The sequence below is a fragment of the Triticum urartu genome, chromosome 1A (assembly GCF_056163025.1).
Source record: "Triticum urartu cultivar PI428250 chromosome 1A, HENAU_Tu73, whole genome shotgun sequence".
NCBI lineage: Eukaryota > Viridiplantae > Streptophyta > Magnoliopsida > Poales > Poaceae > Triticum > Triticum urartu.
The window spans coordinates 503,824,453-503,885,400 of NC_141873.1; the positions used below are offsets into that span (position 1 = coordinate 503,824,453).

Below are 60,948 nucleotides of genomic sequence, written 5' to 3' on the forward strand. Positions count from 1 at the left end.
ACCTTAGGCGTGGATGAAGGCGGCCTAGTATCAGTGATGCCTTCAGGTGAATCTCTTCTACACAAGACTGGCAATTCAAGGGAGTGTCCATTGCCTAGTTGTAAGAGGAGTGGATCATGGAGTGCTAGGTATAGTTCAACCCGAGACGGGTCTATACTTTTAAAACTGGTATATAAAAGCCAGATGAGAACAAATTGCAGACCTTGACTTCTTGGTGGGGATTGTTGGAATTAATGGGCTTTATACAGAGATTGGGCCCAAATTAATTTCAGATTTAGAGAGAAGTCAAGGGGGTGGACCGCCATGTGGGAGTTTAGTCCCACATCGCTAAGGGAGCAGGAGTTTTACCTGCTTATAAGGGGGCCTCTCATGGTTCCATTAGTTGGGATGACTAAAGATGCAAGTGTACACCACACGCGCACATGCGCGCGCGCTCGCTCGCATTTCGCATTTATTCGCGTTTAATTACGCGTGACTTGTGACTTTGGCGAGGCGAGCGTGACCGTGGCCTAATAAAATGCATTTTTTGTTATTTTTATCGCACAGTTTTTACTCTTATCCACCCGCGTCTGTCTAACGCACGAACCGAGGATAGACTCGCACGTTTGCGTGCGGTTATAGGTTCGTTCGTGATGGAGATATCCCAGGGGGCGGATCCTAGGATATAGGCAGATCATGCTGCGTGGGGTTTATCCATCCGAGTCTATAAGAGGGAGACGTCCTTCTCGCCAGAGACTCTCGAACAAAACACAACCCTAACCCGTTCTCATCTGCGCCGCCGCCGTCGACCTTCGCCGATCCTCTCCCTGCCGTGCAGCAGGGCGAGGAGAGTAGTAGTCTCCGGACATTCCCCGGCATCGGTGACCTGCACGGGTAGCCGGGCGATAAAGTTTCTGGGCAGTGCATCCGCACGGCTGCTCAATCATCTTCGACTACGTCCATCTGCACTGCGATCAGTTCATCATCAACTCTGTATCGACATCCCCGTCTTCACTGCGATCTCATCATCAACCCCGCTGTAAGATATCCTTTGTGATCGGTTATATTTATGTGATCTTGTTATGGGACTTCAGTCCATGTCGATTTCATTTACTCTGCTAGATTTCATCTACGTAATTGCATGTATAAATCTGTTAGATATGTCCTTGTCATCAGTCTCACATAAATTCGGAATTATATTAAATGTAATACCTGCTGTATTTCCAACAGTCCAGAAACTTTATTACTATGCAATGGCTGGACCAAACGATGTGATGAAACCTGAGAGGTTTGGGGGTGAGAACATCAAAAGATGGCAGACCCGTGTGAAGTTCTGGCTTATGATCATGAACTTGTGGTGGGTGATTTCACCCACCGTTGAGAGGCCACTCACGCAGGAACAACAGTGTGATTTTGAGGTGTCTTCAGACACGGCCATGTGCTGTCTTCTCTCCCTCATGACCGATCAGCTTTGTGACATATATATGAACTTTGCTAGTCCTGCACTTGTTTGGGAAGCACTCGACAGGAAATATGGAGAGTCGGATGTTGGGCGTGAACTGTATGTTAATGAGCTGTATCACGATTTTAAGATGGCCGATAATAATTCGGTTGTGACACAAGCCCATGAGATCTAGCTCCTGGTGGGGGAACTCGCTGGTTTTGGAGTCGTTCTGCCTGACAAGTTTGTGGTGGGGGCATTATTGCCAAGTTACCTCCATCTTGGAGGAGCTTTGCCACCACTCTCAAACACAAGAGGGAGGTGATGACCGTGGAAAGTCTCATCGCCACTCTTGATGTTGAGGAAAAGGCCAGAGCGAAAGATGCGGAAAAAGTTCCTCCCCAGCCGGTTCTGAATGCCAATGTCGTGCAAAGTGGGGCTGGCAGTTCCGGTGCAAAGAATTACAAGAACAAAGGGAAGGCAAAACAAACCACCGGCTTTAAGAAGAAGAAGAAGAAATAAAAGGGTGACTTCAACTGCTTCGTGTGTGGTGAGCCAGGGCACATAGCCAGGAAGTGCCGCATGCGCAAAGGCAGGAAGGAAGGAGGCCAGCCATCTGCGAATGTTGTCGTTAGCGAGGCAGGTGGAGGATCTAGGTATGTCCCTAGTGTCCTTCTTGCATGTCAATGCACTGATTGGTGGATAGATACTAGAGCTAATGTGCATGTTTGTGCTGACTACAACTTGTTTTCTTCTTATCAGGCTTGCAGCGGTTCCACCATCGTGATGGGGAACGAAACAAGGGAAACCGTTCGTGGAACCGGTAGAGTTGACCTGAGGCTTACCTCGGGGAAGACTTTGTCGCTGAAGAACATCCGGCTTGTCCCAGGAATAAATAGGAACCTACTTTCTGGTTCACTGCTGTGCCGTGATGGCTACAAGCTGGTGTTTGAGTCGAATAAGTTTGTTATTTCGAAATTTGGTTTGTTTATTGGAAAAGGCTATAACAGCAGAGGCTTGTTCCGCCTTTCCATTCTAGACGACTGTAATGTCGTAAACAATTTATCTTGTTCTTCACATTCTGGAATAAATGTTGGAGATGTTGCTATTTGGCACTCTCGTTTATGTCATATAAATTTTGATCGCATTGTTCGGTTATGCAAGCTTAATTTAATTCCGAATGTCTCCATAGTCCGTGGATCTAAGTGCCAGGCTTGTGTGCAAGCAAAGCAACCCCGAAAACCGTTTAAACCTATTGGGGAGAAAAGCCTTTCAGCTCTAGATTTAATCCATCAGATTTGTGTGACATGAATGGAGTTTTGACTAAGGCAGGGAAAAGATATATGATGACATTGATAGATGATGCGACTAAGTGATGTCATATTTATCTAGTAAAAACGAAAGATGAGGCGTGGAACTGCTTTAAGATCTACAAAGCTGAGGTAGGAAACCAATTAGAGAAGAAGATCAAACGCTTAAGGTCTGGCAGAGAGTGAGAGTATGTCTCACATGAGTTTGCTAAATTTTGTGCGGAGCATGGAATTATCCATGAGGTAACCCCTCCCTACTTGCCCCAATCAAAAGGAGTGGCTGAACGCAAAAACCGAACACTTACGGACTTGGTAAATGCCATGTTGGACAGTGCCGGTTTAGCTAAGTCATGGTGGGGAGAGGCTGCGTTGGCTACATGTTATGTTCTCAACAGAGTTCCTTCATCAAAAGAAGATAAAACTCCACATGAAGGATGTTAACGACACAAACCAACTCTGTGTTTCTTACGTGCTTGGGGCTGTTTAGCCAAGGTTAACGTACGTGTATGCAAGAAACGAAAATTGGGACCTAAGACTGTTGATTGTATATTTCTAGGTTACGCACGTAATAGCAACGCTTATAGGTTCTTGGTAGTCAAGTCCGAGTTTTCTGATGTGCACACTAACACTGTGATAGAATCTCGAGACGCTACCTTCTTTGAGAACATCTTTCCAATCAAGGAAAATAGAGCATCCACTAGTCAACCAACTATACGAAGAGAATTTGAACCAGAGCCTGAACCGGAAAGTACTCCTTTTGTAACTCCGTATAATCCAACTGAGGAGGATGATAGCGAAGTAGCTCCCAGAAGGAGCAAGAGACAATGGACTAAAAGGTCCTTTGGAGATGACTTCGCTGTGTACCTCGTGGATGATGTTCCCAGAACTCTCTCTAAAGCATATGCATCCCTAGATGCTGATGATTGGAAGGAGGCAGTCCAAAGTGAAATGGATTCCATTGTCACTAACGGAACATGGGAAATCTGTCCACGACCGATGGGTTGTAAACCTATTGGTTGCAAATGGATATTTAAAAGGAAGTTAAGACCTGATGGTACCATTGAAAAGTATAAGGCTAGACTCGTGGCCAAGGGTTTTACCCAAAAGGAAGGAGAGGATTTCTTTGATACATACTCGCCTGTTGCTAGGATGACTACAATTCGGGTGCTGATTGCTCTAGCAGCATCTTATAAATTCCTAATCCATCAAATGGATGTGAAGACGGCATTCCTAAATGGAGAGCTTGATGAGGAAATTTATATGCAGCAACCTGATGGTTTTGTAGCAACCGGGCAAGAGAACATGGTGTGTAGATTGAAGAAATCACTCTATGGCCTCAAGCAGGCGCCGAAGCAATGGCATGAAAAATTTGACAAAACTCTCACTTCGGCGGGCTTTGTGGTGAATGAAGGAGACAAATGTGTGTACTATAAATACGGTGGGGGTAAGGGTGTAATCTTATGCTTATACGTTGATGACATATTAATTTTTGGGACCGATATGGATGTTATAAATGATGTTAAATCCTTTCTGTCTCAAAACTTTGATAGGAAAGATTTGGGAGAGGCGGATGTTATTTTAAACATAAAGCTGCAAATGAATGAGAATGGGATTACATTAAGTCAGTCTCATTATGTGGAGAAAATCCTGAGTCGGTTTGGTTTTGAGGACTCTAGAACATCTCCAACTCCCTATGACCCAAGTCTAAAGCTTCATAAGAACAGAGTACAAGGGGTCGAGCAACTAAAATACTCGCAAATAGTTGGTTCTCTCATGTACCTTGCTGCTACAACTAGACCTGACATTTCATTTGCGGTTAGCAAATTGAGCCGGTTTAATTCAAATCCGGGAAATGATCACTGGATTGCACTGGAACGAGTAATGAGGTATTTGAGAGGAACCACAACGTATAGGCTCCACTATACAGGGTACCCTGATGTACCAAAAGGGTATAGTGATGCTAACTGGATCTCAGATGCAGATGAGATCAAAGCCACTAGTGGATATATATTTACTTTTGGCGGTGCTGCAATCTCTTGGAGGTCTCGCAAGCAAACTATCTAGACGAGGTCTACTATGGAGGCTGAACTTGTAGCACTTGACTCAGCCACTGTTGAGGCAGAGTGGCTGCGTGAACTCTTGAGTGATTTGCCAATGGTTGAAAAACCAATTCCGGCAATCCTTCTGATCTGTGATAACCAAACCATGATCACTAAGGTTTAAAGTTTGAAGGACAATCTGAAGTCATCAAGACATGTGAAACAGCTCATCAAATCCGTCAGGAATTTGAGACGTAAAGGAGTGATCGCTGTTGATTATATTAACTCTACCAAAAACCTGGCGGATCCCTTTACAAAGGGGCTATCACGTTCAGTGATAGATGGAGCATCAAGGGAAATGGGCTTGAGACCCACCTGAGTTGCATAACTACAGAAACCCGACCTATGTGATCGGAGATCCCGTGAATTAGGAAAAGGGAAAAACAAGTTGTTGGAGCAACAGGAGAGAGTACATATGTATCTTCCATTTCCCGCTGAGATGAGTACTCTAAGTAGTGCATGGGAGGCTGACTTCTGTCTTAATATGTTCTAATGCCGAAACACTTCGGAAAGATACCGTCCTGCAGGGTATTCTTGAAAGAACACACCTATGTGAGCTTAGCTGTGAGGTCGCGGTACATGAGATTTGGGTGATCTCTAATGAGCTCACTAAAGGACTAGGGAGCACGACCGTAACGCTCCAAACCTTTGGCGTGGATCAAGGCGGCCTAGTATCAGTGATGCCTTCAGGTGAATCTCTTCTACAAAAGACTGGCAATTCAAGGCAGTGTCCATTGCCTAGATGTAAGAGGAGTGGATCATGGGGTGCTAGGTCTAGTTCAACCCGAGACGGGTCTATACTTTTAATACTGGTATATAAAAGCCAGATGAGAACAAATTGCAGACCTTGACTTCTTGGTGGGGATTGTTGGAATTAATGGGCTTTATATAGAGATTGGGCCCAAATTAATTTCAGATTTGGAGAGAAGTCAAGGGGGTGGACAGCCATGTGGGAGTTTAGTCCCACATCGCTAAGGGAGCAGGAGTTTTACCTACTTATAAGGGGGCCTCTCATGGTTCCATTGATTGGGATGACTAAAGATGCAAGTGTACACCACACGCGCACACGCGCGCTCGCTCGCATTTCGCATTTATTCGCGTTTAATTACGCGTGACTTGTGACTTTGGGCTTTGACGAGGCGAGCGCGACCGTGGCCTAATAAAATGCATTTTTTGTTATTTTTATCGCGCAGTTTTTACTCTTATCCACCCGCGTCTGTCTCATGCACGAACCGAGGATAGACTCGCACGTTTGCGTGCGGTTACAGGTTAGTTCGTGATGGAGATATCCCAGGGGGCGGATCCTAGGATATAGGCAGATCTTGCTGCATGGGGTTTATCCATCCGAGTCTATAAGAGGGAGTCGTCCTTCTCGCCAGAGACTCTCGAAAAAAACACAACCCTAACCCGTTCTCATCTGCGCCGCCGCCGTCGACCTTCGCCGATCCTCTCCCTGCCGTGCAGCAGGGCGAGGAGAGCAGTAGTCTCCAGACTTTCCCCGGCATCAGTGATCTGCACGGGTAGCCGGGCGATAAAGTTTCTGGGCAGTGCATCCGCACGGCTGCTCAATATTCTTCGACTACGTCCGTCTGCACTGCGATCAGTTCATCATCAACTCTCCATCGACATCCCCGTCTTCACTGTGATCTCATCATTAGCCCCGCTGTAAGATATCCTTTGTGATCGGTTATATTTATGTGATCTTGTTATGGGACTTCAGTCCATGTCGATTTCATTTACTCTGCTAGATTTCATCTACGTGATTGCATGTATAAATCTGTTAGATATGTCCTTGTCATCAGTCTCACATAAATTCAGAAATATATTAATTGTAATACCTGCCATATTTCCAACAGTCCAGAAACTTTATTACCGTGCAATGGCTAGACCAAGCGATGTGATGAAACCAGAGAGGTTTGGGGGTGAGAACTTCAAAAGATGGCAGACTCGTGTGAAGTTCTGGCTTATGAGCATGAACTTGTGGTGGGTGATTTCACCCACCGTTGAGAGGCCACTCACGCAGGAACAACAACGTGATTTTGAGGTGTCTTCAGACACGGCCATGGGCTGTCTTCTCTCCCTCATGACCGATCAGCTTTGTGACATATATATCAACTTTGCTAGTCCTGCCCTTGTTTGGGAAGCGCTTGACAGGAAATATGGAGAGTCGGATGCTGGGCGTGAACTGTATGTTAATGAGTTGTATCACGATTTTAAGATGGCCGATAATAATTCGATTGTGACACAAGCCCATGAGATCCAGCTCCTGGTGGGGGAACTCGCTGGTTTTGGAGTCGTTCTGCCCGACAAGTTTGTGCTGGGGGGCATTATTGCAAAGTTACCTCCATCTTGGAGGAGCTTTGCCACCACTCTCAAACACAAGAGGGAGGTGATGACCGTGGAAAGTCTCATCACCACTCTTGATGTTGAGGAAAAGGCCAGAGCGAAAGATGCGAAAAAAGTTCCTCCCTAGCCGGTTCTGAATGCCAATGTCATGCAAAGTGGGGCTGGCAGTTCCGGTGCAAAGAATTACAAGAACAAAGGGAAGGCAAAACAAACCACCGGCTTTAAGAAGAAGAAGAAAGAAAAGGGTGACTTCAACTGCTTCGTGTGTGGTGAGCCAGGGCACATAGCCAGGAAGTGCCGCATGCGCAAAGGCAGGAAGGAAAGAGGCCAGCCATCTGCGAATGTTGTCGTTAGCGAGGCAGGTGGAGGATCTAGGTATGTCCCTAGTGTCCTTCTTGCATGTCAATCCACTGATTGGTGGATAGATACTGGAGCTAATGTGCATGTTTGTGCTGACTACAACTTGTTTTCTTCCTATCAGGCTTGCAGCGGTTCCACCATCGTGATGGGGAACGAAACAAGGGCAACCATTCGTGGAACCGGTAGAGTTGAACTGAGGCTTACCTCGGGGAAGACTTTGTCACTGAAGAATGTCCGGCATGTCCCAGGAATAAATATGAACCTGCTTTCTGATTCACTGTTGTGCCGTGATGGCTACAAGCTGGTGTTTTAGTCGAATAAGTTTGTTATTTCGAAATTTGGTTTGTTTATTGGAAAAGGCTATAACAGCGGAGGCTTGTTCCGCCTTTCTATTCTAGACGACTGTAATGTCGTAAACAATTTATCTTGTTCTTCACATTCTGTAATAAATGTTGGAGATGTTGCTATTTGGCACTCTCGTTTATGTCATATAAATTTTGGTCGCATTGTTCGGTTATGCAAGCTTAATTTAATTCCGAATGTCTCCATAGTCCGTGGATCTAAGTGTCAGGCTTGTGTGCAAGCAAAGCAACCCCGAAAACCGTTTAAACCTATTGGGGAGAAAAGCCTTTCACCTCTAGATTTAATCCATTCAGATTTGTGTGACATGAATGGAGTTTTGACTAAGGCAGGGAAAAGATATATGATGACATTGATAGATGATGCGACTAAGTGGTGTCATATTTATCTAGTAAAAACGAAATATGAGGCGTTGAACTGCTTTAAGATCTACAAAGCTGAGGTAGGAAATCAATTAGAGAAGAAGATCAAACGATTAAGGTCTGACAGAGGGGGAGAGTATGTCTCACATGAGTTTGCTGAATTTTGTGCGGGGCATGGAATTATCCATGAGGTAACCCCTCCCTACTCGCCCCAATCAAATGGAGTGGCTGAACGCAAAAACCGAACACTTACGGACTTGGTAAATGCCATGTTGGACAATGCCGGTTTAGCTAAGTCATGGTGGGGAGAGGCTGCGTTGGCTGCATGTTATGTTCTCAACAGAGTTCCTTCATCAAAAGGAGATACAACTCCACATGAAGGATGGAAAGGACACAAACCAACTCTGTGTTTCTTACATGCTTGGGGCTGTTTAGCCAAGGTTAATGTACCTGTATGCAAGAAATGAAAATTGGGACCTAAGACTATTCATTGTATCTTTCTAGGTTACGCACATAATAGCAACGCTTATAGGTTCTTGGTAGTCAAGTCCGAGTTTTCTGATGTGCACACTAACACTGTGATAGAATCTCGAGACGCTACCTTCTTTGAGAACATCTTTCCAATGAAGGAAAATAGAGCATCCACTAGTCAACCAACTATACGAAGAGAATTTGAACCCGAGCCTGAACCAGAAAGTACTCCTTTTGTAACTCCGTATAATCCAACTAAGGAGGATGATAGCGAAGTAGCTATTAGAAGGAGCAAGAGACAATGGACTAAAAGGTCCTTTGGAGATGACTTCGCCGTGTACCTCGTGGATGATGTTCCCAGAACTCTCTCTGAAGCATATGCATCCCTAGATGCTGATGATTGGAAGGAGGCAGTCCAAAGTGAAATGGATTCCATTCTCACTAACGGAACATGGGAAATCTGTCCACGACCGATGGGTTGTAAACCTATTGGTTGCAAATGGATATTTAAAAGGAAGTTAAGACCTGATGGTACCATTGAAAAGTATAAGGCTAGACTCTTGGCCAAGGGTTTTACCCAAAAGGAAGGTGAGGATTTATTTGGTACATACTCGCCTGTTGCTAGGATGACTACAATTCGGGTGCTGATTGCTCTAGCAGCATCTTATAAATTCCTAATCCATCAAATGGATGTGAAGACGGCTTTCCTAAATGGAGAGCTTGATGAGGAAATTTATATGCAGCAACCTGATGGTTTTGTAGCAACCGGGCAAGAGAACATGGTGTGTAGATTGAAGAAATCACTCTATGGCCTCAAGCAGGCGCCGAAGCAGTGGCATGAAAAATTTGACAAAACTCTCACTTCGGCAGGCTTTGTGGTGAATGAAGGAGACAAATGTGTGTACTATAAATATGGTGGGGGTAAGGGTGTAATCTTATGCTTATACATTGATGACATATTAATTTTTGGGACCGATATGGATGTTATAAATGATGTTAAATCCTTTCTGTCTCAAAACTTTGATATGAAAGATTTGGGAGAGGCGGATGTTATTTTAAACATAAAGCTGCAAATGAATGAGAATGGGATTACATTAAGTCAGTCTCATTATGTGGAGAAAATCCTGAGTCGGTTTGGTTTTGAGGACTCTAGAACATCTCCAACTCCCTATGACCCAAGTCTAAAGCTTCATAAGAACAGAGGACAAGGGGTCGAGCAACTAAAATACTCCCAAATAGTTGGTTCTCTCATGTACCTTGCTGCTGCAACTAGACCTGACATTTCATTTGCGGTTAGCAAATTGAGCCGGTTTAATTCAAATCCGGGAAATGATCACTGGATTGCACTGGAACGAGTAATGAGGTATTTGAGAGGAACCACAACGTATAGGCTCCACTATACAGGGTACCCTGATGTACTAGAAGGGTATAGTGATGCTAACTGGATCTCAGATGCAGATGAGATCAAAGCCACTAGTGGATATATATTTACTTTTGGCGGTGCTGCAATCTCTTGGAGGTCTCGCAAGCAAACTATCTTGACGAGGTCTACTATGGAGGCTGAACTTGTAGCACTTGACTCAGCCACTGTTGAGGCAGAGTGGCTGCGTGAACTCTTGAGTGATTTGCCAATGGTTGAAAAACCAATTCCGGCAATCCTTCTGAACTGTGATAACCAAACCATGATCACTAAGCTTAAAAGTTCAAAGGACAATCTGAAGTCATCAAGACATGTGAAACGGCGCATCAAATCCGTCAGGAATTTGAGACGTAAAGGAGTGATCGCCGTTGATTATATTAACACTACCAAAAACCTGGCGGATCCCTTTACAAAGGGGCTATCACGTTCAGTGATAGATGGATCATCAAGGGAAATGGGCTTGAGACCCACCTGAGTTGCATAACTACAGAAACCCGGCCTATGTGATCGGAGATCCCGTTGTAGCGACCCGACCCGAATGGGTCAAGTCTCTATGCTTAAGTGTCATCCCTGGATCGGTACGCTGACACACACAGTACTCAAGGATTTATAACAGAGGTAAATCACATGTAAAAGTAACATAAATACTATTACCTCAAATCCAAAATAGCGGAAGTAACAAGGTTGTGGATTCCCATCAACACCAACGGCAAAGTTGAGTGTAGAAATCGTAACCCTAACGTATCACTTACTCGTCGTAAGATAATCCTGCAACATGAGACGTTGCAGCCACAGAGGGTCAGTACATTGAATGTACTGGCAAATTCACACCATAGAGAATGATGAATAAAGGCTATCACTACATGCATATTTGGCTGGTGGAAAAGCTCTATGGTTATAAGGTTTTTGCGTAAAGCCAATTTTTCCCTACTGCAAAGGAATAAATTTATTTAACTATCATGGTGGTTGTTGAACATCGAGAATGGTTGACAGCATTCTCAATCCCAATTAAGTAACATCATTAAACCCAACAATATTCTTTTAAAGTAACGTGATGAGATCAACAGGATAATCCAAGAACTAGATACTCAAGATGTCCATAACCAGGGACACGGCTAATCATGATTAGTTTATACACTCTGCAGAGGTTTGCGCACTTTTCCCCACAAGACTCGATCGCCTCCGTTTGGTTTCTCGCACTTCAGGGTGTTTGAGAAGACGGATGACCAAGACATAGTCTTTCAGAAGCGCTAGCACCTTACGATCGGGTAGACCGTACCACCTACAACCCCTACATCTGCTAGTCTACCACTGTAAGAGTTCGCACAACTTAGTCAACTATGCAAGAGCCCATAATGGCTTGTGGCTGCACACGGAAGTTTCTAGTATGAATAATCTCATGATCCCTTTGAGCCTGGGTGGCGGTCCAAAAGAAAAACAGGCAAGTCCTGGAAACCCCAGGTGCCTCAATCCACCCAGATGTGCGTTAGGTTGCCACCTTAGATAAACCATTAATTAACAATCTCACATCTGTCATGGATATCACTCACCCAATCCACGTCTACTAGCATAGCATGGCAATATAAGCAACGCGCAGAAGTAACTCCCAAGGGTTTGATATAACAGGGCAATAGGTACTACCTCGACTACTTCCCATCCCACAGTTTAATTAGATCCTAATCATGCAATGTGTGAAGATTGATCTAATGCAAAAAAAAACTGGGTATGGAAGGGGATATGATCAAAGTGTGAACTTGCCTGCAATGTTGATGAAGATGATTCGCACTCAAAACTCTTGATAGCTCTACTCGTCACACTCCGGTCAATCTATCGTAAGCAAGCAATAGTAACCACACATAAGCAATCACTCAAAAGATCAGAAAGATCGAAGAAGACGATTCGGAAACATCAAAACCAAGCAAATAACTCTTGCAACATAAAACAATTTCTAACAGTACCAAAATTATGTGAATTTGGCCTTATTAGAATGTTTAGGTCAAGAGCTTCGATTTGCAAAAAGAATCAACTCAAACGGAGTTACGGATAAACAGATATGATCAAAAGAAGTTTGAATTCAAATCTGATCTAATTCAAATTTTAAAATTTTCAAAAACATGTTTGGATTGGATTACTGGATAGAGGACATCATAACGAAGAAGTGGGTGTTGGTTTCGTTGGATTTGGACTAACGAGTAAAAAGTTATGGCTATTTGAAAAATCAAGGCCAAGTTGTTTTACGGAAGAAAAAAAATAGATACAGGCCAGGGTCTAATGTATAAATACGTAGACTAATTGATAATATAATTATTTTATCGTATTAGTCTAAAAAAATAAACTACGAAAGTATAAGAAGAAAAAAAAACAAAGAGATATACCTTTATAAGGCAGACAAAAGATGACTTTGGAAAGAAGAGAAAATTTCTAGAAGTCGCGCTGGAGAGTAGAAATATATTTTTCTTAAATGAATCTAGTCAAACCAAAATATTGATTTAACCCGAATCGGATGATTTTCCGAGGCTCTATGGGTCTATATTTATTGGTGGAAAAAAGATTTAAAGGTCAAAGGTTAGGCAATGTGGAGCTAAACGTAAACGAAAATATATGAAACAGAGAAGAAAATACACGGATGGGCCTAAAGGGCTTCGGCCGGCCGCAGCGTGCGCGGTACAGTTTTTTTTTTGGAAAATTCAGGCTAAGAAAAAAAAAGAAAAAAAAACTGAAAAGGCTGGCTGGGCCTGGCACATATAGGATAAAGAAAAAAAAAGGCACTCGCTGGTACTATGATGCGTACCTAGGCGACAGTTAGTTTCAGGCGCGCGCACAGTTTTTTTAAAACAGAATGCGATAAACTGAAAAACGAAAATAAAATAAAACTTTATATAGGCATATTATATATCAAAATTTTCAGAAAAAGATTTTCTACGACATGAACATTTTTCTAGCATTAAATAAAATACACACAAATTCTAATATAAAACATTTTTCTAGCATTAAATAAAATACACACAAAGTCTATAAGAGGGAGACGTCCTTCTCGCCAGAGACTCTCGAACAAAACACAACCCTAACCCGTTCTCATATGCGCCGCCGCCGTCGACCTTCGCCGATCCTCTCCTTGTCGTGCAGCAGGGCGAGGAGAGCAGTAGTCTCCGGACTTTCCCCGGCATCGGTGACCTGCACGGGTAGCCGGGCGATAAAGTTTCTGGGCAGTGCATCCACATGGCTGCTCAATCTTCTTCGATTGCGTCCGTCTGCACTGCGATCAGTTCATCATCAACTCTCCATCGACATCCCCGTCTTCACTGCGATCTCATCATCAACCCCGCTGTAAGATATCCTTTGTGATCGGTTATATTTATGTGATCTTGTTATGGGACTTCAGTCCATGTCGATTTCATTTACTCTGCTAGATTTCATCTACGTGATTGCATGTATAATCTGTTAGATATGTCCTTGTCATCAGTCTCACATAAATTCGGAATTATATTAATTGTAATACCTGCCATATTTCCAATAGTCCAGAAAGTTTATTACTGTGCAATGGCTGGACCAAGCGATGTGATGAAACCTGAGAGGTTTGGGGGTGAGAACTTCAAAAGATGGCAGACCCGTGTGAAGTGCTGGCTTATGAGCATGAACTTGTGGTGGGTGATTTCACCCACCGTTGAGAGGCCACTCACGCAGGAACAACAGCGTGATTTGGAGGTGTCTTCAGACACGGCCAAGGGCTGTCTTCTCTCCCTCATGACCGATCAGCTTTGTGACATATATATGAACTTTGCTAGTCCTGCCCTTGTTTGGGAAGCGCTCGACAGGAAATATGGAGAGTCGGATGCTGGGCGTGAACTGTATGTTAATGAGCTGTATCACGATTTTAAGATGGCCGATAATAATTCGGCTGTGACACAAGCCCATGAGATCCAGCTCCTGGTTGGGGGAACTCGCTGGTTTTGGAGTCGTTCTGCCTGACAAGTTTGTGGTGGGGGCATTATTGCCAAGTTACCTCCATCTTGGAGGAGCTTTGCCACCACTCTCAAACACAAGAGGGAGGTGATGACCGTGGAAAGTCTCATCGCCACTCTTGATGTTGAGGAAAAGGCCAAAGCAAAAGATGTGGAAAAAGTTCCTCCCCAGCCGGTTCTGAATGCCAATGTCGTGCAAAGTGGGGCTGGCAGTTCCGGTGCAAAGAATTACAAGAACAAAGGGAAGGCAAAACAAACCACCGGCTTTAAGAAGAAGAAAGAAAAGGGTGACTTCAACTGCTTCGTGTGTGGTGAGCCAGGGCACATAGCCAGGAAGTGCCGCATGCGCAAAGGAAGGAAGGAAGGAGGCCAGCCATCTGCGAATGTTGTCGTTAGCGAGGCAGGTGGAGGATCTAGGTATGTCCCTAGTGTCCTTCTTGCATGTCAATCCACTGATTGGTGGATAGATACTAGAGCTAATGTGCATGTTTGTGCTGACTACAACTTGTTTTCTTCTTCTCAGGCTTGCAGCGGTTCCACCATCGTGATGGGGAACGAAACAAGGGCAACCGTTCGTGGAACAGGTAGAGTTGACCTGAGGCTTACCTCGGGGAAGACTTTGTCGCTGAAGAACGTCCGACATGTCCCAGGAATAAATAGGACCTGCTTTCTGGTTCACTACTATGCCATGATGGCTACAAGCTGGTGTTTGAGTCGAATAAGTTTGTTATTTCGAAATTTGGTTTGTTTATTGGAAAAGGCTATAACAGCGGAGGCTTGTTCCGCCTTTCTATTCTAGACGACTGTAATGTCGTAAACAATTTATCTTGTTCTTCACATTCTGGAATAAATGTTGGAGATGTTGCTGTCTGGCACTCTCGTTTATGTCATATAAATTTTGATCACATTGTTCGGTTATGCAAGCTTAATTTAATTCCGAATGTCTCCATAGTCCGTGGATCTAAGTTTGACGCTTGTGTGCAAGCAAAGCAACCCCGAAAACCGTATAAACCTATTGGGGAGAAAAGCCTTTCACCTCTAGATTTAATCCATTTAGATTTGTGTGAGATGAATGGAGTTTTGACTAAGGCAGAGAAAAGATATATGATGACATTGATAGATGGTGCGACTAAGTGGTGTCATATTTATCTAGTAAAAACGAAAGATGAGGCGTTGAACTGCTTTAAGATCTACAATGCTGAGGTAGAAAACCAATTAGAGAAGAAGATGAAACGCTTAAGGTCTGACAGAGGGGGAGAGTATGTCTCACATGAGTTTGCTGAATTTTGTGTGGAGCATGGAATTATCCGTGAGGTAACCCCTCCCTACTCGCCCCAATCAAATGGAGTGGCTGAACGCAAAAACCAAACACTTACGGACTTGGTAAATGCCATGTTGGACAGTGCCTGTTTAGCTAAGTCATGGTGGGGAGAGGCTGCGTTGGCTGCATGTTATGTTCTCAACAGAGTTCCTTCATCAAAAGGAGATACAACTCCACATGAAGGATGGAAAGGACAGAAACCAACTCTACGTTTCTTACGTGCTTGGGGCTGTTTAGCCAAGGTTAGTGTACCTGTATGCAAGAAACGAAAATTGGGACCTAAGACTGTTGATTGTATCTTTCTAGGTTACGCACATAATTGCAACGTTTAAATGTTCATGGTAGTCAAGTCCGAGTTTTCTGATGTGCACACTAACACTGTGATAGAATCTCGAGACGCTACCTTCTTTGAGAACATCTTTCCAATGAAGGAAAATAGAGCATCCACTAGTCAACCAACTATACAAAGAGAATTTGAACCCGATCCTGAACCGGAAAGTACTCCTTTTGTAACTCCGTATAATCCAACTGAGGAGGATGATAGCGAAGTAGCTCCCAGAAGGATCAAGAGACAACGGACTAAAAGGTCCTGTGGAGATGACTTCGCCGTGTACCTCGTGGATGATGTTCCCAGAACTCTCTCTGAAGCATATGCATCCCTAGATGCTGATGATTGGAAGGAGGCAGTCCAAAGTGAAATGGATTCCATTCTCACTAACGGAACATGGGAAATCTGTCCATGACCGATGGGTTGTAAACCTATTGGTTGCAAATAGATATTTAAAAGGAAGTTAAGACCTGATGGTACCATTGAAAAGTATAAGGCTAGACTCGTGGCCAAGGGTTTTACCCAAAAGGAAGGTGAGGATTTCCTTGATACATACTCGCCTGTTGCTAGGATGACTACAATTCGGCTGCTGATTAATCTAGCAGCATCTTATAAATTCCTAATCCATCAAATGGATGTGAAGACGGCTTTCCTAAATGGAGAGCTTGATGAGGAAATTTATATGGAGCAACCTGATGGTTTTGTAGCAACCGGGCAAGAGAACATGGTGTGTAGATTGAAGAAATCACTCTATGGCCTCAAGCAGGCACCGAAGTAGTGGCATGAAAAATTTGACAAAACTCTCACTTCGGCAGGCTTTGTGGTGAATGAAGGAGACAAATGTGTGTACTATAAATATGGTGGGGGTAAGGGTGTAATCTTATGCTTATACGTTGATGACATATTAATTTTTGGGACCGATATGGATGTTATAAATGATGTTAAATCCTTTCTGTCTCAAAACTTTGATATGAAAGATTTGGGAGAGGCGGATGTTATTTTAAAGATAAAGCTGCAAATGAATGAGAATGGGATTACATTAAGTCAGTCTCATTATGTGGAGAAAATCCTGAGTCGGTTTGGTTTTGAGGACTCTAGAACATCTCCAACTCCCTATGACCCAAGTCTAAAGCTTCGTAAGAACAGAGGACAAGGGGTCGAGCAACTAAAATACTCCCAAATAGTTGGTTCTCTCATGTACCTTGCTGCTGCAACTAGACCTGACATTTCATTTGCGGTTAGCAAATTGAGCCGGTTTAATTTAAATCCGGGAAATGATCACTGGATTGCACTGGAACGAGTAATGAGGTATTTGAGAGGAACCACAACGTATAGGCTCCACTATACAGGGTACCCTGATGTACCAGAAGGGTATAGTGATGCTAACTGGATCTCAGATGCAGATGACATCAAAGCCACGAGTGGATATATATTTACTTTTGGCGGTGCTGCAATCTCTTGGAGGTCTCGCAAGCAAACTATCTTGACGAGGTCTACTATGGAGGCTGAACTTGTAGCACTTGACTTAGCCACTGTTGAGGCAGAGTGGCTGCGTGCACTCTTGAGTGATTTGCCAATGGTTGAAAAACCAATTCCGGCAATCCTTCTGAACTGTGATAACCAAACCGTGATCACTAAGGTTAAAAGTTCGAAGGACAATCTGAAGTCATCAAGACATGTGAAACGGCGCATCAAATCCATCAGGAATTTGAGACGTAAAGGAGTGATCGCCGTTGATTATATTAACACTACCAAAAACCTGGCGGATCCCTTTACAAAGGGGCTATCACGTTCAGTGATAGATGGAGCATCAAGGGAAATGGGCTTGAGACCCACCTGAGTTGCACAACTACAGAAACCCGGCCTATGTGATCGGAGATCCCGTGAATTAGGAAAAGGGAAAAACAAGTTGTTGGAGCAACAGGAGAGAGTACATATGTATCTTCCATTTCCCGCTGAGATGAGTACTCTAAGTACTGCATGGGAGGCTGACTTCTGTCTTAATATGTTCTAATGCCGAAACACTTCGGAAAGATACTGTTCTGTAGGGTATTCTTGAAAGAACACACCTATGTGAGCTTAGCTGTGAGGTCGCAGTACATGAGATTTGGTTGATCTCTAATGAGCTCACTAAAGGACTAGGGAGCACGACCGTAACGCTCCAAACCTTAGGCGTGGATCAAGGCGGCCTAGTATCAGTGATGCCTTCAGGTGAATCTCTTCTACACAAGACTGGCAATTCAAGGCAGTGTCCATTGCCTAGTTGTAAGACGAGTGGATCATGGAGTGCTAGGTATAGTTCAACCCAAGATGGGTCTATACTTTTAAAACTGGTATATAAAAGCCAGATGAGAACAAATTGCAGACCTTGACTTCTTGGTGGGGATTGTTGGAATTAATGGGCTTTATATAGAGATTGGGCTCAAATTAATTTCAGATTTGGAGAGAAGTCAAGGGGGTGGACAACCATGTGGGAGTTTAGTCCCACATCGCTAAGGGAGCAGGAGTTTTACCTGCTTATAAGGGGGCCTCTCATGGTTCCATTGATTGGGATGACTAAAGATGCAAGTGTACACCACACGCGCACACACGCGCACGCGCTCGCTCGCATTTCGCATTTATTCGCGTTTAATTACGTGTGACTTGTGACTATGGGCTTTGGCGAGGTGAGCGCGACCGTGGCCTAATAAAATGCATTTTTTATTATTTTTATCACGCATTTTTTACTCTTATCCACCCGCGTCTGTCTCACGCACGAACCGAGGATAGACTCGCACGTTTGCGTGCGGTTACAAGTTCGTTCGTGATGGAGATATCCCAGGGGGCGGATCCTAGGATATAGGCAGATCGTGCTGCGTGGGGTTTATCCATCCAAGTCTATAAGAGGGAGACGTCCTTCTCGCCAGAGACTTTCGAACAAAACACAACCCTAACCCGTTCTCATCTGCGCCGCCGCCGTCGACCTTCGCCGATCCTCTCCCTGTCGTGCAGCAGGGCGAGGAGAGCAGTAGTCTCCGGACTTTCCCCGGCATCGGTGACCAGCACGGGTAGCCGGGCGATCAAGTTTCTAGGCAGTGCATCCGCACGGCTGCTCAATCTTCTTTGACTACGTCCGTCTGCACTGCGATTAGTTCATCATCAACTCTCCATCGAAATCACCGTCTTCACTGCGAGCTCATCATCAACCCCGCTGTAAGATATCCTTTGTGATCGGTTATATTTATGTGATCTTGTTATGGGACTTCAGTCCATGCCGATTTCATTTACTCTGCTAGATTTCATCTACGTGATTGCATGTATAAATCTGTTAGATATGTCCTTGTCATCGGTCTCACATAAATTTGGAATTATATTAATTGTAATACCTGCCATATTTCCAGCAGTCCAGAAACTTTATTACTGTGCAATGGCTGGACCAAGCGATGTGATGAAACCTGAGAGGTTTGGGGGTGAGAACTTCAAAAGATGGCAAACCCATGTGAAGTTCTGGCTTATGAGCATGAACTTGTGGTGGGCGATTTCACCCACCGTCTAGAGGCCACTCACGCAGGAACAACAGCGTGATTTTGAGGTGTCTTCAGACATGGCCATGGGTTGTCTTCTCTCCCTCATGACCGATCAGCTTTGTGACATATATATGAACTTTGCTAGTCCTGCCCTTGTTTGGGAAGCGCTCGACAGGAAATATGGAGAGTCAGATGCTGGGCGTGAACTGTATGTTAATGAGCTGTATCACGATTTTAAGATGGCCGATAATAATTCGGTTGTGACACAAGCCCATGAGATCCAGCTCCTGGTGGGGGAACTCGCTGGTTTTGGAGTCGTTCTGCCTGACAAGTTTGTGGTGGGGGGCATTATTTCGAAAGTTGGTTTGTTTATTGGAAAAGGCTATAACAGCGGAGGCTTGTTCCGCCTTTCTATTCTAGACGACTGTAATGTCGTAAACAGTTTATCTTGTTCTTCACATTCTGGAATAAATGTTAGAGATGTTGCTGTTTGGCACTCGCGTTTATGTCATATAAATTTTGATCGCATTGTTCGGTTATGCAAGCTTAATTTAATTCCGAATGTCTCCATAGTTCGTGGATCTAAGTGTCAGGCTTGTGTGCAAGCAAAGAAACCCCGAAAACCGTTTGAACCTATTGGGGAGAAAAGCCTTTCACCTCTAGATTTAATCCATTCAGATTAGTGTGAGATGAATGGAGTTTTGACTAAGGCAGGGAAAAGATATATGATGACATTGATAGATGATGCGACTAAGTGGTGTCATATTTATCTAGTAAAAACGAAAGATGAGGCGTTGAACTGCTTTAAGATCTACAAAGCTGAGGTAGAAAACCAATTAGAGAAGAAGATGAAACGCTTAAGGTCTGACAGAGGGGGAGAGTATGTCTCACATGAGTTTGCTGAATTTTGTGCGGAGCATGGAATTATCCATGAGGTAACCCCTCCCTACTCGCCCCAATCAAATGGAGTGGCTGAACGCAAAAACCAAACACTTACGGACTTGGTAAATGCCATGTTGGACAGTGCCGGTTTAGCTAAGTCATGGTGGGGAGAGGCTGCGTTGGCTGCATGTTATGTTCTCAACAGAGTTCCTTCATCAAAAGGAGATACAACTCCACATGAAGGATGGAAAGGACACAAACCAACTCTGCGTTTCTTACGTGCTTGGGGCTGTTTAGCCAAGGTTAATGTACATGTATGCAAGAAACGAAAATTGGGACCTAAGACTGTTGATTGTATCTTTCTAGGTTATGCACATAATAGCAACGCTTATAGGTTCTTGGTAGTCAAGTCCGAGTTTTCTGATGTGCACACTAACACTGTGATGGAATCTCGAGACGCTACCTTCTTTGAGAACATCTTTCCAATGAAGGAAAATAGAGCATCGACTAGTCAGCCAACTATACAAAGAGAATTTGAACCCGAGCCTGAACCGGAAAGTACTCCTTTTGTAACTCCGTATAATCCAACTGAGGAGGATGATAGCGAAGTAGCTCCCAGAAGGAGCAAGAGACAACAGACTAAAAGGTCCTTTGGAGATGACTTCGCCGTGTACCTCGTGGATGATGTTCCCAGAACTCTCTCTGAAGCATATGCATCCCTAGATGCTGATGATTGGAAGGAGGCAGTCCAAAGTGAAATGGATTCCATTCTCACTAACGGAACATGGGAAATCTGTCCACGACCGATGGGTTGTAAACCTATTGGTTGCAAATGGATATTTAAAAGGAAGTTAAGACCTGATGGTACCATTGAAAAGTATAAGGCTAGACTCGTGGCCAAGGGTTTTACCCAAAAGGAAGGTGAGGATTTCTTTGGTACATACTCGCCTGTTGCTAGGATGACTACAATTCGGGTGCTGATTGCTCTAGCAGCATCTTATAAATTCCTAATCCATCAAATGGATGTGAAGACGGCTTTCCTAAATGGAGAGCTTGATGAGGAAATTTATATGCAGCAACCTGATGGTTTTGTAGCAACCGGGCAAGAGAACATGGTGTGTAGATTGAAGAAATCACTCTATGGCCTCAAGCAGGCGCCGAAGCAGTGGCATGAAAAATTTTACAAAACTCTCACTTCGGCAGGCTTTGTGGTGAATGAAGGAGACAAATGTGTGTACTATAAATATGGTGGGGGTAAGGGTGTAATCTTATGCTTATACGTTGATGACATATTAATTTTTGGGACCGATATGGATGTTATAAATGATGTTAAATCCTTTCTGTCTCAAAACTTTGATATGAAAGATTTGGGAGAGGCGGATGTTATTTTAAACATAAAGCTGCAAATGAATGAGAATGGGATTACATTAAGTTAGTCTCATTATGTGGAGAAAATCCTGAGTCGGTTTGGTTTTGAGGACTCTAGAACATCTCCAACTCCCTATGACCCAAGTCTAAAGCTTCGTAAGAACAGAGGACAAGGGGTCGAGCAACTAAAATACTCCCAAATAGTTGGTTCTCTCATGTACCTTGCTGCTGCAACTAGACCTAACATTTCATTTGCGGTTAGCAAATTGAGCCGGTTTAATTCAAATCCGGGAAATGATCACTGGATTGCACTGGAACGAGTAATGAGGTATTTGAGAGGAACCACAACGTATAGGCTCCACTATACAGGGTACCCTGATGTACCAGAAGGGTATAGTGATGCTAACTGGATCTCAGATGCAGATGACATCAAATCCACTAGTGGATATATATTTACTTTTGGCGGTGCTGCAATCTCTTGGAGGTCTCGCAAGCAAACTATCTTGACGAGGTCTACTATGGAGGCTGAACTTGTAGCACTTGACTCAGCCACTGTTGAGGCAGAGTGGCTGCGTGAACTCTTGAGTGATTTGCCAATGGTTGAAAAACCAATTCCGGCAATCCTTCTGAACTGTGATAACCAAACCGTGATCACTAAGGTTAAAAGTTCGAAGGACAATCTGAAGTCATCAAGACATGTGAAACGGCGCATCAAATCCGTCAGGAATTTGAGACGTAAAGGAGTGATCGCCGTTGATTATATTAACACTACCAAAAACCTGGCGGATCCCTTTACAAAGGGGCTATCACGTTCAGTGATAGATGGAGCATCAAGGGAAATGGGCTTCAGACCCACCTGAGTTGCACAACTACAGAAACCCGGCCTATGTGATCGGAGATCCCGTGAATTAGGAAAAGGGAAAAACAAGTTGTTGGAGCAACAGGAGAGAGTACATATGTATCTTCCATTTCCCGCTGAGATGAGTACTCTAAGTACTGCATGGGAGGCTGACTTCTGTCTTAATATGTTCTAATGCCGAAACACTTCGAAAAGATACCGTCCTGCAGGGTATTCTTGAAAGAACACACCTATGTGAGCTTAGCTGTGAGGTCGCAGTACATGAGATTTGGGTGATCTCTAATGAGCTCACTAAAGGACTAGGGAGCACGACCGTAACGCTCCAAACCTTAGGCGTGGATGAAGGCGGCCTAGTATCAGTGATGCCTTCAGGTGAATCTCTTCTACACAAGACTAGCAATTCAAGGCAGTGTCCATTGCCTAGTTGTAAGAGGAGTGGGTCATGGAGTGCTAGGTATAGTTCAACCCGAGACGGGTCTGTACTTTTAAAACTGGTATATAAAAGCCAGATGAGAACAAATGGCAGACCTTGACTTCTTGGTGGGGATTGTTGGAATTAATGGGCTTTATACAGAGATTGGGCCCAAATTAATTTCATATTTGGAGAGAAGTCAAGGGGGTGGACAGCCATGTGGGAGTTTAGTCCCACATCACTAAGGGAGCAGGAGTTTTACCTGCTTATAAGGGGGCCTCTCATGGTTCCATTGATTGAGATGACTAAAGATGCAAGTGTACACCACACGCGCACACACGCGCGCGCTCGCTCGCTCGCATTTCGCATTTATTCACGTTTAATTACGCGTGACTTGTGACTTTGGGCTTTGGCGAGGCGAGCGCGACCGTGGCCTAATAAAATGCATTTTTTGTTATTTTTATCGCGAAGTTTTTACTCTTATCCACCCGCGTCTGTCACACGCACGAACCGAGGATAGACACGCACGTTTGCGTGCGGTTACAGGTTCGTTCGTGATGGAGATATCCCAGGGGGCGGATCCTAGGATATAGGCAGATCGTGTTGCGTGGGGTTTATCCATCCGAGTCTATAAGAGGGAGACGTCCTTCTCGCCAGAGACTCTCGAACAAAACACAACCCTAACCCGTTCTCATCTGCGCCGCCACCATCGACCTTCGCCGATCCTCTCCCTGCTGTGCAGCAGGGCGAGGAGAGCAGTAGTCTCCAAACTTTCCCCGGCATCGGTGACCTGCACGGGTAGCCGGGCGATAAAGTTTCTGGGCAGTGCATCCGCACGGCTGCTCAATCTTCTTCGACTACGTCCGTCTGCACTGCGATCAGTTCATCATCAACTCTCCATCAACATCCCTGTCTTCACTGCGATCTCATCATCAACCCCGCTGTAAGATATCCTTTGTGATCGGTTATATTTATGTGATCTTGTTATGGGACTTCAGTCCATGTCGATTTCATTTACTCTGCTAGATTTCATCTACGTGATTGCATGTATAAATCTGTTAGATATGTCCTTGTCATCAGTCTCACATAAATTTGGAATTATATTAATTGTAATACCTGCCATATTTCCAACGGTCCAGAAACTTTATTACTGTGCAATGGCTGGACCAAGCGATGTGATGAAACCTGAGAGGTTTGGGGGTGAGAACTTCAAAAGATGGCAGACCCGTGTGAAGTTCTGGCTTATGAGCATGAACTTGTGGTGGGTGATTTCACCCACCGTTGAGAGGCCACTCACGCAGGAACAACAGCGTGATTTTGAGGTGTCTTCAGACACGGCCATGGGCTGTCTTCTCTTCCTCATGACCGATCAGCTTTGTGACATATATATGAACTTTGCTAGTCCTGCCCTTGTTTGGGAAGCGCTCGACAGGAAATATGGAGAGTCAGATGCTGGGCGTGAACTGTATGTTAATGAGCTGTATCACGATTTTAAGATGGCCGATAATAATTCGGTTGTGACACAAGCCCATGAGATCCAGCTCCTGGTGGGGGAACTCGCTGGTTTTGGAGTCGTTCTACCTGACAAGTTTGTGGTGGGGGGCATTATTGCCAAGTTACCTCCATCTTGGAGGAGCTTTGCCACCACTCTCAAACACAAGAGGGAGGTGATGACCGTGGAAAGTCTCATCGCCACTCTTGATGTTGAGGAAAAGGCCAGAGCGAAAGATGCGGAAAAAGTTCCTCCCCAGCCGGTTCTGAATGCCAATGTCGTGCAAAGTGGGGCTGGCAGTTCCGGTGCAAAGAATTACAAGAACAAAGGGAAGGCAAAACAAACCACCGGCTTTAAGAAGAAGAAGAAAGAAAAGGGTGACTTCAACTGCTTCGTGTGTGCTGAGCCAGGGCACATAGCCAGGAAGTGCCGCATGCGCAAAGGCAGGAAGGAAGGAGGCCAGCCATCTGCGAATGTTGTCGTTAGCGAGGCAGGTGGAGGATCTAGGTATGTCCCTAGTGTCCTTCTTGCATGTCAATCCACTGATTGGTGGATAGATACTGGAGCTAATGTGCATGTTTGTGCCGACTACAACTTGTTTTCTTCTTATCAGGCTTGCAGCGGTTCCACCATCGTGATGGGGAACGAAACAAGGGCAACCGTTCATGGAACCGGTAGAGTTGACCTGAGGCTTACCTCGGGGAAGACTTTGTCGATGAAGAACGTCCGGCATGTCCCAGGAATAAATAGGAACCTGCTTTCTGGTTCACTGCTGTGCCGTGATGGCTACAAGCTGGTGTTTGAGTCGAATAAGTTTGTTATTTCGAAATTTTGTTTGTTTATTGGAAAAGGCTATAACAGCGGAGGCTTGTTCCGCCTTTCTATTCTAGACGACTGTAATGTCGTAAACAATTTATCTTGTTCTTCACATTCTGGAATAAATGTTGGAGATGTTGCTGTTTGGCACTCTCGTTTATGTCATATAAATTTTGATCGCATTGTTCGGTTATGCAAGCTTAATTTAATTCCGAATGTCTCCATAGTCCGTGGATCTAAGTGTCAGGCTTGTGTGCAAGCAAAGCAACCCCGAAAACCGTTTAAACCTATTGGGGAGAAAAGCCTCTCACCTCTTGATTTAATCCATTCAGATTTGTCTGAGATGAATGGAGTTTTGACTAAGGCAGGGAAAAGATATATGATGACATTGATAGATGATGCGACTAAGTGGTGTCATATTTATCTAGTAAAAACAAAAGATGAGGCGTTGAACTACTTTAAGATCTACAAAGCTGAGGTAGAAAACCAATTAGAGAAGAAGATCAAACGCTTAAGGTCTGACAGAGGGGGAGAGTATGTCTCACATGAATTTGCTGAATTTTATGCGGAGCATGGAATTATCCATGAGGTAACCCCTCCCTACTCGCCCCAATCAAAAGGAGTAGCTGAACGCAAAAACCGAACACTTACGGACTTGGTAAATGCCATGTTGGACAGTGCCGGTTTAGCTAAGTCATGGTGGGGAGAGGCTGCGTTGGCTGCATGTTATGTTCTCAACAGAGTTCCTTCATCAAAAGGAGATACAACTCCACATGAAGGATGGAAAGGACACAAACCAACTCTGTGTTTCTTACGTGCTTGGGGCTGTTTAGCCAAGGTTAATGTACCTGTATGCAAGAAACGAAAATTGGGACCTAAGACTATTCATTGTATCTTTCTAGGTTACGCACATAATAGCAACGCTTATAGGTTCTTGGTAGTCAAGTCCGAGTTTTCTGATGTGCACACTAACACTGTGATAGAATCTCGAGACGCTACCTTCTTTGAGAACATCTTTCCAATGAAGGAAAATAGAGCATCCACTAGTCAACCAACTATACAAAGAGAATTTGAACCCGAGCCTGAACCGGAAAGTACTCCTTTTGTAACTCCGTATAATCCAACTGAGGAGGATGATAGCGAAGTAGCTCCCAGAAGGAGCAAGAGACAACAGACTAAAAGGTCCTTTGGAGATGACTTCGCTGTGTACCTCGTGGATGATGTTCCCAGAACTCTCTCTGAAGCATGTGCATCCCTAGATGCTGATGATTGGAAGGAGGCAGTCCAAAGTGAAATGGATTCCATTCTCACTAACGGAACATGGGAAATCTGTCCACGACCGATGGGTTGTAAACCTATTGGTTGCAAATGGATATTTAAAAGGAAGTTAAGACCTGATGGTACCATTGAAAAGTATAAGGCTAGACTCGTGGCCAAGGGTTTTACCCAAAAGGAAGGTGAGGATTTCTTTGGTACATACTCGCCTGTTGCTAGGATGACTACAATTCGGGTGCTGATTGCTCTAGCAGCATCTTATAAATTCCTAATCCATCAAATGGATGTGAAGACGGCTTTCCTAAATGGAGAGCTTGATGAGGAAATTTATATGCAGCAACCTGATGGTTTTGTAGCAACCGGGCAAGAGAACATGGTGTGTAGATTGAAGAAATCACTCTATGGCCTCAAGCAGGCGCCGAAGCAGTGGCATGAAAAATTTGACAAAACTCTCACTTCGGCAGGCTTTGTGGTGAATGAAGGAGACAAATGTGTGTACTATAAATATGGTGAGGCCAAGGGTGTAATATTATGCTTATACGTTGATGACATATTAATTTTTGGGACCGATATGGATGTTATAAATGATGTTAAATCCTTTCTGTCTCAAAACATTGATATGAAAGATTTGGGAGAGGCGTATGTTATTTTAAACATAAAGCTGCAAATGAATGAGAATGGGATTACATTAAGTCAATCTCATTATGTGGAGAAAATCCTGAGTCGGTTTGGTTTTGAGGACTCTAGAACATCTCCAACTCCCTATGACCCAAGTCTAAAGCTTCGTAAGAACAGAGGACAAGGGGTCGAGCAACTAAAATACTCCCAAATAGTTGGTTCTCTCATGTACCTTGCTGCTGCAACTAGACCTGACATTTCATTTGCGGTTAGCAAATTGAGCCGGTTTAATTCAAATCCGGGAAATGATCACTGGATTGCACTGGAACGAGTAATGAGGTATTTGAGAGGAACCACAACGTATAGGCTCCACTATACAGGGTACCCTGATGTACCAGAAGGGTATAGTGATGCTAACTGTATCTCAAATGCAGATGACATCAAAGCCACTAGTGTATATATATTTACTTTTGGCGGTGCTGCAATCTCTTGGAGGTCTCGCAAGCAAACTATCTTGACGAGGTCTACTATGGAGGCTGAACTTGTAGCACTTGACTCAGCCACTATTGAGGCAGAGTGGCTGCGTGAACTCTTGAGTGATTTGCCAATGGTTGAAAAACCAATTTCGGCAATCCTTCTGAACTGTGATAACCAAACCGTGATCACTAAGGTCAAGAGTTCGAAGGACAATCTGAAGTCATCAAGACATGTGAAACGGCGCATCAAATCCGTCAGGAATTTGAGACGTAAAGGAGTGATCACCGTTGATTATATTAACACTACCAAAAACCTGGCAGATCCCTTTACAAAGGGGCTATCACGTTCAGTGATAGATGGAGCATCAAGGGAAATGGGCTTCAGACCCACCTGAGTTGCACAACTACAGAAACCCGGCCTATGTGATCGGAGATCCCGTGAATTAGGAAAAGGGAAAAACAAGTTGTTGGAGCAACAGGAGAGAGTACATATGTATCTTCCATTTCCCGCTAAGATGAGTACTCTAAGTACTGCATGGGAGGCTGACTTCTGTCTTAATATGTTCTAATGCCGAAACACTTCGGAAAGATACCGTCCTGCAGGGTATTCTTGAAAGAACACACCTATGTGAGCTTAGCTGTGAGGTCGCAGTACATGAGATTTGGGTGATCTCTAATGAGCTCACTAAAGGACTAGGGAGCACGACCGTAACGCTCCAAACCTTAGGCGTGGATCAAGGCGGCCTAGTATCAGTGATGCCTTCAGGTGAATCTCTTCTACACAAGACTGGCAATTCAAGGCAGTGTCCATTGCCTAGTTGTAAGAGGAGTGGATCATGGAGTGCTAGGTATAGTTCAACCCGAGACGGGTCTATACTTTTAAAACTGGTATATAAAAGCCAGATGAGAACAAATTGCAGACATTGACTTCTTGGTCGGGATTGTTGGAATTAATTGGCTTTATACAGAGATTGGGCCCAAATTATTTTCAGATTTGGAGAGAAGTCAAGGGGGTGGACAGCCATGTGGGAGTTTAGTCCCACATCGCTAAGGGAGCAGGAGTTTTACCTGCTTATAAGGGGGCCTCTCATGGTTCCATTCATTGGGATGACTAAAGATGCAAGTGTACACCACACGCGCGCACACGCACGCGCACTCGCTCGCATTTATTCGCGTTTAATTACGCATGACTTGTGACTTGTGACTTTGGGCTTTGGCGAGGCGAGCGCGACCGTGGCCTAATAAAATGCATTTTTTGTTATTTTTATCGTGCAGTTTTTACTCTTATCCACCCGCGTCTGTCTCACGCACGAACCGAGGATAGACTCGCACGTTTGCGTGCGGTTACAGGTTCGTTCATGATGGAGATATCCCAGGGGGGCGGATCCTAGGATATAGGCAGATCGTGCTGCGTGGGGTTTATCCATCCGAGTCTATAAGAGGGAGACGTCCTTCTCGCCAGAGACTCTCGAACAAAACACAACCCTAACCCGTTCTCATCTGCGCCGCCGCCGTCGACCTTCGCCGATCCTCTCCTTGCCGTGCAGCAGGGCGAGGAGAGCAGTAGTCTCCAGACTTTCCCCGGCATCGGTGACCTGCACGGGTAGCCGGGCGATAAATTTCTGGGCAGTGCATCCGCACGGCTGCTCAATCTTCTTCGACTACGTCCATCTGCACTGCGATCAGTTCATCATCAACTCTCCATCGACATCCCCGTCTTCACTGCGATCTCATCATCAACCCCGCTGTAAGATATCCTTTGTGATCGGTTATATTTATGTGATCTTGTTATGGGACTTCAGTCCATGTCGATTTCATTTACTCTGCTAGATTTCATCTACGTGATTGCATGTATAAATCTGTTAGATATGTCCTTGTCATCAGTCTCACATAAATTCGGAATTATATTAATTGTAATACATGTCATATTTCCAACACCTAGCGAGCGGCCGCTACAGTTGGGTTGGATATGAAGTTGTAGGCACGCCACAAATGAGTAGACTCTACAACAAAGTTGGTTACATGTAAACATGAAGACACCGTAGCAAAATTTACGGCCAAACCAATAGGCTACAAATAAGGTACTAGAAGTTTGTCTCCTTGAATGAAATCGACCAGTTAAGAGAGGATGGCTTTTATTTTTAGAATAAAATTACGGTTATGTGTGTCCTATGATGTAGAAGTTGAGACAAATTCATTTTTCAGTTATCAAAAATATTTTAATAAAGATGTATGTCAATTTTATCACTCTGATTTATTTGGGTTGAAGAACTCAGAGCAGCATGCATGGTCTGCAAGTTTTCATTTCTTACGTGGGGTTGAACAGGTGCATGTGGTAGACGGTTGTTTTGAAGTTGGAATCTATGCCAATAAAATACATGTCCCATCTACGTTGAATGAGGCCACCTGCAAGATTTTTTTTTTTTGAGCATCAGTACAGACATAAGCGCTCATATACACGCGCATATACTCACCCCTATGAACGTACACACGCACACTCTACCCCTATGAGCACCTGCGAAAGACTGAGCCGGCACATCATCTTGAGATTTACGAAGTCACCGTAGGCGCCTCGTCGTCGACGGGAACGTCTCCTCCCACTGAAAGCACATCGCCGGAAATCCTGAAATAAATCCAGAAATAATGCGAGCACCAGGATTTGAACCCTGATGGGTTGGGGATACCACTATCCATCTAACCATCTCAACCACAGGTTGATTCGCTGCCACCTGCAAGATAGGAAACAGGACTTTTATGTTTTAAAGATCTTGCTGAATCGAGACCCGAAATTCAGTTTTGTACGTAGCTGATCTGATATATTTCTGAATGATATGCCTTCATGTTTTTTTTTGCGGGTGGATATGCCTTCATGTTGCGCCTACTAAATAAATAGCTAGATTTGTTTTGATCTTATTCAAAAAAAAAGTTTTTTATATCTTTTCCCACTTCCTACGAAGTACTCCTTCTGTAAACTAATATAAAAACATTTAGATTACTAAAAATAGTAATCTAAATGCTCTTATATTAGTTTACGGAGGGAGTACAACGTACCTTCAAGATTCATCATCGACGAGATAAACATTCGTCCGTCCTTGCTTTGTTGCCTTGTTGGTGAGACACTAAAGTGCCTGGCCACTACGCCACTCCTTTTATATGAGACCAACAAGTGAAGAAATCTTGAAATATATGTCTCCTTCATTCGCTATGAATAGAACAAGCGAGGAGGCATAGGTCGACTGTGATGGGCAGCATCGATGATTTAGTGGGGACAAAATATGTTGGGAATGAGATACATCAGAAACAAGCGCCAAAGAAAATGCTGAAAAACTAGCTACCCAAACAGGTAAACAAGCGATGTCAATGTGTAACCAAGTACCTATGTGTACTTTGCTGGAGTACCGACTTGTTGCGAGACCATCATGAGCCGCTACGTAGCTGTGGTAGCTAGTAGCAAAGCTGCCATCTTGCTACATGGTTGCATCGCTGGCCCGTGCCGCAGTGCGAAATAACAGAAAAGTGCGGCGATGGGACGTAGGTAAGAAACCAGGAAGGATGGGGCCAGCTAGGCATCAAGCCTGTCTGCCGTAGCACTAGCGGAGATGATAAACCAGTTCCGATCACGGCCACAGCGGAACTCGACCTACGGCAAATCAACACAACTCCGTGGCTAGTAATATCATCTTGGGAAATGCTTCATTTTCTTACCTCCCGTGAATCAAGCATCCACGTTTCCCTTACTTTTCGCCAGGTCCTCCTTATCTCTCGGCTCACTCCAACTAGACCTGGCCATGGGCAGCCTGGCCCGGTCGGCCCGACCCGGCCCAGCCCAACCTTGCCCACGGGCCAGGCTCGGGCCTAGATTTCAAACCCGAAGGCCGGGCCAGGCCGGGCCCGTCATATTTAGCGCGTTAACATAGAGGCCCGGCCCAAGGCCCATGGCCCGGCGGGCTTTTACACTGGCGGGCCAGGCTTGGGCCTGATTTTTAGGCCTGACGTCCGGGCCGGGCCAGGCCCGGACTTGGGTTTTTCACATTGGGCTTGGTTAGGCCCAGCACGAAGCCCGTCCCGGCCCGAGGGATGGTCGGGTATAACTCCAACTGACTTGCGTCATCCACTCATTACGGTTGCAGTCGCCATCTCCTGTGCAATGCTTGTCTCACCTGCTCAGAGGAACACCCGTCAGCACGTACTATCGACACATGCGAGTCTTCTTCGTATCTTCGAAGCCCCTTTTCACTACTGAAGGTACCGCGCTCGGGGTATGACCAACCGAAAATTTGGGCCGGTCGACCGGCACCTAGCATTGTCCATCAAATGAGCATATAACATTGCAATTCTATACTTCTTCATTTCTACATGTGGTTTCATAATCCTGTGAATCGAAGAGGAGCTAACCCTATATAGGAATGAATAAAAAGACATAGCACTCCAATCATATATATTACTCTATTCATTCATGCGTTTTGGAATTCCTGCGAATCAAAGAGGTCCTGAGAGGATTTCATGACCGGTAGAAAAAAAAGTCCTCTTTTTCTGAACTTTCTGAAACTTACATGTTTCTTCGTATTGTTACAAACGCAAGGGAGGACTCTTCTATGAAGTCTCGTAGCCAAGCGGCCGAGGCCCTGTCGCAGGCAAAGCCGTAGCGAACGAGAGTGCCGCAGTCCCAGATGGACACCAGCGAGCAAGCCCGGGAGGAGTCATCTATTAGTGTTGAGTGTCGGCTACCAGTGTTGTATGCTCAAGACCAAGTTTGGTCGTAGTATCACAATTGGCTTGTCATTCTTTTTTAGGAAAGTATATTTTTCGTCCCTCAATTTTTTTAAAAGTAGAGAAACAACCCCTTAACTTCAAAACCAGCAAAACTAGCCCCTCTACTTTTAAAACCATATAAGTTTAGTCCCTCGTGCTGTTTTGGATGGTTTTCTGCCGATGTCGTGTAGTATTATGGTATCCATTGTACAGAAGAAAAAAGTGAGAGACAGGGAAGGTTGCACGCTACCAGGCCTCATCGCGCTCCCCATCGCCACTTACGCCGCCGCCTCGTGGGCGCACAAGCAGAGCAGCAGCAGTGCGCGTGCGGGCTGCGACATATGCATGTCTGACTTTGCCGATGGCGAGATCGTCCAGGTGCCATCCTGCTCGACGGTGGCAACGCGACTTTCCGGCGAGAGTGGCCTTGCAGCGCTGGCTTTGATGTGGTTCACTCGTACTCCCTCCGTCCGGAAATACTTGTCATCAAAATGAACAAAAGGGGATGTATTTAAACGTATTTTAGTTCTAGATACATCCCTTTTTATCCATTTTGATGACAAATATTTTTGGACAGAGGGAGTAGTAGATACGATTACATGTCGATGCATGGGCGCAGCAAAAGCAAAGCAGACAACTAAGCTTACTCGTATGCACGTTAATTGATCTAAGCTGATTCCTCTCGGGCCAATAGCACCGGCCAGTGTTAGCTCTCAACTCGGCCTTGCGGGTGGCTCCGGTGGCGCCTGGGGTTGCTCTCGTCGTCCCCGGCCCGATCAGGAGGTGCTCGCACGGCGCGAGGTGGTGGGGTGTCGTGGCGGTGAGAGGCTCGCGGTGGCCGGGCCAGATCTGGGTTCTGGCGGGTCTGCGGCCAGATCTCGCCGACCGGCAGCGCCTGGTGGTGGTGTTGCTGGTGGATGTGGGGTAGGTTCCCCAGGAAGCGTGTCCACGTCCGGCTCTTGAAGCAGGGGCGCCGTCCAGCCTTTCATTGCTAAAGGAAGACCGCGCTGACCAGTTCCAGCTCGGATGTCCGGTCCTTGCGCGCGGCGGTGCGGGTGCGTCGGTTTTGGCTTGGTTCCGCCCAGTTCCGGCGCGCAGCGGTGCGGGTCGGCCTGTTTTGGTGCCACCTTGGCTTTCCTTGTGCGCTGCGGTGCGATCTCTCGTCCAGATCCGCGCACGGAGGCAGAGGTTGGCACGAACCGGCTTTGGTTCATCCAGGTCTTGCGCGCGGCGGCGCGGACCAGTTAGGTTGGCGTGTGCTCGCCTGAGTTCTGCGTGCGGTGGTGATAGCCCCGTGTCTGGATGTGTGTGCTTGGTCTTGTTCTACCCGAGGGTGTTGGGTTGATCTCGGACCCGGGATTGTTGGTAGAAGACTCGGCTTCGGATGAAAATCCTACATCGATCTTGTTCATCTACGGATGTCGTCTTTCTTCTTGGAGGTATCGCCATGAAGCTCGTTGCTCTTGCTACCTCATGGCGGAGGTCTCCGGATGAAAACTTAAGATTTGGTTTCACCAGATTGGGTGACGGTGATGTCTTTGATATCACTTCTTTCTTGGAGGCGTCATCTTGAAGACCTCAGCGATGGATTCCGATGTTGTGCACGGTTGTTGATGGATGTCAAGGCCACAAACAGCCCAACACCAACATCCAGCAACGGGTCAACCTCGCCACCGGCTCGGCCCATCAAACAGAGGCGGCCCAACCGCAAGACCAGCGGCCCCGAGTGGGTGTGACGCTGCCAGCTACTTAACGCGTCCTCACCCGCTGGAGCTGGGCATCCAGTGGATCACGGCGAACCCGGCGGCGGCTCTCTTCCCCTTCCCCTTTCCCAATTCATGTATCCCCAAGTTGTAACCTAAATTGCTACCTGAATTCGTGAGAAGAGTTACTAGATCGAGCAATATATCTCTGGGTTGCTAACATTTGGTATTCAGAGCCTTCGATCCACACCCTGGCGCATCTGATCGAGACAAGGGCACAGAAATCGATCAAGGAACGACTCAACGCCATGGATCCTTCCTTCAAGGATTACTTCGACAAGCTCACCAACTCCCTCGACACGATCCACTCCGACATCCGCTCCCACACCGCCAAGCTGGATGATCTGGGCCAGTGGCGCCCCGATCTGGAGCGGCGCGTGGATCAGCTATCGGTGGCGGTAGCTGAACTCCAAGCGCGGCCCGCGGCCGCAACGGAGGAGCGGTCGGCGGAGGTGCCAGCACCGCCAGCGCCGCTGCGTGACCACGTCGGCACCAGCAAGCGCGCGAAGGGCGACGCCCTCGGGTCAATTGACCACGGAATCGATGTTCTGCCACGGGGACTAGCGCCGATGTTCGCATCGGTGGCCACCCCGGCCAACGGTCAGTCACAAATTCCTGTTCAGCCTACCATCGCATCTCCATACGCGCATGCTAGTCAGATCCTCGCTGGGATCGGTCAGGCTCATCCATCGATCGGGTTTCCCCAATTCACGGGCGAGAATCCGCGTCTATGGAAGACACTTTGTGAGCAGTACTTCCAGATGTTTGAGATCCGTGAGAAATTCTGGGTCCCGATGGCATCACTGAATTTTTCTGGTTCTGCATCGGTGTGGTTACAATCGGTACAGAGGAAGTTGACTGAGTTTGATTGGGAATCCTTCTCGAATCTGTTGTGTACTAGATTCGGTCGTGATCGTCACCAGCTCTTAATCCGCCAATTTTACTCTCTGTCACAGAAAACTACTGTAGCTGATTACATTGAGCAATTTGAAATGATCATTAGCCACTTATCTGCATATTCTAAATCCATTCATCCTTACTACTATCTTACCCGTTTTGTCGAGGGACTGCGACCCGACATCCGCGCAGTGGTTCTGGTGCAGCGGCCACCTGATCTCGACACCGCGTGCGCTCTGGCGTTACTTCAGGAGGAAGTGGCGGATGGTGCTTCGCGGGAGCGTGCGCGTCCCAGCACGGCGCGTACCACCGTCCCGGATTGGAGTCACCGCAACGGCGCGGGCGTGCCCATGGCACTTCCACCTCCACCACCCAAGGACGACCACCAACGACGCCGACAGCCACGGATCGGTGCACTGTCTAAGCCAGCCGCGCCAATGGCACCAAACTCAAGGCACTGCGAGAGTATCGTCGCGCGAAGGGCTTATGCTTCAAGTGTGGGGAGCGCTGGGGCCAGGACCACAGCTGTCCCACTAGCATTCAACTCCATGTCCTCGAAGAGCTGCTGGAACCGTTCGGCCTCGACTCCAATAGTGATTCTTCCAGCTCACAACTTGGCGACGCGCTGGCTAAAACAGCCATGGCAATCTCTTGCCATGCTCTTACCGGTGGCACGTCACCGAAAGCAATTCGCCTCCACGCGTGGCAACAAGGCCACGAGGTGTTGTTGCTGGTGGATTCTGGCAGCTCCACGTCTTTCATCGACGCACGCCTCGCATCAGTACTGACAGGCGTTGTTCCTCTTCGCCGATCCTGCTATGTCAAGGTCGCAGATGGGGGCGAGCTCTGTTGTTTCTCTCATATACCTCACTGCAGCTGGGTGTCTCAGACGCATGAATTCAGCACAGACATGAAGGTATTGCCATTGGGCGCGTATGACGCCATCCTCGGCATGGACTGGCTCGAAGAACACAGCCCGATGAGCGTGGACTGGCGCGGCAAACACCTGCTGATTACCACCCCGTGTGGACCTACACAGTTACGAGGCCATCAAGAGTGTGTGGATGCTTGCCCTGAGATCAACACTTTGCAATTGCAGTCTTTGCACAAGCAGGGTTCGATAGCGCAAGTTGTGCAGCTGTATCAGATCACTGAAGAAGATGAGGTGTATACGCCAACACCAGACAATATTCAGAAGGTTATTGATCAGTTTGAAGATGTATTTGGTGAACCAACTGGGCTTCCCCCACGTCGAGATTGTGATCACCGAATACCACTCATGGTAGGAGCACAGCCAGTGAACTTGAGGCCATATAGACACAAACCGGAGCATAAAGATGAGATTGAGAAACAAGTACAGGAGATGCTACGATCTGGTATCATTCAGTGCAGCCACAGTCCTTTCTCCTCACCAGTGATCCTAGTCAAGAAAAAAGACGGAACGTGGCGACTCTGCATAGATTATAGACAGCTCAACGCAATGACTATAGTGGGCAAGTACCCGGTGCCTGTAATTGAGGAGTTATTAGATGAACTGCACGGGGCTAAGTGGTTCTCCAAGCTTGACTTAAGGGCAGGTTACCATCAAATTCGGCTGCCAGAAGGAGAAGAATTCAAGAATGCTTTTCAAACCCACTCCGGGCACTTTGAATTCAGAGTCCTATCTTACGGCCTTGCTGGGGGACCCGCTACCTTCAACGGTGCTATCACAGGCACACTTCACCCGCTGATGCGCGAGTGTGTCCTGTCCTTCTTCGACGACATACTTGTGTTCAGCAAAACCCTGCAAGAACATGCAGAACACCTCCGACAAGTGTTCGAACTCCTTCGTCGTGACCAGTGATATGTCTCCAACGTATCTATAATTTTTGATTGCTCCATGCTATATTATCTGTTGTTTTGAATGTTTATGGGCTTTATTATACACTTTTATATCATTTTTGGGACTAACCTATTAACCCAGAGCCCAGTGCCAGTTTCTGTTTTTACCCTGTTTTAGGGTTTTGAAGAAAAGGAAAATCAAACGGAGTCCAATTGACCTGAAACTTCACGGAACTCATTTTTGGAAGGAAAAAAGCCCAGAAGACTTGGAGTGCACGTCGGGGGATCTGTGAGGAGGTCACGAGGCAGGGGGCGCGCCCACCCCCCTGGGCGCGCCTCCACCCTCGTGAGCCCCTCGTGGCCCCCCTGACATACTTCTTCCGCCTATATATCTCCATATACCCTAAAAACATCCAGGAGCACAATAGATCGGGAGTTCCGCCGCCAGAAGCCTCCGTAGCCACCGAAAGCCAATCTAGACCCGTTCCGGCACCCTGCCGGAGGGGGCAATCCTTCTCCGGTGGCCATCTTCATCATCCCGGTGCTCCCCATTTCGAGGAGGGAGTAGTTCTCCCTTGGGGCTGAGGGTATGTACCAGTAGCTATGTGTTTGATCTCTCTCTCTCTCTCTCTCGTGTTCTTGATTTGGCACGATCTTGATGTATCCAGAAGTATACGTTTGATCCAGATTACTACAAACTGTTCTATTTTTGACAGATTCTGTTTTTCATGTGTTGTCGGCTTATTTTAATGAATCTATGGCTAGTAAAATAGTTTATAAACCATAGAGAAGTTGGAATACAGTAGGTTTAACACAAATATAAATAAATAATGAGATCATTACAGTACCTTGAAGTGGTGATTTATTTTCTTATACTAACGGAGCTTACGAGTTTTCTGTTAAGTTTTGTGTTGTGAAGTTTTCAAGTTTTGGGTAAAGATTCGATGGACTATGGAACAAGGAGTGGTAAGAGCCTAAGATTGGGGATTCCCAAGGCACCCCAAGGTAATATTCAAGGACAACCAAGAGCCTAAGTTTGGGGATGCCCCGGAAGGCATCCCCTCTTTCGTCTTCGTTCATCGGTAACTTTACTTGGAGCTATATTTTTATTGGCCACATGATATGTGTTTTGCTTGGAGCATCAATTTATTTTGTTAGGATTTGCTTTCTGTTATTTAGAACAATGTTTTGCATCTTTTATTTCAATAAAAGTGGCATTGATAGCCTTTACTATGCCTATTTTAGAAGTCCACATGTTGCTGTTTGAAAACAGAAAGTTTACCGCTGTTGCAATAATTCCCTAGAAAAGTCAGAATGTGATAAAATGTTGAAACCTTTTGCATATTAAGCTCTGATAAATTTAATACAGTGGGAATTTTCTTTCATAATTTTTGGAGCTAGGGAAGTATGGATGTTGCAGCATTCTTTACAGACTATACTGTTTAGGCAGATTGCTGTTATGTTTGCATTGTTTGCATATGTTTGCTTTTTTAATGATTCTATTTGAGGATAGGACTATTAAATATGAAGAGGCATTTAGTATGCAATGCTGAATAATAATTTTAGTTATTTGCTACAGTAGAGTATGATAAGGTTTTTGCAATGGTTTGTACTAACCTATCTCACGAGTCCTTGTTGAGTTTTTTGTGGATGAAGCTTTTGAGATTTAGGGAGACCGTGATATGAGAGGAATTAAGGAGACACAAAAGCTCAAGATTGGGGATGCCCAAGGCACCCCGAGATAATATTTCAAGAAGTCTCAAGCGTCTAAGCTTGGGGATGCCCCGGTTGGCATCCCACCTTTCTTCTTCAACAATTATCGGTTAGTATCGGTTGATCCTAAGTTTTTGCTTCTTCACATGATGTTTGATATTCTTAGATGTCATTTTATTTTGCTTTGCTTGCTGTTTGAATAGAGTACCAAGATCTGAAATTATTAAATGTTAGAGAGTCTTCACATAGTTGCATAATTATTCGACTACTCATTGATCTTCACTTATATCTTTCGGAGTAGTTTGTCGTTTGCTCTAGTGCTTCACTTATATCTTTTAGAGCATGGTGGTAGTTTTATTTTGAAGAAATAGATGAACTCTCATGCTTCACTTAGATTATTTTGAGAGTCTTAAATATCATGGTAATTTTCTTAAAATCCTAATATGCTAGGTATACAAGATTAATAATAAAAGTTTCTTATGAGTGTATTGAATACTATGAGAAGTTTGATGCTTGATAATTGTTTTCAGATATGAGGATGGTGATTTTAGAGTCATGCTAGTTGAGTGGTTATGAATTTGAGAAATACTTGTGTTGAAGTTTGTGATTCCCGTAGCATGCACGTATGGTGAACCGTTATGTGATGAAGTCGGAGCATGATTTATTTATTGATTGTCTTCCTTATGAGTGGCGGTCGGGGACGAGCGATGGTCTTTTCCTACCAATCTATCCCCCTAGGAGCATGCGCGTAATACTTTGCTTTGATAACTTGTAGATTTTTGCAATAATTATATGAGTTCTTTATGACTAATGTTGAGTCCATGGATTATACGCACTCTCACCCTTCCACCATTGCTAGCCTCTCTAATACCGCGCACCTTTCGCCGGTATCATACACCCACCATATACCTTCCTCAAAACAGCCACCATACCTACCTATCATGGCATTTCCATATCCATTCCGAGATATATTGCCATGCAACCTTCCACCGTTCCGTTTATTATGACACGCTTCATCATTGTCATATTGCTTTGCATGATCATGTAGTTGACATCGTAATTGTGGCAAAGCCACCGTTCATAATTCTTTCATACATGTCACTCATCCATCATTGCACATCCCGGTACACCGCCGGAGGCATTCATATAGAGTCATATCTTCTCTTAAGTATCGAGTTGTAAATCTTGAGTTGTAAGAAAATAAAAGTGTGATGATTATCATTATTAGAGCATTGTCCCAGTGAGGAAAGGATGATGGAGACTATGATTCCCCCAGAAATCGGGATGAGACTCCGGACGAAAAAAAGAGGCCAAAGAAGCCCCAAAAAAAGAGGCCATAAAAAAAGAGAAGGCCCAAATAAAAAAATAAAAAAAATGAGAGAAAAAGAGAGAAGGGACAATGCTACTATCCTTTTACCACACTTGTGCTTCAAAGTAGCACCATGATCTTCATGATAGAGTCTCCTATGTTGTCACTTTCATATACTAGTGGGAATCTTTCATTATAGAACTTGGCTTGTATATTCCAATGATGGGCTTCCTCAAAATGCCCTAGGTCTTCGTGAGCAAGCGAGTTGGATGCACACCCACTAGTTTCTTTTGTTGAGTTTTCATATACTTATAGCTCTAGTGCACTCTAGTGCATCCGTTGCATGGCAATCCCTACTCACTCACATTGATATCTATTGATGGGCATCTCCATAGCCCGTTGATACGCCTAGTCGATGTGAGACTATCTTCTCCCTTTTTGTCTTCTACCCAACCACCATTCTATTCCACCTATAGTGCTATGTCCATGGCTCACGCTCATGTATTGCGTGAAGATTGAAAAAGTTTGAGAACATCAAAAGTATGAAACAATTGCTTGGCTTGTCATCGGGGTTGTGCATGATTTAAATATTTTGTGTGGTGAAGATAGAGCATAGCCAGACTATATGATTTTGTAGGGATAGCTTTCTTTGGCCATGTTATTTTGAGAAGACATAATTGCTTTGTTAGTATGCTTGAAGTATTATTATTTTTATGTCAATATGAACTTTTGTCTTGAACCTTTCGGATCTAAATATTCATGCCACAATTTAGAAGAATTACATTGAAATTATGCCTAGTTGCACTCCGCATCAAAAATTCTGTTTTTATCATTTACCTACTCGAGGACGAGCATGAATTAAGCTTGGGGATGCTGACACGTCTCCAACGTATCTACAATTTTTGATTGCTCCATGCTATATTATCTACTGTTTTGAATGTTTATGGGCTTTATTATACACTTTTATATCATTTTTGGGACTAACCTATTAACCCAGAGCCCAGTGCTAGTTTCTGTTTTTACTCTGTTTTAGGGTATCGAAGAAAAGGAAAATCAAACGGAGTCCAATTGACCTGAAACTTCACGGAACTCATTGTTGGAAGGAAAGAAGCCCAAAAGACTTGGAGTGCATGTTGGGGGATCTGCGAGGAGGTCACGAGGCAGGGGGCGCGCCCACCCCCCCTGGGCGCGCCCTCCACCCTCGTGAGCCCCTCGTGGCCCCCGTGACGTACTTCTTCCGCCTATATATCTCCATATACCCTAAAAACATCCAGGAGCACAATAGATCGAGAGTTCCGCCGCCAGAAGCCTCCATAGCCACCGAAAGCCAATCTAGACCCGTTCCGGCACCCTGCTGGAGGGGGCAATCCTTCTTCGGTGGCCATCTTCATCATCCCGGTGCTCTCCATGACGAGGAGGGAGTAGTTCTCCCTCGGGGCTGAGGGTATGTACCAGTAGCTATGTGTTTGATCTCTCTCTCATGTTCTTGATTTGGCACGATCTTGATGTATCGCGAGCTTTGCTATTATATTTGGATTCTATGATGTTTCTTCCCCCCTCTACTCTCTTGTAATGAATTGAGTTTCCCCTTTGAAGTAATCTTATCGGATTGAGTCTTTAAAGATTTGAGAACACCTGATGTATGTCTTGCCATGCGTATCTGTGGTGACAATGGGATACCACGTGATTCACTTGATGTATGTTTTGGTGATCAACTTGCGGGTTCCGCCCATGAACCTATGCATAGGGGTTGGCACACGTTTTCGTCGTGATTCTCCGGTAGGAACTTTGGGGCACTCTTTGAGGCTCTATGTGTTGGTTGAATAGATGAATCTGAGATTGTGTGATGCATATCGTATAATCATACCCACGGATACTTGAGGTGACATTGGAGTATCTAGGTGACATTAGGGTTTTGGTTGATTTGTGTCTTAAGGTGTTATTCTAGTACGAACTCTAGGGCTGTTTGTGACACTTATAGGAATAGCCCAACGGATTGATTGGAAAGAATAACTTTGAGGTGGTTTCGTACCCTACCATAATCTCTTCGTTTGTTCTCCGCTATTAGTGACTTTGGAGTGATTCTTTGTTGCATATTGAGGGATAGTTATGTGATCCAATTATGATATTATTGTTGAGGGAACTTACACTAGCGAAAGTATGAACCCTAGGCCTTATTTCCACACATTGCAATACCATTTACGCTCACTTTTATCATTCGTTACCTTGCTGTTTTTATAATTTCATATTACAAATACCTTTATCTACTATCCATATTGCACTTGTATCACCATCTCTTCGCCGAACTAGTGCACCTATACAATTTACCATTGTATTGGGTGTGTTGGGGACACAAGAGACTCTTTGTTATTTGGTTGCAGGGTTGCTTGATAGAGACCATCTTCATCCTACGCCTCCTATGGATTGATAAACCTTAGGTCATCCACTTGAGGGAAATTTGCTACTTTCCTACAAACCTCTGCACTTGGAGGCCCAACAACGTCTACAAGAAGAAGGTTGTGTAGTAGACATCAACCAGTGGAAGGTGAAGAGAAGCAAATGCAGCTTTGGGCAGCAAACAATAACTTACCTGGGGCATGTGATCAGCGCTGACGGCGTGGCAACTGATTCCACAAAGATTGAAGCAGTGACAGCATGGCCTACACCTACAAATGTGAAGGAAGTCAGGCAGTTTTGGGGGCTGGCAAGATCTTACAGGCGCTTTGTCAGGCAATTTGGAATCCTAGCTCGACCTCTTTTCAACCTTATCAAGAAAGGGTCACCGTTCGTCTGGACAGACAACACTGAACAAAGCTTTCAGATACTCAAGCAAGGACTAGTCACAGCATCGGTGCTTGCACTGCCAGACTTTCAGAAATAGTTCACGGTGGAAACTGACGCGTGTGATACAGGCATTGGAGCAATTTTGCAGCAAGACGGACACCCGATCGCCTTTATGAGCAAAGCACTCTGCCCCAAGTACCAAGGGTTATCCACATATGAGAAGGGGTATCTAGTAGTAATAGCTGCAGTCGATCAGTGGCGACCGTACTTGCAATCTGCAGAGTTCATCATCAAGACAGACCAACGCAAGTTGGTCTATCTGCAGGAACAGAGGCTCGCGACTCCTTGGCAACAGCGAGCCTTTACCAAGTTGCTAGGTCTACAGTACAAGATTGTGTACAAGAAGGGCGTGGAGAACGGAGCCGCGGATGCTCTATCTCGGTTGCACCATTCAGAACATGCCATGGTGATCACAAGCTGTCAACCAACGTGGCTCAACGATATTGTAGCAAGTTACAACTCCAATCCTCAAGATCAATGATACGTCTCCAACGTATCTATAATTTTTGATTGCTCCATGCTATATTATCTACTGTTTTGGGCAATATTGGGCTTTATTTTCCACTTTTATATTATTTTTGGGACTAACCTATTAACCGGAGGCCCAGCCAGATTTGCTGTTTTATGCCTATTTCAGTGTTTCAAAGAAAAAGGAATTTCAAACCGAGTCGAAACGGAACGAAATCAACTGGAAAAGTTATTTTTGGAACGAAAGCCACCGGATAGACTTGGACTCCACGTCAGGAGATACGGGAGGTGCTCACGAGGGTGGGGGCCACCCCCCTAGGGCGCGCCCCCTGCCTCGTGGGGCCCCCGTAGCTCCTCCGACATACCCCATGCACCCATATATACCTACGTATCGTAAAACTTCCAGAACAGAGATTAGATCGGGAGTTCCGCCGCCAGAAGCCTCCGTAGCCACCGGAAGCCAATCTAGACCCGTTCCGGCACCCTGCCGGAGGGGGCAATCCTTCTCCGGTGGCCATCTTCATCATCCTGGTGCTCTCCATGACGAGGAGGGAGTAGTTCTCCCTCGGGGCTGAGGGTATGCACCAGTAGCTATGTGTTTGATCTCTCTCTCTCTCTCTCGTGTTCTTGAGATGATACAATCTTGATGTATCGCGAGCTTTGTTATTATAGTTGGATCCTATGATGTTTTCTCCCCCCCCCCTCTACTCTCTTGTAATGAATTGAGTTTTCCCTTTGAAGTAATCTTATCGGATTGAGTCTTTAAAGATTTGAGAACACTTGATGTATGTCTTGTCGTGCGTATCTGTGGTGACAATGGTGTTAGGGAACGTAGCAGAAATTCAAAATTTTCTACGCATCACCAAGATCAATCTATGGAGTAATCTAGCAACGAGGGAAGGAGAGTGCATCTACATACCCTTGTAGATCGCAAAGCGGAAGCGTTCAAGTGAACGGGGTTGATGGAGTCGTACTCGTCGTGATCCAAATCACCGATGATCCTAGTGCCGAACGGACGGCACCTCCGTGTTCAACACACGTACAGCCCGATGACGTCTCCTACGCCTTGATCCAGCAAGGGGAGAAGGAGAGGTTGGGGAAGACTCCATCCAACAGCAGCACGACGGCGTGGTAGTGGTGGAGGAGCGTGGGACTCCAGCAGGGCTTCGCCAAGCACTACGGGAGATGTCATGGTCTAAGGAAATGATACTTGACATTAGAAAAGCTTTAGCATACGAACTACATGATCTTGTGTTAGGCTTAGGATTGGGTCTTGTCCATCACATCATTATCCTAATGATGTGATCCCGTTATCAATGACATCCAATGTCCATGGTCAGGAAACCGTAACCATCTATTGATCAACGAGCTAGTCAACTAGAGGCTTACTAGGGACATGGTGTTGTCTATGTATCCACACATGTATCTGAGTTTCCTATCAATACAATTCTAGCATGGATAATAAATGATTATCATGAACAAGGAAATATAATAATAACTAATTTATTATTGCCTCTAGGGCATATTTCCAACAAATGGGATACCACGTGATTCACTTGATGTATGTTTTGGTGATCAACTTACGGGTTCCGCCCATGAACCTATGCAGAGGGGTTGGCACACGTTTTCGTCATGATTCTCCGGTAGAACTTTGAGGCACTCTTTGAGGTCCTTTGTGTTGGTTGAATAGATGAATCTGAGATTGTGTGATGCATATCGTATAATCATACCCACGGATACTTGAGGTGACATTGGAGTATCTAGGTGACATTAGGGTTTTGGTTGATTTGTATCTTAAGGTGTTATTCTAGTACGAACTCTAGGGCTGTTTGTGACACTTATAGGAATAGCCTAACGGATTGATTGGAAAGAATAACTTTGAGGTGGTTTCGTACCCTACCATAATCTCTTCGTTTGTTCTCCGCTATTAGTGACTTTGGAGTGACTCTTTGTTGCATGTTGAGGGATAGTTTTATGATCCAATTATGTTAGTATTGTTGAGAGAACTTACACTAGTGAAAGTATGAGACTTAGGCCTTATTTCAACGCATTGCAATACCATTTACGCTCACTTTTATCATTAGTTACCTTGCTGTTTTATAATTTCAGATTACAAATACCTTTATCTACCATCCATATTGCACTTGTATCACCATCTCTTCGCCAAATTAGTGCACCTATACAATTTACCATTGTATTGGGTGTGTTGGGGACACAAGAGACTCTTTGTTATTTGGTTGCAGGGTTGCTTGAGAGAGACCATCTTCATCCTACGCCTCCTACGGATTGATAAACCTTAGGTCATCCACTTGAGGGAAATTTGCTACCGTCCTACAAACCTCTGCACTTGGAGGCCCAACAATGTCTACAAGAAGAAGGTTGTGTAGTAGACATCAAGCTCTTTTCTGGTGCCGTTGCCGGGGAGGTGAGTGCTTGAAGGTATATCTTTAGATCTTGCAATCGAGTCTTTTAGTTTTTGTTTTATCACTAGTTTAGTCTATAAAAGAAAACTATAAAAAAAATGGAATTGAGTTTGTCTCATACGCTTCACCTTTTTAATATCTTTCGTGAGTATGATGGAAAGGATAATTGTGCTCAAGTGCTAGAAGAAGAAATCTATAAAATGTTTAGCACTAAATATTTGAATGATGAGCATGATTGCAATGTTGTTAGTATGAATTCCTTGAATATCCATGATGCTAATGATATGCAAAGCCACAAGCTTGGGGAAGCTATGTTAGATGAAGATGATATTTTTTGTCCCCCAAGTTTTGATGAGCAAATTTATTATGATGAAAGTATGCCTCCTATCTATGATGATTATTGTGATGACACGTATGCTTTTAAGAATAATGATAACCATGAAACTTGTCATCTTGATCTTAATTTTAAATCACATGATAGTTATTTTGTTGAGTTTGCTCCCACTATTATTCATGAGAAGAATTTTGCTTATGTGGAGAGTAGTAAATTTTCTATGCTTGTAGTTCATGAAAAGAATGCTTTAGGTGCTGGTTATATTGTTTAATTCATTCATGATGCTACTGAAAATTATTATGAGGGAGGAATATATGCATGTAGGAATTGCAATAATATCAAGTTTCATCTCTATGTGCTTAAATTTTTGAAGGTATGCTTGTTTTACCTTCCTATGCAAGTTGATTATTGTTCCCATAAGTTGTTTGCTCACAAAATCCCTATGCATAGGAAGTGGGTTATACTTAAATGTGCTAGTCATATTATTCATGATGCTCTCTTTATGTTTCAATTCTTATCTTTTATGTGAGCATCATTGACATCATCATGCCTAGCTAGGGGCGTTAAACGATAGCGCTTGTTGGGAGGCAACCCAACTTTATTTTTGTTCCTTGCTTTTTGTTCCTGTTTAGTAATAAATAATTCATCTAGCCTCTGTTTAGATGTGGTTTTATGTGTTTAATTAGTGTTTGTGCCAAGTAGAACCTTTGGGAAGACTTGGGGAAAGTCTTGTTGATCATGCTGTCAAAAACAGAAACTTTAGCGCTCACGAGAATTGCTGCCATTTTTATTTTGAGAGTGTTATTTAGTTAATTAGTTTTGCAGATGATTAATAGATAAATTCCTCAGGTCCAGCAATTTATTTGAGAATTTTATGAGTTCCAGAAGTATACGTTTGATCCAGATTACTACAGACTATTCTGTTTTTGACAGATTCTGTTTTTCGTGTGTTGTTTGCTTATTTTGATGAATCTATGGCTAGTAAAATAGTTTATAAACCATAGAGAATTTGTAATACAGTAGGTATAACACCAATACAAATAAAGAATGAGTTCATTACAGTAACTTGAAGTGGTCTTTTGTTTTCTTTCGCTAACGGAGCTTACGAGTTTTCTATTAGGTTTTGTGTTGTGAAGTTTTCAAGTTTTGGGTAAGGATTCGATGGACTATGGAATAAGGAGTGGCAAGAGCCTAATCTTGGGGATGCCCAAGGCACCCCAAGGTAATATTCAAGGATATCCAAGAGCCTAAGCTTGGGGATGCCCCGGAAGGCATCCCCTCTTTCGTCTTCGTTCATCGGTAACTTTACTTGGAGCTATATTTTTATTCGCCACATGATATGTGTTTTGCTTGGTGCATCAATTTATTTAGTTAGGATTTGCTTTCTGTTATTTATAAGAATGTTTTTCATCCTTTATTTCAACAAAAGTGGCATTGATAGCCTATACTATGCCCATTTTACAAGTCCACATGTTGCTGTTTGAAAACAGAAAGTTTACCGCTGTTGCAATAATTCCCTAGGAAAGTCAGAATGTGATAAAATGTTGAAACCTTTTGAATATTAATATCTGATAAATTTACTAAAGTGTGAATTTTATTTCATAATTTTTGGAGTTAGGGAAGTATGGATGTTGCAGCATTCTTTACAGACTATCCTGTTTAGGCAGATTGCTGTTATGTTTGCATTGTTTGCATATGTTTGCTTCTTTAATGATTCTGTTTGAGGATAGGACTATTAAATGTGCAGAGGAATTTAGTATGCAATGTTGAATAATAATTTTAGTTATTTGCTACAGTAGAGTATGATAAGTTTTTTGCAATGGTTTATACTAACTTATCTCACGAGTCCTTGTTGAGTTTTGTGTGGATGAAACTTTTGAGATTTAGGGAGACCATGATATGAGAGGAATTAAGGAGACACAAAAGCTCAAGCTTGGGGATGCCCAAGGCACCCCAAGATAATATTTCAAGAAGTCTCAAGCGTCTAAGCTTGGGGATGCCCCGGTTGGCATCCCACCTTTCTTCTTCAACAACTATCGGTTAGTATCAGTTGATCCTAAGTTTTTGCTTCTTCACATGATGTTTGCTATTCTTAGAATAACATTTTATTTTGCTTTGCTTACTGTTTGAATAGAGTACCAAGATCTGAAATTATTAAATGTTAGAAAGTCTTCACATAGTTGCATAATTATTCGACTACTCATTGATCTTCACTCATATCTTTCGGAGTAGTTTGTCATTTGCTCTAGTGCTTCACTTATATCTTTTAGAGCATGGTCGTAGTTTTATTTTGAAGAAATAGATGAACTCTCATGCTTCACTTAGATTATTTTGAGAGTCTTAAATAGCATGGTAATTTGCTTAAAATCCTAATATGCTAGGTATACAAGATTAATAATAAAATTCTCTTATGAGTGTGTTGAATACTAAGAGAAGTTTGATACTTGATGATTGTTTTGCGATATGTGGATGGTAATATTAGAGTCATGCTAGTTGAGTAGTTGTGAATTTTAGAAATACTTGTGTTGAAGTTTGTGATTCCCGTAGCATGCACGTATGGTGAACCGTTATGCGATGAAGTCGGAGCATGATTTATTTATTGATTGTCTTCCTTATGAGTGGCGGTTGAGGACGAGCGATGGTCTTTTCCTACCAATCTATCCCCCTAGGAGCATGCGCATAATACTTTGCTTTGATAACTTGTAGATTTTTGCAATAAGTATGTGAGTTCTTTATGACTAATGTTGAGTCCATGGATTATACGCACTCTCACCCTTCCAGCATTGCTAGCCTCTCTAGTACCGTGCAACTTTCGCCGGTACCATACACCCACCATATACCTTCCTCAAAACAGCCATCATACCTACCTATTATGGCATTTCCATAGCCATTCCGAGGTATATTGCCATGCAACTTTCCACCATTCCGTTCATCATGACACATTCATCATTGTCATATTGCTTAGCATGATCATGTAGTTGACATAGTATTTGTGGCAAAGCCATTGTTCATGATTCTTTCATACTTTTCACTCTTGTCACTCTAGACCCGTTCCGGCACCCTGCCGGAGGGGGCAATCCTTCTCCGGTGGCCATCTTCATCATCCCGTTGCTCTCCATGACGAGGAGGGAGTAGTTCTCCCTCGGGGCTGAGGGTATGTACCAGTAGCTATGTGTTTGATCTCTCTCTCTCTCTCGTGTTCTTGAGCTGATACGATCTTGATGTATCGCGAGCTTTGCTATTATAGTTGGATCCTATGATGTTTTCTCCCCCCTCTACTCTCTTGTAATGAATTGAGTTTCCCCTTTGAAGTAATCTTATCGGATTGAGTCTTTAAAGATTTGAGAACACTTGATGTATGTCTTGCCATGCGTATCTGTGGTGACAATGGGATACCACGTGATTCACTTGATGTATGTTTTGGTGATCAACTTGCGGGTTCCGCCCATGAACCTATGCATAGGGGTTGGCACACGTTTTCGTCGTGATTCTCCGGTAGAACTTTGGGGCACTCTTTGAGGTCCTTTGTGTTGGTTGAATAGATGAATCTGAGATTGTGTGATGCATATCGTATAATCATACCCACGGATACTTGAGGTGATATTGGAGTATCTAGGTGACATTAGGGTTTTGGTTGATTTGTATCTTAAGGTGTTATTCTAGTACGAACTCTAGGGCTGTTTGTGACACTTATAGGAATAGCCCAACGGATTGATTGGAAAGAATAACTTTGAGGTGGTTTCGTACCCTACCATAATCTCTTCATTTGTTCTCCACTATTAGTGACTTTGGAGTGACTCTTTGTTGCATGTTGAGGGATAGTTTTATGATCCAATTGTGTTAGTATTGTTGAGAGAACTTACACTAGTGAAAGTATGAACCCTAGGCCTTGTTTCAACGCATTGCAATACCGTTTACGCTCACTTTTATCATTAGTTACCTTGCTGTTTTTATAATTTCAGATTACAAAAACCTTTATCTACCATCCATATTGCACTTGTATCACCATCTCTTCGCCGAACTAGTGCACCTATACAATTTACCATTGTATTGGGTGTGTTGGGGACACAAGAAACTCTTTGTTATTTGGTTGCAGGGTTGCTTGAGAGAGACCATCTTCATCCTACGCCTCCTACGAATTGATAAACCTTAGGTCATCCACTTGAGGGAAATTTGCTACTGTCCTACAAACCTCTGCACTTGGAGGCCCAACAACGTCTACAAGAAGAACGTTGTGTAGTAGACATCACTCAATGCCTCTTGGAGCAGCTGGCTGTTCGACCAGACCCAAAAGGGCGTTTCACCTTGTCGCAAGGACTCCTGCGTTTCAAAGATCGTATCTGGCTTGGAGGCAGCACCGCACTGTAGCAGCAGATCATCTCTGCGTTTCATGACATCCCGGTGGGAGGGCACTCGGGATTCCCTGCCACTTACAAGCGTGTCAGGCGATTGTTCGTGTGGCCGAAAATGAAGGCTCATATTCTTCAGTATGTCTAGTGTTTTCTAATCTGTCAACAGGCGAAAACAGAGCGGGTGGCTTCACGAGGGCTACTCCACCCACTTCCTATACCCACTACTTCCTGGGATATGATCACGATGGATTTCATCGACGGTCTTCCGCAATCAGGTCGGTACAATTGCATTTGGGTTCTGGTCGATAAAATGACCAGGTTCGCTCATTTCTTGCCACTTGCCCACCCTTACACTGCTTCGCGTGTTGCCCTCCTCTACATGCAACGCATCTACCCCATCCATGGTTTTCCCCAATCCATCGTTTCTGATCGTGATCCTGTTTTCACTTCTCACTTTTGGCAAGAACTCTTTCGCCATGCTAGTACTGATCTCCGCATGAGCACGGCCAACCACCCGCAAACAGATGGGCAATCCGAATACGTGAACCAATGTCTTGAAACTTTCCTTCGTTGTTTCACGCAGTCGTGCCCCAAGCGGTGGAGTCATTGGATTCCCCTAGCACAGTTCTGGTACAATGTCGCGCCGCATTCGGCCATTGGCATGACACCATTCATGGCTATGTTCGGTCATGAACCCCGCCATTGGGGCATCACCGCGACCTCCTCCTGCTCTGTTCCCGCTCTCCAAACCTGGCTCGACGAGCGCGCCACCATCCAGGACCTGCTGCAACAACGTCTGCAACAAGCTCGCTTGCGTATGAAACAGCAGGCAGACAAGAAGCACTCTGAGCGTGTGTTCAAGATCGGCGACAAGGTTTATCTGAAACTATAGCCGTATGTGCAAACTTCAGTGGCCAAGCGAGCTAACCACAAGCTCTCTTTTCGGTACTATGGACCTTATTCCATCATCGCCAAGATCAATCCAGTGGCTTATAAACAGGAGCTACCAGCAAACGCAACAATTCACCCTGTTTTCCATGTCTCTGCTGAGAAAAGCTCTCCTACCAGGTACGCCAGTTCAACAGCAACTTCCCACTGCTACTGACATACCTGTAGTCCCAGCTCAAGTCCTGGCTTCGCGATGGCGTCGCAAGCACGGCCGCATGGTCGAACAAGTCCTCGTTCGATGGTCTGACACTGCAGCGATCGGCGACACTTGGGGAGACAAAGAAGAACTGCAAGCTCGGTTTCCTGCTGCGGAGGCTTGGGGGCAAGCCTCATCGCAAGAAGGAGGGGGTGTTAAGGCCACAAACAGCCCAACACCAACATCCAGCAACGGGTCGGCCTCGCCACCGGCTCGGCCCATTAGACAGAGGCGGCCCAACCACAAGACTAGCGGCCCCGAGTGGGTGTGACGCTGCCAGCTACTTAACACGTCCTCACCCACTGGAGTTGGGCATCCAGTGGATCACGGCGAACCCGGCGGCGGTTCTCTTCCCCTTCCCCTTTCCCAATTCATGTATCCCCAAGTTGTAACCAAAATTGCTACCTGAATTCGTGAGAAGAGTTACTAGATCGAGCAATATATCTCTTGGTTGCTAACAATGGAGCTTAGGTGTGTGGTGGTACCAGCATGGTCCTTCTTCTCTTTCTTTTCTTTTGCACTTGATTTTGGCAGTACTTTCATCCTCTGGAGATTTTTCTGTAATTCCTCTTCTAATCAATGAATTTGGCAGATCTATTACCAGCATTCAAAAAAAAAGATGCACTCTGATGTGAACATCAGTAGTTGAGTAGTTTGTGCAGCGAACAACTTGACGCGCGGCTGGACACTTGCAGCGACATGCAACTGACATGCATGCAGCTGCCGGACTCGATGCGCACGGCCTCAACACAAAATAGTGAGCTCGTGCCCTGCTAACTAAATGGGAAGAAAACAGGAAAAATAAATCAACGGCCTAACTAATTATTCAAGAGCCAGAAGCGCATCAGGAGAGCTTGCTTTATACACGAGCGAGCTAGTACGAGGCTAGCTTTGTACGGGAGAATGACCGTGAGTTGGGCGCTGCTTCGGCCGGAAGGGGCGGCGTCATGGTCGACAGCCACCGCGCAGAGTCAAAACCACTGCATGTCATCGGAAAAACCAACAAAGAGACTAAACTTATCCGGTTTTAAAAGTCGAAGGACTAAGCTTATCCGCTTTTGAATATTGAGGGACTAAGATTTGATGGTTTTATAGTTGGAGGACCATTTATATACAATCAAAAAAGTTAAGGGACGAAAAATATACTTATTCCTTCTTTTAGATAGAGAATCGGTTTGTCCTTCTATCTTATTTTGTTAGATGATCTTTTAAGTATATTTTGTTGTGTTTAGCTACTCAGGCACCCTCTACCTCTAGCCTTGTGCTTCCAATTACCGAAAAAGGCTTTCGCCCCGCTTTATATATAAAGCACCAAACCACAAGCATCTAGTACAACGACACGTCACGCCACCGCAACACACGCACACACCCAAGACATGATACATAGGCGCCGAGCGCAGCAACACCACTCCTAGCACTACCGCCCTGAAGATATGAAGCTACATATGACAAACCATGTGCTCCAAGGCGGCGCCTTCAGGAAGGATACGACGCCGAAGCGCTTCCACCGCCCGACCCAAGGATCAGAGTTTCCCCCGGAGCCGCATGACGGGCAATGAGAGCCGCGACGACGCCTTCAAGAAGGGAGCGATCTTCGCCGCCGGTGCTTCCAATTAATGGATGTGGTCGTCGGATAAGGCCATTCCTATAAATCCACCTAGCTCCAATGAAATGCTTAATGCTAACCATAAACCTCGGCCTCGCTTTGAGCCTCACCATCATCAGCTTTGCCTCATCAAGGTCATTGCTGCATCCAGCTTGCGACCTTTATACATGGAGGAGGACCATGGGCTAGTGCAAAAATGGAGATTTTTTATGAAAAAGTGAAACCCATTTTTCACAAATTCAAAAGTAATAGCAAGAATGTCAATTGACACACCTAAAATATAAGAGTAGAATAGCACCATCCTGAACTAAAAAAAGTAGCATCATCCTAATAACTGAATAAATAAACTGGTCTATTCTACTAATCCATTCAAAAATCCAGCCAGGGCAGAAAAAAAAGTAAACTCCACATAGAGTAGTCCGGCTATCACCAGCCTACCCAACCCTTGTACAACACTTCCCACTGAGTAAATAGCATAAAACTACTAGTTTACAGGCTAGGGTTTCAAAAAACTACCGAATTTTATTTTTTCTCAAAAAAACTATCAAACGCGCGGTCGGCTGTTTCATAAAACCCAAAACCTCAGTCACTAGCGTTTTAACCGTTTTCCTGACGTGCTAGACACACCGCTCGGGCCACGTGGCCACGCACGCTCACGGCGTAGTCGTTGACGGTTGTTAGCCCGACTTGTCCGGTCGATACCAAAGGAGCCGGTCGGGTCGCACTCCCTCTCACTCTCCCCCTCCTCTCCCCCGCATTGACCTAGGTGGGCGATGGCGGCACCGCAGCCAAATGCCATCGGTGGCGAGCTTTTGAGCCAAGGCATGACCGGCCAGGAGGGCGGTGGACATTCGGAGGTTGACAAATGGCTATGCAGCTCGAGCTTCCCGACGCAGCAATCGCCGCGGCCATCACCGCCCGAGGCTCATGTAGATCCGGCGAGCTTAGATTCGGCAGTCCGCGCGGCTAGGGCAGTGGCGAAGTACATCCACGCGGATCCAGATGGCGGCCACAGGTGGGCGTCGTCGTTTGGTGGGGTGAGGTAAGAAATTTCAGTACCATTCATACTTTTAGTTCTAATTTACAAATTAGGGTTAGAATATGATATTTTTTGTTAGGAAACATGTAACATCCCAAATTTGCAATTTGGAATGTTATACACTAGATCATCATGCATATCATATTTTCATGCATTTTGGTTGATCCTAGAAATTTCACGCAACTCAAGGACCCACGGAGAGAGTTGGAGATTTCGTTATTTTCATATTTGAGAGTGTTCTCAAATTTTGAAAAGAGGATCATTTGATTTATTTATTTCATCTTCAATTATTTTTCCAATATCAAAAATATAAGAGAGGGAATGATATGACTTTCCCAAATTTAGGAAAAATGAAGATTTAATGAATAAGTCAAGTTTTGGTTTTGCCGGAGTTTTATTTGCATTTTATTTGGATAGGGAAAAATGCGTGTTTTCAAAAATTGCATTCTAGGTCCGGAGTAAAGTTCATTTTGTTCGACTCATTTTTAGGAGTCGGGGAAAATTTACTTTAGAGATTTTGGAGTTCGTTTAGTTTAGTTTTATTTTGTTTTTCTGCGCGCGAATCCAGTCAAAAAAAAAGGCCCAAGGCCAGCCGGGCGCCTCTCCAGCCAGCGTGCGCGCCAGGCGCAGCGCCAGGCCGCCGCCTCCCTCGCTCTAGGCCGAGTCCCAGAGGGACTCTAGGCCGGTTAGCCCCCCCCCCTTTCCTTGTTTTGTTTTCCCTCTTTTGCTTGCCCCCTACCCCAAGTAATCCCCCCCACCTATATAAATACACCCCAACCCCCCCCCCTCTCCTCACATCAATCCCAAGCCCCTCTCCTCCTTAGCCGCGCCCCACCCCGCGCCCCTCACCCGCCGCCGCCGCCCTATAGCCGCCGCCGCCCTATAGCCGCCATAGCCGCCGTTCGCCGGAGCCTCGCCGAGGTTGTCCCGCGCCGCATCTCTTTTTCTCCCCTCGGTTCAGTTTTTCTTCTAAACCGTTTCGGTTCTTTCTTAACCGTTCCGGTTTTCTTTCGTTCTTTGTTTCGGTTTTCTTTTCTGAAAACCCTAGATCGGTTTTCGTTCTTCTTTCGGACCGTTCGTCTCAACGAACGTGATCACCGATTATTCCCCGGTTAACGATGCCCGTTCGTTTAATCGTTCTTCTTTTTCTTTTTGTCGGATTTATTCCGCGATCGCGATCTCAGATCCGATCTTCGTTCTAGTCTTTCTTCTCGCTCGTTTATCGGAATCAGGTGATTCAAGCGCCTGGAGTTTCGTTTCGAAACCGCCGTTCCGTCTAATCAACTTAAACAAGCTTTTGCTACAGTAAAATTTGACCTAGTTTCAACTTGCTAGAACCGAGTTGTTTTCTTCCGCCGTTTGTTTTCCGTTTCTTTGTTCGGTTCTTTCTTTCTTTGCAACCGGAGTTCTTAAGTTGAACTCTCTGGTTCGATCTCTTGTTCGAGTTTTACCTGTGCATTAGATGAGTACTTATTGTATGCTTGTTGTTTGTCTGCGATAGATTACCCGGATTGCGCCGCCTGTTACTTCGAAACCCTAGGTCTCGCGGATCATCAGCAAGGCAAGTAACACTTTGATCATACCTTTTCTACAACCCATGTTTTATTGCATTAGATCAATCCTCTCACATTGCATGATTAGGATCTAATTAAATTGTGGGATGGGAAGTAGATGAGGTAGTACCTATTACCTATATATTTATCAAACCTTTGGGAGTTACTTCTACGTTTGCTTATTATGCCATGCTATGCTAGTAGACGTGGATTGGGTGAGTGATATCCATGACAGATGTGAGATTGATAATTAAGGGTTTATCTAAGGTGGCAACTTAAACACACATCTGGGTGGATTGAGGCACCTGATGTCTATCAGGACTTGCCTGTTTTATTTGGACCGCCACCCAGGCTCAAAGGGATCATAAGATAATTCATGCTAGAAACTTCCGTGTGCAGCCACATGCTACTATGGGCTCTGGCATAGTTGACTAAGTTGTGCGAACTCTTACGGGGTGGACTAGCAGATGTAGGGGTTGTAGGTGGTACGGTCTACCCCACATGTAAGGTGCTAGCGCTTCTGAAAGACTGTGTCTCGGTCATCCGTTTCTCAAACACCATGTAGTGCGAGAAAACAAACGGAGGCGATCGAGTCATGTGGGGAAAAGTGCGCAAACCTCTGCAGAGTGTAACAAACTAATCATGATTAGCCGTGTCCCCGGTTAAGGACAACTTGAGTATCTAGTACTTGAATATCATGTGAATCTCAACATGTTACTCTAATTAATGTTGTTGGGTTTTAATTACTTAATTGGGATCGGAATGCTGTCAACCATTCTCGATGTTTAACAACCACCATGATAGTTAAATAAATTTATTCCTTTGCAGTAGGGAAAAATTGGCTTTACGCAAAACTGTAACCATAGAGCTTTCCACCAGCCATATATGCATATAGTATAGCTGTTTCATTCCATTACTCTCTATGTGTTACATTGCCAGCATATTCCATGTGCTGACCCGTTTTCGGGCTGCAACTTCTCATGTTGCAGACTTTTCAGACGACGAGTAAGGTGCTTTTAGGTCGTGGTTCTATACTCAGTGATGCCGTTGGAGTTGATGGACCCATTTATCTTCCGAGTCTTCCGTTGTTATCGTTATTAGATGGCCTTAAGCCATATTTATTGTAATAAGTTCTCTTTGAGACAACGATGTAATAAGTGTGTGATTGCCACTAAATCCTTCGATGTACTGTGTGGTGTCAGCATTACTGATCCAGGGATGACACCGGAGCACAGTAGACTTGATCCATTCGGGTCGGGTCGCCACAAAACAAGTACTTTAATTAGGGTTAGAAGATATAGTGCAGTATTGCGAATGAGCAGTGTAATTCTTTGTTGGCATGCTACTGCATTTTTTTAGTTATATCACTGTGATTAGTACCCTTTTTGGTAATGTTCAGTGCATTTGGTCATTGCTTTAAGTTTCAGTTATTTGGAAAATAATTGTTTGTCAATTTAATCTCCTACAGCTTAAATGATGAGATTTAGGACATGAGGCTACATTTTTAAGGAACAGATAATATGGAGAGAAAGTATTCAGTTTCTTCAGATATCGGTTATCTGACCATATTAGCATTGGTTGAGTTGGAGGGGTATTGAATGGATGCTTTTCCGACTTATGTAAAGGAAGAGGGAAAGGGCTTGGAGGGGGTGGAGGTCCTGGATAGTGAGGAGGCATTAGAGGAAATGCTTGACTTATTTGTCCACCGCCCTCCTGGTCGATCATGCCTTGGCTCCAAAGATCATCGCCAATGGCATTTGGCTGCGGCGCCGCCATCGCCCACCTAGGTCACTGCGGAGCAGAGGAGGGGGGGAGTGAGAGGGAGTGCGACCCGAACAGACCGGTCGGGCTAACGACCGTCAACGGCTGCGCCGTGAGCGCGTGTGGACTGACCAGTGGGTCCAGCACATCAGGAAAACGGTTAAAACGCTAGTGACTGAGGTTTTGGGTTTTTTGAAACAGCTGACCGCGCGTTTGGTAGTTTTTGAGAAAAAATAAAATCCGATATTTTTTTGGAACGCTAGCTTGTAAACTAGTAGTTTTATGCTACTTACTCCTTCCCACACTGGCATGTTGGTCCTACCTTTAGCTCTCTACCCTTGCTTTGCTTGCTGTTTGAATAAAATACCAAGATCTGAAATTATTAAATGTTAGAGAGTCTTCATATAGTTGCATAATCATTCGACTACTCATTGATCTTCACTTATATCTTTCGGAGTAGTTTGTTGTTGCTCTAGTGCTTCACTTATATCTTTCTAGAGCACGGTGGTGGTTTTATTTTATAGAAATAGATGAACTCTCATGCTTCACTTATATTATTTTGAGATTCTTTTAGAATAACATGGTAGTCTGCTTTGGTTATGAAACTAGTCCTAATATGATGGGCATCCAAGAGGGATATAATAAAAACTTTCATATAGAGTGCATTGAATACTATGAGAAGTTTGATACTTGATAATTGTTTTGAGATATGAAGATGGTGATATTAGAGTCATGCTAGTTGAGTAGTTGTGAATTTGAGAAATACTTGTGTTGAAGTTTGTACTTCCCGTAGCATGCACGTATGGTGAACTGTTATGTGATGAAGTCGGAGCATGATTTATTAACTGATTGTCTTCCTTATGAGTGGCGGCCGGGGACGAGTGATGGTCTTTTCCTACAAATCTATCCCCCTAGGAGGATGCGCGTAGTGCTTTGTTTTGATAACTAATAGATTTTTGCAATAAGTATGTGAGTTCTTTATGACTAATATTGAGTCCATGGATTATACGCACTCTCACCCTTCCACCTTTGCTAGCCTCTCTAATACCGCGCACCTTTCGCCGGTATCATACACCCACCATATACCTCCCTCAAAACAGCCACCATACCTACCTATTATGGCATTTCCATAGCCATTCCGAGATATATTGCCATGCAACTTTCCACCGTTCCGTTTATTATAACACGCTCCATCATTGTCATATTGCTATGCATGATCATGTAGTTGACATTATATTTGTGGCAAAGCCACCATTCATAATTCTTTCATACATGTCACTCATGAGTCATTGCATATCCCGGTACACCGCTGGAGGCATTCATATAGTCATATTTTGTCCTAAGTACCGAGTTGTAATTCTTGAGTTGTAAGAAAATAAAAGTGTGATGATCATCATTATTAGAGCATTGTCCCAGTGAGGAAAGGATGATGGAGACTATGATTCCCCCACAAGTCGGGATGAGATTCCGGACGAAAATAAATAAATAAAAGAGGCCAAAGAAGCCCAAATAAAAAAGAGAAAAGAGGCCATAAAAAAGAGAAGGCCCAAATAAAAAAATAAAAAAGAGAGAAAAAAGAGAGAAGGGGCAATGCTACTATCCTTTTACCACACTTGTGCTTCAAAGTAGCACCATGATCTTCATGATAGAGAGTCTCCTATGTTGTCACTTTCATATACTAGTGGGAATCTTTCATTATAGAACTTGGCTTGTATATTCCAATGATGGGCTTTCTCAAAATGCCCTAGGTCTTCATGAGCAAGCGAGTTGGATGCACGCCCACTTAGTTCCTTTTGTTGAGCTTTCATACACTTATAGCTCTAGTGCATCCGTTGCATGGCAATCCCTACTCATTCACATTGATATATATTGATGGGCATCTCCATAGCCCATTTATACGCCTAGTTGATGTGAGACTATCTTCTCCACAACCACCATTCTATTCCACATATAGTGCTATATCCATGGCTCACGCTCATGTATTGCGTGAAGATTGAAAAAGTTTGAGAACAACAAAAGGATTAAACAATTGCTTGGATTGTCATCGGGGTTGTGCATGATTTAAATATTTTGTGTGGTGAAGATGGAGCATAGCCAGACTATATGATTTTGTAGGGATAGCTTTCTTTGGCCATGTTATTTTGAGAAGACATGATTGCTTAGTTACTATGCTTGAAGTATTATTGTTTTTATGTCAATATTAAACTTTTGTCTTGAATCTTATGGACCTGAATATTCTTGCCACAATAAAGAGAACTACATGAATAAATATGTTAGGTAGCATTCCACATCAAAAATTCTGTTTTTATCATTTACCTACTCGAGGACGAGCAGGAATTAAGCTTGGGGATGCTGATACGTCTCCAACGTATCTATAATTTTTGATTGTTCCATGCTATTATATTATCAACTTTGGATGTTTATGGGCTTTATTATACATTTTTATATTATTTTTGGGACTAACCTATTAACCTAGAGCTCGGTGCCACTTTCTGTTTTTTCCTTGTTTTAGAGTATTGCAGAAAAGGAAAATCAAACGGAGTCTAATTGACCTGAAACTTCACGGAACTTATTTTTGGAAGGAAAGCAACCCGGGAGATTTGGAGTCCACGTAAGGGAAGCAACAAGGAAGCCACGAGGCAGGGGGGCGCGCCCACCCCCTGGGCGCGCCCTCCACCCTCGTGGGCCCCTCGTGGCTCCCCTAACGTACTTCTTCTACCTATATATCTCCATATACCCTAAAACGATCGGGGAGCACAATAGATCGGGAGTTCCGCCGCCAGAAGCCTCCGTAGCCACCGAAAACCAATTGAGACCCGTTCTGGCACCCTGCCGGAGGGGGCAATCCCTCTCCGGTGGCCATCTTCATCATCCCGGTGCTCTCCATGACGAGGAGGGAGTAGTTCTCCCTCGAGGCTGAGGGTATGTACCAGTAGCTATGTGTTTGATCTCTCTCTCTCTCGTGTTCTTGATTTGCCACGATCTTGATGTGTCGCCAGCTTTGCTATTATAGTTGGATCTTATGATGTTTTCTCCCCCCTCTACTCTCCTGTAATGGATTGAGTTTTCCCTTTGAAGTAATCTTATCGGACTGAGTCTTTAAAGATTTGAGAACACTTGATGTATGTCTTGCCATGCGTATCTGTGGTGACAATGGGATATCACGTGATTCACTTGATGTATGTTTTGGCGATCAACTTGCGGGTTCCGCCCATGAACCTATGCATAGGGGTTGGCACACATTTCCGTCGTGATTCTCCGGTAGAAACTTTGGGGAACTCTTTGAGATTCTATGTGTTGGTTGAATAGATGAATCTGAGATTGTGTGATGCATATCGTATAATCATACCCACGGATACTTGAGGTGACATTGGAGTATCTAGGTGACATTAGGGTTTTGGTTGATTTTTGTCTTAAGGTGTTATTCTAGTACGAACTCTAGGGCTATTTGTGACACTTATAGGAATAGCCCAATGGATTGATTGGAAAGAATAACTTTGAGGTGGTTTCGTACCCTACCATAATCTCTTCGTTTGTTCTCCGCTATTAGTGACTTTGGAGTGACTGTTTGTTGCATGTTGAGGGATAGTTATGTGATCCAATTATGTTATTATTGTTGAGGGAACTTGCACTAGCGAAAGTATGAACCCTAGGCCTTATTTCAACACATTGCAATACCGTTTACGCTCACTTTTATCATTAGTTA

The 60,948-nt window shown here is 44.5% G+C and overlaps 1 pseudogene; it reads left to right on the plus strand.

The window, feature by feature from the left end:
- Positions 1–34,226: 34,226 nt before the first annotated feature.
- LOC147991991 (uncharacterized) lies at positions 34,227–36,718 on the plus strand (annotated as a pseudogene).
- The last annotated feature ends 24,230 nt before the right edge of the window (positions 36,719–60,948 follow it).